The following is a 72089-nucleotide window of genomic DNA, read 5'->3' as shown; positions in this document are numbered from 1 at the left end:
CACTATATGCTAACTAACTTGGATGTAAATTTTTAAAAAATTAAAAATTAAATTTAAAAAAAAGAAGAAGAAAAAAGTAAAACTATAAAAGTGTCAGAATAAATTATAAAATAATATTTGTATTGTCTTGGAATGGAAAAGCCCTTGTGAGCAAGCTACAAACTCAGAAATCATAAAAGGATAAGAAGCCTGACACATCTGACTCCATACCATTTAAAACTTCTACATCCCAAAGCTGACCATATTAAATTAAGATGAGTAACATCTTAATAGTTACAACGTGCACAAGATTAATAACCAGAATGCATTAGAAGTATGTACAAATCAGATAAGAGAAGCTAAACAACTGAAGGGAAATTTTACAAAGGATATATGGAGGTAATTCTAAAAAAAAAACATTGAAGTCAATAAATATATTTTTTTTTCTGAAATTTATTGACCAATTGGTTTCCATACAACACCCAGTGCTCATCCCAAAAGGTGCCCTCCTCAATACCCATCACCCGCCCTCTCCTCCCTCCCACCCCCCATCAACCCTCAGTTTGTTCTCAGTTTTTAACAGTCTCTTATGCTTTGGCTCTCTCCCATTCTAACCTCTTTTTTTTTTTTTCCTTCCCCTCCCCCATGGGTTCCTGTTAAGTTTCTCAGGATCCACATAAGAGTGAAACCATATGGTATCTGTCTTTCTCTGTATGGCTTATTTCACTTAGCATCACACTCTCCAGTTCCATCCACGTTGCTACAAAAGGCCAGATTTCATTTTTTCTCATTGCCACGTAATATTCCATTGTGTATATAAACCACAATTTCTTTATCCATTCATCAGTTGATGGACATTTAGGCTCTTTCCATAATTTGGCTATTGTTGAGAGTGCTGCTATGAACATTGGGGTACAAGTGGCCCTATGCATCAGTGCTCCTGTATCCCTTGGATAAATTCCTAGCAGTGCTATTGCTGGGTCATAGAGTAGGTCTATTTTTAATTTTCTGAGGAACCTCCACACTGCTTTCCAGAGCGGCTGCACCAATTTGCTCCCACCAACAGTGCAAGAGGGTTCCCGTTTCTCCACATCCTCTCCAGCATCTATAGTCTCCTGATTTGTTCATTTTGGCCACTCTGACTGGCGTGAGGTGATACCTGAGTGTGGTTTTGATTTGTATTTCCCTGATAAGGAGCGACGCTGAACATCTTTTCATGTGCCTGTTGGCCATCCGGATGTCTTCTTTAGAGAAGTGTCTATTCATTTTTTCTGCCCGTTTCTTCACTGGGTTATTTGTTTTTTGGGTGTGGAGTTTGGTGAGCTCTTTATAGATTTTGGATACTAGCCCTTTGTCCGATATGTCATTTGCGAATATCTTTTCCCATTCCGTTGGTTGCCTTTTAGTTTTGTTGGTTGTTTCCTTTGCTGTGCAGAAGCTTTTTATCTTCATAAGGTCCCAGTAATTCACTTTTGCTTTTAATTCCCTTGCCTTTGGGGATGTGTCGAGTAAGAGATTGCTATGGCTGAGGTCAGAGAGGTCTTTTCCTGCTTTCTCCTCTAAGGTTTTGATGGTTTCCTGTCTCACATTTAGGTCCTTTATCCATTTTGAGTTTATTTTTGTGAATGGTGTGAGAAAGTGGTCTAGTTTCAACCTTCTGCATGTTGCTGTCCAGTTCTCCCAGCACCATTTGTTAAAGAGGCTGTCTTTTTTCCATTGGATGTTCTTTCCTGCTTTGTCAAAGATGAGTTGGCCATACGTTTGTGGGTCTAGTTCTGGGGTTTCTATTCTATTCCATTGGTCTATGTGTCTGTTTTGGTGCCAATACCATGCTGTCTTGATGATGACAGCTTTGTAGTAGAGGCTAAAGTCTGGGATTGTGATGCCTCCTGCTTTGGTCTTCTTCTTCAAAATTCCTTTGGCTATTCGGGGCCTTTTGTGGTTCCATATGAATTTTAGGATTGCTTGTTCTAGTTTCGAGAAGAATGCTGGTGCAATTTTGATTGGGATTGCATTGAATGTGTAGATAGCTTTGGGTAGTATTGACATTTTGACAATATTTATTTTTCCAATCCATGAGCAGGGAATGTCTTTCCATTTCTTTAAATCTTCTTCAATTTCCTTCCTAAGCTTTCTATAGTTTTCAGCATACAGATCCTTTACATCTTTGGTTAGATTTATTCCTAGGTATTTTATGCTTCTTGGTGCAATTGTGAATGGGATCAGTTTCCTTATTTGTCTTTCTGTTGCTTCATTGTTAGTGTATAAGAATGCAACTGATTTCTGTACATTGATTTTGTATCCTGCAACTTTGCTGAATTCCTGTATCAGTTCTAGCAGACTTTTGGTGGAGTCTATCGGATTTTCCATGTATAATATCATGTCATCTGCAAAAAGCGAAAGCTTGACTTCATCTTTGCCAATTTTGATGCCTTTGATTTCCTTTTGTTGTCTGATTGCTGATGCTAGAACTTCCAGCACTATGTTAAACAGCAGCGGTGAGAGTGGGCATCCTTGTCGTGTTCCTGATCTCAGGGAAAAAGTTTTCAGTTTTTCCCCGTTGAGGATGATGTTAGCTGTGGGCTTTTCATAAATGGCTTTTATGATCTTTAAGTATGTTCCTTCTATCCCGACTTTCTCAAGGGTTTTTATTAAGAAAGGGTGCTGGATTTTGTCAAAGGCCTTTTCTGCATCGATTGACAGGATCATATGGTTCTTCTCTCTTTTTTTGTTAATGTGATGTATCACGTTGATTGATTTGCGAATGTTGAACCAGCCCTGCATCCCAGGAATGAATCCCACTTGATCATGGTGAATAATTCTTTTTATATGCCGTTGAATTCGATTTGCTAGTGTCTTATTGAGAATTTTTGCATCCATATTCATCAGGGATATTGGCCTGTAGTTCTCTTTTTTGACTGGGTCTCTGTCTGGTTTAGGAATCAAAGTAATACTGGCTTCATAGAATGAGTCTGGAAGTTTTCCTTCCCTTTCTATTTCTTGGAATAGCTTGAGAAGGATAGGTATTATCTCTGCTTTAAACGTCTGGTAGAACTCCCCTGGGAAGCCATCTGGTCCTGGACTCTTATTTGTTGGGAGATTTTTGATAACCGATTCAATTTCTTCGCTGGTTATGGGTCTGTTCAAGCTTTCTATTTCCTCCTGATTGAGTTTTGGAAGAGTGTGGGTGTTCAGGAATTTGTCCATTTCTTCCAGGTTGTCCAATTTGTTGGCATATAAGTTTTCATAGTATTCCCTGATAATTGTTTGTATCTCTGAGGGATTGGTTGTAATAATTCCATTTTCATTCATGATTTTATCTATTTGGGTCATCTCCCTTTTCTTTTTGAGAAGCCTGGCTAGAGGTTTGTCAATTTTGTTTATTTTTTCAAAAAACCAACTCTTGGTTTCATTGATCTGCTCTACAGTTTTTTTAGTTTCTATATTGTTTATTTCTGCTCTGATCTTTATTATTTCTCTTCTTCTGCTGGGCTTAGGCTGCCTTTGCTGTTCTGCTTCTAGTTCCTTTAGGTGTGCTGTTAGATTTTGTATTTGGGATTTTTCATGTTTCTTGAGATAGGCCTGGATTGCAATGTATTTTCCTCTCAGGACTGCCTTTGCTGCGTCCCAAAGCGTTTGGATTGTTGTATTTTCATTTTCGTTTGTTTCCATATATTTTTTAATTTCTTCTCTAATTGCCTGGTTGACCCACTCATTCGTTAGTAGGGTGTTCTTTAACCTCCATGCTTTTGGAGGTTTTCCAGACTTTTTTCTGTGGTTGATTTCAAGCTTCATAGCATTGTGGTCTGAAAGTAAGCATGGTATAATTTCAATTCTTGTAAACTTATGAAGGGCTGTTTTGTGACCCAGTATATGATCTATCTTGGAGAATGTTCCATGTGCACTCGAGAAGAAAGTATATTCTGTTGCTTTGGGATGCAGAGTTCTAAATATATCTGTCAAGTCCATCTGATCCAATGTCTCATTCAGGGCCCTTGTTTCTTTATTGACCGTGTGCCTAGATGATCTATCCATTTCTGTAAGTGGTGTATTAAAGTCCCCTGCAATTACCACATTCTTATCAATAAGGTTGCTTATGTTGATGAGTAATTGTTTTATATATTTGGGGGCTCCGGTATTCGGTGCATAGACATTTATAATTGTTAGCTCTTCCTGATGGATAGACCCTGTAACTATTATATAATGTCCTTCTTCATCTCTTGTTACAGCCTTTAATTTAAAGTCTAGTTTGTCTGATATAAGTATGGCTACTCCAGCTTTCTTTTGGCTTCCAGTCTCATGATAAATAGTTCTCCATCCCCTCACTCTCAATCTGAAGGTGTCCTCAGGTCTAAAATGAGTCTCTTGTAGACAGCAAATAGATGGGTCTTCTTTTTTTATCCATTCTGATACCCTATGTCTTTTGGTTGGCGCATTTAATCCATTTACATTCAGTGTTATTATAGAAAGATACGGGTTTAGAGTCATTGTGATGTCTGTATGTTTTATGCTTATAGTGATGTCTCTGGGACTTTGTCTCACAGGGTCCCCCTTAGGATCTCTTGTAGGGCTGGTTTAGTGGTGACAAATTCCTTCAGTTTTTGTTTGTTTGGGAAGACCTTTATCTCTCCTTCTATTCTAAATGACAGACTTGCTGGATAAAGGATTCTCGGCTGCATATTTTTTCTGTCTAGCACCCTGAAAATCTCGTGCCAATTCTTTCTGGCCTGCCAAGTTTCAAAAGAGAGATCAGTCACGAGTCTTATAGGTCTCCCTTTATATGTGAGAGCACGTTTACCCCTTGCTGCTTTCAGAATTTTCTCTTTATCCTTGTATTTTGCCAGTTTCAGTATGCTATGTCGTGCAGAAGATCGATTCAAGTTACGTCTGAAGGGAGTTCTCTGTGCCTCTTGGATTTCAATGCCTTTTTCCTTCCCCAGTTCAGGGAAGTTCTCAGCTATTATTTCTTCAAGTACCCCTTCAGCACCTTTCCCTCTCTCTTCCTCCTCTGGGATACCAATTATGCATATATTATTTCTTTTTAGTGTATCACTTAATTCTCTAATTTTCCCCTCATACTCCTGGATTTTTTTATCTCTCTTTTTCTCAGCTTCCTCTTTTTCCATAACTTTATCTTCTAGTTCACCTATTCTCTCCTCTGCCTCTTCAAGCCGAGCTGTGGTGGTTTCCATTTTGTTATGCATTTCGTTTAAAGCGTTTTTCAGCTCCTCGTGACTGTTCCTTAGTCCCTTGATCTCTGTAGCAAGAGATTCTCTGCTGTCCTGTATACTGTTTTCAAGCCCAGCGATTAATTTTATGACTATTATTCTAAATTCACTTTCTGTTATATTATTTAAATCCTTTTTGATCAGCTCATTAGCTGTTGTTATTTCCTGGAGATTCTTCTGAGGGGAATTCTTCCGCTTGGTCATTTTGGATATCCCTGGCGTGGTGAGGACCTGCAGGGCACTTCCCCTGTGCTGTGGTGTATAACTGGAGTTGGTGGGCGGGGCCGCAGTCAGACCTGATGTCTGCCCCCAGCCCACCGCTGGGGCCACAGTCAGACTGGTGTGTGCCTTCTCTTCCCCTCTCCTAGGGGCGGGATTCACTGTGGGGTGGTGTGGCTCGTCTGGGCTACTTGCACCCTGCCAGGCTTGTGATGCTGGGGATCTGGCGTATTAGCTGGGGTGGGTAGGCAAGGTGCTCGGGGGCAGGAGGGGCAGGCTTAGATCGCTTCTCCTTAGGTGATCCACTTCAGGAGGGGCCCTGTGGCAGCGGGAGGGAGTCAGATCCGCTGCCGGAGGTTTGGCTCCGCAGAAGCGCAGAGTTGGGTGTTTGCGCGGAGCCAGCAAGTTCCCTGGCAGGAACCGGTTCCCTTTGGGATTTCGGCTGGGGGATGGGCGGGGGAAATGGCGCTGGCGAGCGCCTTTGTTCCCCACCAAACTGAGCTCTGTTGTCAGGGGGCTCAGCAGCTCTCCCTCCCTTTGTCCTCCAGCCTTCCCGCTTTCCGAGCAGAGCTGTTAATTTATGACCTCCCAGACGCTAAGTCGCGCTTGCTGTCGGAACACAGTCCGCCCGGCCCCTCCGCTTTTGCAAGCCAGACTCGGGGGCTCTGCTTGGCCGGCGAGCCGCCCCTCCGCCCCGGCTCCCTCCCGCCAGTCCGTGGAGCGCGCACCGCCTCGCCGCCCTTCCTACCCTCTTCCGTGGGCCTCTCGTCTGCGTTTGGCTCCGGCGACTCTGTTCTGCTAATCCTCTGGCGGTTTTCTGGGTTATTTAGGCAGGTGTAGATGGAATCTAAGTGATCAGCAGGACGAGCGGTGAGCCCAGCGTCCTCCTAAGCCGCCATCTTGCCGCCCCAAAATCGAAGTCAATAAATATATTAAAAGACATTCAACTTCACTAGTAGTAAGGGAATGCAAATTTTAAAAATGACACACCATATCCATCTGTAAACTGACAATAATTCAAAAGATTGAAAATATTCAATTTTCAAGGATGTCTACTTTTACTACTCTATTAAATATTTTACTGGAGGGTTTGGCCTGTGTGAAACAGCAAAAACAATGTAACATAAGAAAACTGGAAATAAAGAAATAAAACTCTCTACAAGGCAAGTCTCAAAAATTTACAAAAATGCTAATAGAATATAAGCGGGTTTAGCAAAGCTGCAAAATACAAGGTCAATATACAAAAGTCAATTTCATCTCTATAAATTAGCAGTGAAAAATTTGAAAACTGAAATCTTAAATAAAAAGTTTCCATTTAAAATAGCATCAAAAATCATAAAATATTTACGGATAGATCTAACAACACATGTGCCCAATCTGTATGCTAAAACTATAAAACGATGAGATAGATCAAAAAAGACCTAAATGAATAAACATATGTACGGTTTTCATAGATGGGAAGACTCCATATTGCTAAACTATTAATTCTTTCCAATATGACCTATCAATTAAATGCAATCCCAATAAAAATCCCAGCTTACTTCTTTTTGTAGAAATTGACTAGCCGGATATTTATATTTACACAGAAAAGCAAAGGACTTAGAATAGCCAAAATAATTTTGGAGAAAGAAAGCTGGAGAATTTACACTACTTTATTTCAAGACATCCTATAAAACTACAAATCAAGAGAGTATGGTGTTGGCATAATGAAAGACATATAGATTAACAGAACAGAATAAACTCCAGAAGTAAGCTTCTACATATATGGTCAAATGATTTCTGACAAAGGTATCAAGGTAATACAATGAAGAAAGGATAGTCTTTTCAATTAATGGTGCTGGAACGTTTGGTTCTCCATATGTAAAAGTATAAACCTTAACATACACCATGTACAAAAAATTTACTCAAAATGTATCATACACCTAAATGTAAAACCTAAAACCATAAAACTTCTATAAGAAAACATAGAAAAAATTATTTGCAATCTTGGGTTACGCAAAGATTTCTTAGGTATTACACAAAAAACACGAGCTGTATAAGGGAAAAATCAATAAACTGGACCTCATCAAAATTAAGAACTAGTGTTCGTTGAAAGACATTATTAAGTAAATGAAAACACAAACCACAAACTGGAAGAAAATATTCACAAAACACATATGTGATAAAAGTCTTGTACTCAAAATATATAAAGAACGCTTTCAATTCAATAAATAAAAAAAAAACAATTTTTTTAAAGTGGGCAAATTGTTTAAATAGGTGCTTCACCAAAGAAGAGATACCAGTGTTACATAATTACCCAAAATAATGCTAAACATCATTAAAAATTAGATAACCACAAACTGAGGCCACAGTGAGATTCTACTACATACCTACTAGAAAAGCTAAGATTCAAAAAAAAGGAAAAGAAAGAAAAACACCTGACAATACCAAGTATTATTACAGATGTGGAGTAATTGGAACTCTCAAACTTTGCTGGTGATAATGCAAAATGGCATAGTCACTTTGGAAAACATTCTCACATTTCTTTTAAAGTTAACCATATATGCATACTACCCAGCAACCCCACTTCTAGAGATTTAATGACGGGAAATGAAAATATATGTCCACAGAAAGAACTATACGTGAATGTTTATATAGTAGCTTTGTCCATAATTGTCAAAAAACTAGAAACAACTTAAATGATCAGTTGATAAATGGATAAACAAATTATTCTATATCCATACAATGTAATGCTACCTTGCAATAAAAGATTGAACTACTCATGTACAACACTGATGAATCTCAAAAGTATTATGCTAAGTGAAAGAAGCCATTACCTACTGTGATTTATATCACATTATAGAAAAGGCAAAACTATAAATCACATCAATGGCTGCCAGAGGCTGAGGTTGGGGGAAGAAGTTGACTACAAAGGGACACGAAGAAACTGTTGGGAGTGATGAAAACGTTCCATATCTTGGTTGTGGTCTTGGTTACACTATTTTGTATGACTTTGACAAAGACCATTGATTGCACACCTAAAAAGGGTAAATTTACTACCTGTAAATCTGACCTAAAAAAATCTATCTGTACAATACAACTTTTTTAATTCTATGCTTTGAAAGAAAAAATTTTTTAAATATGTTTCTGTGCTCTTTTCCCCCCCCCTTCCTTGTATGTGAATTTCTTCCAATTCAACAAGAGACTGAGGATTGTTTCAGCAAAAATACAAAATGAAAAAATGATTCAGTGTTAGGCAGGGGATTTATAAATGAGAAAGTTTTTGTCCATAGCAGAAAGAGAGGAAAGAAGGGAGTGAGGGAAGAGAAGGAAAGGACAAAGTCCTGAAAGCCAAAATATATTGAGAATGAATATCATTATTCCAAAGATTCCCTTATAAACCAAGGCTTGACCAGCTGAGCCTAAAAATTTCAAAATCCAAATCCAAACATACAGAAAATTCAACAGTTAGTACCCACCTAAGGAGGAAGTGAGAACATTTTTGATTGAGAGGAGGAGGAAAGAAGAAAAGGACACAATATCAGATGCCCTTGGGGTCAGAAGAGTGGAAGGGAGGGTCATAAGGAATTCCCAGGGATATCCTATTTCCTTGGCTCAGCCAGGGGACTGCGAAAGCCTCAGAGGAGCCTCACATTCATCCGAACACTGCATCCAGAAGAGCCCAGAAAAAAATGGCTGAAAGCAGCCACTCTGGCTTGCAATCTGTAGAAGGGTGTAGAGAATGCAGTGTGGTGTTCCTGAACCCCCCAGAAAGGGTTATGAAGAGATTCCCCAAAAATGTAACTAGTGAGCATCAATCGGTATTTGTGGCACTTGGAGGTAACACAATGAAAAACAGACTTGCCACTTTTTACTCTATACTTCTACATTGTTTGAATGCTTTATTACAGAGAATATATGTGTGTTATCACTTGTATAATTAAAACTAAATTTTAATTTTTCTTAATTTTACATTTTAAAAGAAAAATCAGTAAATATGGGAAAACATAAATGATGAGATTAAAATCATACATGATCTGGGGCGCCTGGGTAGCTCAGTCGGTTGAGAGGCCGACTTCGGCTCAGGTCATGATTTTGCGGTCCGTGAGTTCAAGCCCTGCATCGGGCTCTGTGCTGACAGCTCAGAGCCTGGAGCCTGTTTCAGATTCTGTGTCTCCCTCTCTCTGACCCTCCCCTGTTCATGCTCTGTCTCTCTCTGTCTCAAAAATAAATAAACATTAAAAAAAAAAATCATACATGATCTCAGCTTCCAGAAATAATCATTGTTCACATCTGATTTTTAGTGTTCCAATGTCATCTAAAAATATACATTTAAAAAAATTTTTATGTTTATTTTTATTTTTGAGAGAGAGAGAGAGACACAAAGTGCAAGTGGGGGACGGGCAGAGAGAGAGAGGGAGACACAGAATCTGAAGCAGGCTCCAGGCTCTGAGCTGTCAGCACAGAGCCCAACACGGGGCTCAAACTCAGGGACTGTGAGATCATGACCTTAGCCAACGTTGGAGGTTTAACTGACTGAGGCACCCAGACGCCCCTAGAAATATATTTTTATATAAAATTAGAATTGTACCATAATATTGTTTTGTAACCTATTTTCCTTAACTACATAATATATCATGAACCACATAACTGGAATCATGATAATTATGAATGTCATTTTTTAGTACAAACTTTGATTAAAACCTTGGACACCCTGTACTTTTTTCATACAATGCTACAATATGAAAGCGTTTCCCCATTAAATAGCCCTTGAAACAGCTGTATTTCATATTTCACTGTATTTCTATATCACAATTTATTTAACTAACTTCCTGTTGTTGTAGTTTAAGGATGTTTTTTGGGAGAATACAGCAACTATGAGCAATGCTGAAGATAAATCCTCTCATATACCCATAACTATTTCCTATGGATAAATTTCTGTAAGTGGAATTATTCAGTTAGATAGAACCAGGAAAAATCTTAAGATGATTTGATACATATCCTCGAGTTCCTTTCCAGAAAGTTGGAACCAATTTCCACCTACATTAGTATGAAAAATCTCACTTTGCATTTTACACTGAGAATGTGAACTTAATAAACTTCTCCTGCAGGAACCAGAGAAAACACGATCCAGGCACAATGCTTTACGATATTTTAATGGATATTAGACAGGTGGCCACCTAGCCACCAGTCTAGCATGTAGTGTTTTAAAGCTGACATCGCAAGCACCTGATAAGCATCATCTCATATAATCTTCTCAATTCTATGAGATAGGTACTATTAGGACACCCTTACGACAGATGAAGGAATTTAGACATAGAAAGGATAAAAGTCTCAGGGATAGCAAGTGATGTGACCAAAGTATGTTACAGGCCCTTAAATTGTCTCTTTCAAATGACCAAACTCCTGGCACTCTTCAAATGACTGTGTACATCTGCTTGTTTCCCTGGCTGGAATGTAAGCCCCCAAGGCGATGCCCACGTGTTCATTCTTCCACAGCTCACCCCTCCACCTTCCTTTCCCTTCACTGGCCAATGGACTTCCCTGCTGGGACCACCACAAGCAAAACCTTGGTGAGTTTTCAAGCTGACCAACGGAATCCTAACTCTTGTCATTAACTACTATAAAAAAAAAAAATTAGAAGTCACCTACTCCAACCCGGATCCTATAGTCCACTCTACCAGCAAAATGGCCGCTGACCATCAATGGGCGAATAGAGTCATATCACTTCTTTTTCACCACCCCTTTCTGTGGGCATCCTGGGTGGAGAAACCTGCCAGTTGGCACAGTTTTATATCATAGGTCCTAAGACTTTCTAAAGGGTCAGCTAGCCTCACCAGTTCCCTCTGTATCTTGGTTACACTCACCCCAAACACCAGCCTCCAGGTCAGCAGGCACTTGATACTGCCCAATGATAGGGACAGTGATATTATTAAGTGATCGGACTTCTAAATCTGAGAAACATCACCTGATCCTATATTACCCTGCTTTTAAAATGCAACATTAATGTGTTAAGGTCAATGCTAGGTATCCATTTACTGGCCTTTAAATTGGAAGTCTGAAAGGAAGTTACAGTTTGAAAATAAATTGAGTTGTTTTTATGGATATTTTACTCCCTTTGAATAGAAAACAATACAAAAAGATCATTAAAAAAAGGCCATTATTTTTTTTTCTCAAGCTTTAAGGTTTAGAAACATTTTCAGTCTGAGTCATAATTAGTAGCATTAAAATACAGGCACGATATATGGCATACATTTTATGTGAGCACCATTAGAGTTCATGGTAAACCACCTATAAATGCTTTATCCCATCATCTCTGCAAAATTACTATGTATTGATTCATACATCATCCAGTACAGCAGGCAAACACAAGAACTAAAAGGAAAAAATGCTGAGGTGGAATAATAGCACCTAATATATGTTTTTACTGATTAAACCACAAAAGTTATTTGAGCCCCTATCTCCGCTGGTGTTGAATGGGAACACTTCTTCCCTACTCCTAACTCCTGCTGCATTGAGGAAGTTCAACTAGTTTATCACCCTTGGCATCTCTCCACAGCTCACTCACCCTGAGGGGAAGTGGAGTGACACAGCTGAGCTCAAACACCTTATCTATCATTTTCTTTGGGAATGAAATGCCCACAGGGTGTGGGAATGTATCCTTGTTTTCTACAACCCAAGTCTTCCCTAGAAAGTTTCTCATGGCAGGGCGGGAGGGGGGGGGGGGGGCTCAGTCTGTATTGCCAGTGACTAGAGGGGTCAGTCACCTTAATTCTTTTTTTTTCTATTTTTTTTTAGTGTTTATTGATTTTTTGAGAGAAAGACAGAGCGTGAGTGGGGGAAGAGCAGAGAAAGAGGGAGACACAGAATCCAAAGCAGGCTCCAGGCTCCGAGCTGTCAGCACAGAGCCCAATACGGGGCTTGAACTCATGGACCATGAGATCATGACCTGAGCTGAAGTCAGACACTTAACTGACTGAGCCACCCAGACACCCTCAGTCACCTTATTTCTTGGGATCAAATTTAGGAAATCCATTTGACTCTTAAGAAAGTCATCCTCAACCCAGTGTTTATCCTAAAAAAGATGGCATTTGACCTCTCATTTGCTACTGTTTAACTTTTATCTTAATTTGTTATAAACCCAGAAAGGAGGCTATACTTTGGTGCATTGTCAATGACCGCAACATTTCATGGGCTGGGAAATGAAAATTCCCACACTAAAAATTAAGCAAAAGTATGGAGTTGGGGAAGACAAATACTCATGCAGAGAGGCTTTTGGTAGGGCCAGGAAATATAGTTGTGAGCCTTGAACTTCAGTGGGTAGGCAAGGCATTTTTATCTTCGTGGTTTAATGCAGTTTATATTAAACCAGCTTTAGCTGCTGTGGCCCAGGCCAGTGGATGGAAGGCTCTAAGCCGGAAGCATGCTATGTTGACCTTGATGGGTGACTATTGCTTGTAGTGGCTTTGTCCACAGGCTAAAGACTGTTTCTCCAGAGGCAAATCATCTCAGATTCTGTAACGGTGTTTTAAGTACCCTTTAGCATGGCATTTCTTACAGAGCAGGGCCATGTTTGAGAAAGGTTTCATGCAGCCACAACCATGAACTAACATAAAATACAACTTGATGCCAGTAATGCCTAGGGACTTTAAAAATGAACAAAAACATATGTATAGTTCCATCTGTATCTTGATTACACTGATGCAAAATGCCAGTCTCCCAGTATAGCAGCCGCCAAGGATATTCAGAATGCATTCATTAAGCACCTATCATGAATCAGGCCCTCTACGAGGACCAAGGAATAAAGAGATGAGCAGTAGAGAGCTCCCTGAGCTCATGGTGCAAGGTATCTTCCAACAGTCATTACAACACAAGATGCTAAGTGCCATGATCAAAGCAGGTGTGGAGTGTTACAAAGCATGAGAAGTTCCCCCATGCCAACTTAGCGGAGAGAGCCTGCTCAGAAAGCTTCCACAGAGAAGTGACGTGATACCTGAGTCTTCATGGATTGGAGAAAGATGTTTGGCAAAAGAACGACAGAGAAGGAAGGAATATTCAGAAAGAAGGAGTTACCTTTTCTCAGAGAAGATGAATTCAAGATATTATAAATAATCTAGCTAGAGGGAAGGGAAGCCCCAAAAGGTCAAGGAAGAAGGAGTTTCAAGTAGGAGAAATAAACAGAGAACAAGAACATAATGGTGAAGGATTTTAGCCAAAAAGTGACAAAATTAAACACACATTTTAGAGGACTCTTGCTGCAGAGAGAGGCAAAGTAAGAGTACCAAAAAGTACCTAGGCCAAGAGTGTCTAATGGGTTGGGTAAACAAAGAGGAAAGGACTGATCTGAGAACCATATTGATTTTGGAGTTGACAGAAATTGGTAGACAATTGTGGCGTACATGGGGCTTAGAAGGGGGATGGAGGAGGCAGCTGAAAGAAAAGAAAATGTTGATAATGATCCCCAAGTTTCTGATTTCAGAAACTCTGTGGCCTGAAAGTGCCACTATCACAGGAGCTAGAGCAGGGCCCACTGCGCCCCCTGGAGTTTAAAATACTCAGTGCATGGGGCTGGGACTAAAGAGACATTGGAGCCAACAAGCTAATAATAGTATTACTAGTAGTTCATGAAATAACTTGTATAACTAGCTGCTACAGTCTGAATGTTTGTTCCCCCCTCAAAATTCATAAGTTGAAATACCAACCCCCAAGGTGATGATATTAAGATGTGGGGCCTTTGGGACGTTAGCTCGTTAGGAATGAGCGACCACATAGAAGAGGCCCCAGAGAGATCCCTTCCACCATGTGGAAGCAAATCTTCACCAGACATTGACTCTGCCAGTGCCATAATCTCCAGACTTTCCAGGCTCCAGCACTATGAGAAAGAAATGGTTTTTGCTTATAAGCCACCCATTCGGTGGCATTTTGTTACAGCAGCCTGAACAGACAAAGACACTAACAGTTACTGACTGTTTACTATATGCCAGGCTTTGTGCTTAGAGAAGTAAAAGAACGTGCCTAGGATTAAACAGCAAGAAATTGTAACATTGGTCCCAAACCATGTTATTCTAAACTCTTTGCTTTTGGTCATTTTGCTCTATCACGCCCAACCAGTTCTGAGGCTAGGGCACCAAAGTAAATCATTGTGCTTTGTCTTCCCTGATCAAGGCCCTCAGTGAGGGTGCTGGCCACTCCATCAGTCTGATTAACACTGTGGGAAGATTTACTATGAAACTGCAGCTGATAGAGAAAAAAACAAAAACATAAAAACAACCTGAGAAGGAAGTAGTAATTTGCACTTCGCCTGAGAAACCCTTATGCTTGACCTATAAATCAACATACTCCAGCTCCAAAAAATGGGACACTGTGGAGAAAAGCTTCAAAGAGAAAGGCAGAAATGAAGTTTAGTGTCTTTAGGAGGAAGGAGAAAGGTATTTGCTGGTTAGGCTGTCACTCTGAATCCTTACAGAAAGGAGAAAAAGTGTTTACTCAGTGAGATTTTAACTTTAAAATGGGAAAAAGGAAACAGGAAACTTTGCATTCATGTTTTTCAATTACTGGTGAGCTCTGGCAGCCACTCTGAGAAAATCATGTTCCACCCAGGTGGCTTTATCAGCTTAAATGATCCCCTTATTAATCAGAATTTCAAAAGGCAGTAAAAGCCAGTTCAAAATAATGGGATTATCTTTGGAGTTGGTGCTAAGTGCTTAAACTGTAGCCTTCTGACGCGTCCCCCTTTTCTTTTGAATATTTACTTTGAGATGCAACTGCCAAATGTCTAAATTACGTCAGGAAATCTGATGTGACCATGTCCAGCTAGCCACAAATTGTTGAGAGCTCTGCTCTTGGTCCAAGATGGTCTCTTGATCTCTTGCCCAGATGACAGTAATCACTTCTAAATTGGTCTCCCAGCTCTCAACCATAAAGCCCTACAGTCTTTTCCCCCACAAAGCAGCCTGTTCGTTCTCACTGCCGCACGGTATCCCACTGTGTGGGTTTATCTTGATTTATTTATTTCTTCTCCTGCTGATGGGCATTTGGGTGGTTGGGTCATCACAACTACCCAATTCATCTTTTTGATAAGCATACAGACATAGTTTAGTTAGTGGATTCCTGGGAATGGATTTGCTGGGTCATGGGTATATATATGTTCATTTTCGGTAGATGCTGAAAATAGTTTTCTAACGTGCTAATCAACATTGTGGTTTTGTTTTGCTTTACCTTTCTCCGTATTCCATTCAGCCTTTTACAGATCTTGTTTTCCCCTTACATTTTCTTTCAATGTTTAGCAATAAATAAAAATTTTAAAAATTCTATTCTGAAAAAGTAAAGATTCTTCATAATTGAGGATATTCAAAAGAGTATGTTCCAAACTCCTAAGGCATTTCCATGAGGCAAATTGTTCTGAGTGATGGTGCATTGCTGGCAAAATGGGCAGCCACATACCACATCATTTTGTAGCAAACACATGAAACAGTCCTGGAATGTCTATTGATACAATCAGTCATATGACAGTAATAGCTTATGAGTAATTTGAGATTATCTTTGCCATTGCTTCACCCCGTTAGCAAAAATAACTGAACATGATCATTATCCTAAAGCATCTAAAACCTCTGTTCTCATTCATGTCCGGGTCTATTTATGTTTCAAAATGACACGAGTTTAAGTAAGATTTACTTTGATTATATGGATTTGAACCCTTTCTCTCTTTGCCCCTGCTGTCTTTGTCCTGATCAGTTTGGATCTTCCTCCTACTCTTTCCTCTTCATTGGAGGCTTTGTCTTTCAGAGGTATTCTTATTTAATGGTTTCAAGAGTTCCTAAGTCCCAGACCCCAGACTAGCCACCATCAGACCTTCCCACAGTCTATTTACACTCATCCATGAATTAGAGCCTATGAAGTATACTTCCAGCTTGCCCTGGCAAACACTGGCATCATGAAGCAAAAGGAACTTGGGTCACTGGATGAGTCAGGGTACCAACAGGAAACGCTGGTACGCTCAGAAGAGAAGAGAGTTAAAGTACAAAACAAGTGAACATAGGGTGGGAAAAAAAGAGAGAGAAGAAAACCAAGAAACAGACCCTCAACTATAGAAAACAAACTGATGGCTACCAGAGGGGAGGTGGGGGGATGGGTGTTAAACAGGTGATGGGTACTAAGGAGGGCACTTGTTGTGATGAGCACCGAGTATTGTATAGAAGTGCTGAATCACTAAATTGTACACCTGAAACAAATATTACACTGTATGTTAACTAAGTGGAATTTAAATAAAAATTAGAAAAAAAAATAAAGGACTATAGACATGAGCAAAGTTAAGGGATCTAACAAAGGATAGTGAACCCCCTGGGACTAGCAACAATGAAAAGTTGTTTTTACACTCAGTTCTGAAAGGATAGGTCAGCAAATGTGGCACTTGGTGAGAGCTGTAGTCACAGGAGAGGAGGGGGAGGGGCCACAGGAAAGGAATGAGCCATGGCTGAAAGAGCAAAGACCCTGACCTCTCTCCTTGCTGTCCAGTGACCCTGACCTCTCTCCTTGCTGTCCAGTGTCCCATTGGTTCCTCTCATTGACAGAACCCACTGGAAGCCACAGGACAAGGGAATTTGTGTGATGGAGACTATAGGAGCACAGAGCAGAGTGGGGAAGGCAGCAAATGGGTGTGTGGTGGGGCAAACATAGATTATCTAGCAGCATCTTTGAATCACCCCCTGAAAGAGGGCTGTCCAAGACAGCAGTCTGACTAATAGGACATACATTCATCTCAAATGTGTGTTAAGTATTAATCTGTTAAACCCCTGAGATTTAGGGATTGTTAACCTACCCAAACTAATGTATCTGGTTTATTTGCATTTCACATTATGTCTTTTATATTTAAATTGTTTTCCCAAAACTATCAGGGGAAATGTGTAATAATCTTCTAAAAATGTAAATGAGTAAATTTCACAAAGATTTTTTTATATAAATTGTTAATAATTCTACCTTGAGATTATGAATAACTACTCTGCCTTTAGATGTTCCGAACAGCTGCTTCCCAATGACAGCTCAAAAGGGAAGAAATTGCAGGAGGGTTAAAACACAGCATTTCTTCAAAAAATAAGACTATATGAAGGAGAAAACACCATGGGAAAATAGTAAAATGAATACCATTGAAAAATTCTTTTTAAGACTGCTCACTCCCATTTCAACTCACCTCCTTCCTCTTAGCCCTGCTTTCCCTTCTCTTCCCAAAGAAGTGCTTGTTGCTCTCAAACTGGCCCCTACCCACCAGGTTTCCCTAACAGCCTCTTTCCACTTCCTCCATCCCTGCTATGCTCCAGGCCTCCTCAGTTTATATGGAAACATCACCCCTGGGCCTTTCTAGGTTACTGGTTAACTATCTTAATAACTTTATTCATCCATCCATTCATTTTAAAAAAATCATTGGGCACCACTTAAATGCAAGTTATATTCTGTGATGTTAAGACTATAAAGATTACTTATATACATATAAGGGGTCCCTTAATAAGTTATAATGCAGCAACAGAGAAAAGATATGGAAGCAGATAACCCTAGTATGAGGCAGAGAATGGTCAATGACACAAAAGAGGCATAGATAAAGTCCTACAGGACTTTAGAAAAAAGGAAAGGGAAGGTGGCACCTACCATGCCCCACCACTAGGCTAGGGAGAATGCACACATTAGTTTATCTTTCTTGCTTATGGCTAATTCCTTCTTGTCCTTAAGGAAGGTATTCAAATGTCACCTCCTTGACCTCCATGCTCCCATAATCACAGCTTGATCACATCATAGGATCATTGTCAGTTTATTATCTTTCATTTCAAATGACAGCAATTACCTGTACGTGGGGGACAAGCCTTGTCTTTGCGCATCTTCTATGCCTCCCTCTGAATCTGATGCACACCATCCCTTCAGGGATGGATGGATGGATGGATGGATGGATGGATGGATGGATGGATAGATGGATGGAGTACTATTAGCACATTAGAGGAAAAAGGAAATAAGGTAATTCTAGGAATTTCAGGCATCCAGTTGGATTGTGTTGCAAGGATGTGGGTAGGAAGGTGGCAGGTGACAAACGTTGAAAATAGAAAATGGAAAACAGTTCGTAAGGTCTCAAATATTTGGCTAAGGCAGCTGGACTCATGCTGCAGAGAACTGAGGAAACACTGGGAGCTGATGAGCAGGGAAGAGATGAGATCAGATTTGTGTTTTAAGGAAATTAATCTGGCTGTTGGAGTATCTTTCCCTTTTTGATAATATATTCACTTTCTATCAAGAATTTTCTTTGCCTTATCCCAAACAAATCAATCTTACATTGTGGGTTTGAGCAGCTCTGATAAACATTTCTTTTTCCAAAAGAGCTCAAGCCTGCATATGTCTAGGTCAGCCTCTAATAAAGTGTTGTTTTCTACTTTTTTTTTTCTTTCAATTAGTCTTTATGCTACTCCCCAAGCCAGCAACTGCATTATTTTGATGCAACACCCCGAAATTAATTCTGAACTATTCCCCAAGACCCAGCATGTGGTTACCAGAAAATGCTCACCCCCAGCAGGGAGCGTCACGAATGACTTCTATGTGAGATTCTCTTATGAGACAACATTTGCTGATAGAGATTCTAGTAATTTTTTTTTTACTAGAAATCATTTTAAAATGACACGTTTGAATGAAATCTTGCCATTTGCAACGACGTGGGTGGAACTAGAGAGTATTATGCTAAGCAAAATAAGTCAGTCAGAGAAAGATAACATACAATTTCAGTCATATGTTGAATTTAAGAAACAAGGGTGCCTGGGTGGCCCAGTCAGTTGAGTGTCAGGCGCTTGATTTCGGCTCAGGTCATAATTTAATGGTTTGTGAGATTGAGCCCTCAGTCTGTGCTGACACCATTGAGTCTGCTTGGGATTCTCTCTGCCCCTTGCTCTCTGGCCCTCCTGTACTCATTCTTTCTCTCTCTCTCTCTCTCTCTCTGAATGAATAAACATTAATAAAAAGAAGCAAAACGAATGATCATAGGCGGGGGCGGGAGGTGAAGAGAGAGGAAAACCAAGAAACAGACTCTTAATTATAGAGAACAAACTGACTCTTACCAGAGAGGAAGTGGGTGGGCGGATGGGTGAAATAGGTGAAGGGGATTAAGGGGTGGACTCATTGTGATGAGCGCTGGGTGTTGCATGCCTGTGTTAAATCACTAAACTTGTACACCTGAAACTAATATTACACCATATGTTAGCTAAATGTAATTTAAATTAAATGAAATAAACAAATAACCCATTCGCCCAAGGAGAAAAATTATTTTTTAACGCAGTAAGGACCATTTTAATACTTGATAAGTAATTGAATAGATCAATATTAAAAATTAGACCATCATCTTTGACAACACATATTATTCAATTTATCTGCCATAAGCCAGTCTTTATGACAATGTATGTGTACCAAGTCAACAAGTGATAACTTCAGATCATTTTAGATGAAAGTTGTATCTTAAAATTATAAAATTTTACAAGTTAACATTAAAGTTAAGCATGCGGGGCGCCTGGGTGGCTCAGTCGGTTAAGCGACCGACTTCAGCTCAGGTCACGATCTCGCGGTCCGTGAGTTCGAGCCCCGCGTCAGGCTCTGGGCTGATGGCTCAGAGCCTGGAGCCTGCTTCCGATTCTGTGTGTCTCCCTCTCTCTCTGCCCCTCCCCCATTCATGCTCTGTCTCTCTCTGTCCCCAAAATAAATAAACATTAAAAAAAAATTTTTAAATTTAAAAAATTAAAAAAAATAAAGTTAAGCATACAAGTTCAGTTGATACTTTGTTTTAATAATATTTATTCTCTCTACTTTCCCAAACCTATTGCTGATCAGAAAAATAAATAATTGCAAGGAACACAAGTCCAATAAGACAGTATTACTGAGCCATCTGGTATGAAAGGAAATAGTGAAGTCTTCGATATTGCCCAGGTGGACTTCTGGAATTACCTTTTTAGATATATATTCAGCAGTCAACATTTCAGGAAAAATTACTTTGAGATTGAAATATTTTGAATATAAAAGTAAGGCAAATCACTAGACTTGAGTCATCTTTCAGCATTTTTTAAAATTCCAAAATGGATCACTGAGAAGACTCAAGCTGCATGCATTATTGAGCAAGAAATTGACTCGGATTCTCATTTTTGTATTATTTGATACCTTGACAAACAACCCTGTCTTTTCCAAAGTCCATTCCTGGATCAAGTATAGGGACAAAGAAAGCAATCTCCCATGCGTCACGCCGTGATATAGGCTCTTCTCTCAGAGTCCTAGGGCCATGATGCAAAGCACTGTACAAGTTTTGGGAGATGGGTAGGTGAATAGATGCCGGCCCAGAAAGCACTGGGATACCATTAGCCCTCCAAGAAATGAGCTCACTTTGGGGCTTTGCTGAACCGTGGTGTAAACTTCCTATTTAAATTACAGGAAGCTTATCCTCTTCATCTGGTCTGGAATTATCTTTCTTTTTTTTTTTTTTAAATTTTTTTTTCAACATTTTTATTTATTTTTGGGACAGAGAGAGACAGAGCATGAACGGGGGAGGGGCAGAGAGAGAGGGAGACACAGAATCGGAAACAGGCTCCAGGCTCCGAGCCATCAGCCCAGAGCCTGACGCGGGGCTCGAACTCACGGAGAGCAAGATCGTGACCTGGCTGAAGTCGGACGCTTAACCGACTGCGCCACCCAGGCACCCCTGGAATTATCTTTCTTTAAAAATTAATAAATTCCTGACAGACCTGTCCTGCTAAACTAGTCATCATGGTTTCACTTTCTGCTCCAAAGCCTGTATGAATCTCTCTGCCTAGTTTGGCTAATTGATATTCACAAGACTTCATAACTTCTCTTGAAAAGAGAGTTTCTGATCCTACTGGTTTCCTAGAGTCAAGTATGCACACAGCTATTTGGTTTATCAGCATTTCTACAAATTCTGTTTTTCCACACATTTAATTCATATTCACATAAATATATGTAGATCACTTTTAAGTTTCATAACTGGAAGAAGATTCAAAATATTTTTATAACATTTTAGTTAACTCTGGATGACCAGAGAGTAAATATCTATCATTTAATTTATTCTTAAAAAATCTTGCATTCTATAGGAACTCAAATATTTTACTACTATTATCTAGGAAAATCTGGAGGAAGTAGGCCTTGCTTTCCCTCTAGAAGAAACTTGTCTATTCCCATTATGAATTCAAGAAGGACCTGAGCTTTGTTCACATCTCAGTTCCTCCAATATCATCTGTATGCTGCAGAGTCCTTCGAAACATAAATTCTCTTACCAAATGCCCTGCTCCAAGGGAGAGTTTATGAGCTATAATTCTTACCTCAGTTAGAGAAAAGCTATCAATAGATGCATTAACAAGATGTCTTTGTTGGTCCCCACAAGGTGACTTTGTTTAATGTAAATTTCTAGATAAGACACCCATGATATAAAAAAAGAATATATTCGGGGCGCCTGGGTGGCGCAGTTGGTTAAGCGTCCGACTTCAGCCAGGTCACGATCTCACGCTCCGTGAGTTCGAGCCCCGCGTCAGGCTCTGGGCTGATGGCTCAGAGCCTGGAGCCTGTTTCCGATTCTGTGTCTCCCTCTCTCTCTGCCCCTCCCCCGTTCATGCTCTGTCTCTCCCTGTCCCAAAAATAAATTAAAAAAAAAAAAGGATATATTCATGAGCCAATTTTTTACCCATTATTTTAGATTACTTGTACCCTCTGCTATACACTCCTTATACGCAAGTATTGAGATGTTTGAATGTAGTGGTTTACAGTTTCAGGAGTAACAGGTATTCTAATTCATGCTCAATGGTATCTTACAGTATGAGATTTCATATCTCATGCTAGGACCATACTACCAGAGCCCAAGTCCTCAATATTTCCCCAGAGCATCAGGCAGCTGCTGCAGGAGAACCTGAGAGGGAACATTGAACCATGTCACCATTGCAGCTTTGAAAGACACATTTAACTCACAACCCTAGTCATCCAGAACACTTGACACTGTGTTCTACTTCTACTGCTCACAGAAGCTAAAGTCAGTTGGATGCTTTTATTTATAGTGGGAACTCTTCCACCAACAATTTCATCAGTATTCCTCACTGGCGTCAGCAGAATAATGAAACACTCGGGAGCAAATATACAACCCAACAAACGATAGCTGGATGCCAAGATTGCAAACATTTCCACAGCTACTTTGAACTTGCCTTTGGTGCTCAAGTAAGCAGGGACAAAAAAGATCCAGAAGATGAAAAAGACCAGCATCACAAAGGTGATGCATTTTCCTTCATAGTAATTATCTGGCAACTGGCAAGCAACCAAGGTTGTAAGAAAACATAGCAAGGCCAGATAGACATCAATCCCAAACATAGAGCATAAAAATTCTATAGAACCTTCAACACATTCCAAAATGATCTTTATGTTTCGAGATTCCATGTTCTTGCACACTCTTGGAGGCTCCAGTTCTAAGTAGGTTGTGCATGTGCCAATCTCAACTAGAACAGAGATTAGCACAATGATTTTTCGATAAAGGGAGTGGATGGATAAGAGTCGGGCTCTGGATTTAGAAATTCTGTAGGCTAAACACAGTGAAATAGTCTTTCCAAGAATACAAGACAGGCAAAGAGAAAATCCCACTGCCAAAGTGACATGGCGGGTCATACAGGACCAGTTGTATGGCTTGCCAATGAAAAGCCTGGAAGACAGCCATATGATGACAAGAGAAACCTGAATAAGAAAGCCCAGATCCCTGTCATTGGCATTCACAAGTGGAGTATGCCTGCATATCACATACACAATTGTGGCTGCCACGACCACAAGCACCCCAAAGATGGAGAGAATGACAAGCAGGAATCCCAGGGCCTCATTGTAAGCAAGGAATTCCACCTCTCTCAGTATGCACTCACTCTTTTGTACATTTGACCAATAGTCTTCACCACATTGTTCACACTCCCTTTGACCTAATGAACAAACAGAGGATTAACTGCAAGAAAATTAATTGTCCCCTTTAGCTATGAATAGCTCGGAGCAGCCAAAGTCCCAGGGCAGGACTCACTGAAATCCCTTTATACAGAATATACAAAATCTAAATAAAAAAAAAAAAAAAAGAAAGTAAGAAAGAAGAAAAAAAGCAGAAATACAATGGTCTTAGAGTCTGCAACCAATATTACAAATTGAGAATTATTTTTAGTTGTGGAAATTTGGACTGCCTTCTTGGTTTCAGCCTTTCCTATATGGGCCTTTTCCAGTAAGATGCCTCTTTCCTTCTCTTCCCATTATCCCGTTGAGAAGAGAGGTGTGTATCCTCATAAACCTAAGAACAACCCACAGATGGTTTGCCAGGGATGGGAAAATTAAAGCTACTCAGGTGAAACAATCAAGAGAATTATTGTGAGAAATTTGATTAAAATACAAGTGTTTTCAGTCTTCCATTCAACATTACTGCCACCTACTGAGGGGAATCTTGTCTTTGCTCCTTCAGCTTTCTCCTCCCCACCCTCCAGATGCAGATTCCAGAGAACAGGCAGAGAAGGACTGAGAATAAGAAGTGAAACAAGGGTCCCTGGGTGTCTCAGTTGGCTAAGCTTCTGACTTTGACTCAGGTCATGATCCCATGGTTTGTGGGTTTGAGTCCCATGTTGGGCTCTGTGCTGACAGCTCAGAGCCTGGAGCCTGCTTCAGATTCTGTGTCTCCCTCTCTCTCTGCCCCTCTCCCTCCCCCACCCTCTCTTTCTCTTTCACACACACACACACACACACACACACACACACACACACACACACACGTAAATAAGCATTAAAAAAGTTTTTTTAAAAACAAGGGAAACAAAAACAACAGTGTTGACAAAGCTACATGGGAGTGTGTTACAACATAGGAAAAAGGTATTTGAGATGAATTTATGGTAAATTATCAAATGGATCACTTTAGTGTTCTTTGAAATGTACAGGTGATGATTGGAAATCCCTTTTAACCACTTCTCACTGTTGGATTGGACTTCTCTTGATAAAACTCTTCAGAGAATGAGTCACGTGGGCTCAGGGAGTTGTTCAGGTTACATTGTGCTTATTTTCTATTTGGGGAACTTTTACATTTTTTAAAATTCTTCTTGAAATAAATTGTTATGGCGGGCCTTTGGGCAAAGGACAAGTACAGCTTTTGAGTTATCTTTAAAGATAGAGATAAGCAGAGATAAAAGTATACCTGCTCCAACATGCTTCATAAGGCTACGCACACCAAACCCAGGTAAGTTCCTGGTCATGAAGAGCAGAAATTCATCAGGTTGTAGAGAAGAATTCATGGAGCAGTAAAGAATTCATCTGTAAAATTCATCCTACAAACCTTGAGCAATTATGGCCTTAAGTCCACTGTCTTTAGGGATGGAATTCTATATCTTACAGTTCCAAACTAGAGATAATTCAGTAGAATACAGAACTGTAATTCACCTGTTTTTCCAATTATTCACTATTTCTTACATAACTGATGTTTAATGTATTTTATAAATTGAAATAATTTTAAGTACTTTTTATGATTCCATTTATTCACATTTCACATTTCATTTTTAAAATTTTTCTTCTCTTAAATTCCCAACTGTAGCAGCTTTAGAACTGAAACCCAATATTATGGTTTTTTTTCAAACTACACAGAATATCCAACAGTTTGAAGGATTGTAACGATTTTTGTTATAAGTTGTTTACACCTATTTATAAAGATCACTCCTAAAGCCCTGTTTACCAAAGCATGCTTACTCTGATTGCATTTCAGTATCAGTGAAAAATATGATCATCTCTACCTGGTTCCCATGACACGTGTCCATCAGCACATGCGATGAGGTCAAAACAGCATATTGGTTCCCCCTGATGAATCCCCTTCCGGGTCCCAGGACGACATAGATCAGTACACACCAAATGGAAAAGCTAGCAAAGACAAATACAATCAATGCATGTAACAAAGCCTTTTGTCTCCACTGGGGCACCAGGGGAGGACAGAAAGAGTTTACATCTGGATTTCTAGGGGGTTTGTGATATCTCAGGAAACCCAAGATAGCTAGGCATGGATGACACTCCCCTGCTCACACTCTGTCTCTCTCTCAAAAATAAATAAAAACATTAAAAAAATAAGATAAAATCATGAACAATGAACTGATGCCTTTTTCTCCATTTCTAAGTATCCCTTTCTGTCTTAACCCCTGTAACCTAGCTTCTAACCCACTCATCTCACTAAAATGTTTCTTGCCGTGTCTGCTAGCTTTTCCTCTAGCTAAATTCTCTGGTGTTTTTCTTCAATATTTGGCACTCTTGATCAATCCTTCCTTGAGATTCAGGCTCCCTTGGCTTCCATTGGGCCTTTTATTTACTTTGTCAGCTCTACCTCCTCCACCTTCCTCATCACTGTGGGCATTTTCTTAGGTTTGCTCCTTAATCCTCTGCTTTAATCTCTTCACATAAAGCAGTTCATTCACTCTTTTTTTTCAACCAGCAGCTCTATATAAGGACTCCCAAATCTTGATCTCTGCCAACCTATCGCACCTGACCTCTAATTCCATATCCTAAACTTCCAACGTGTCCCTACTTTTAGTTTCTACCATCACCTCCAAGTCAACATGTCAAAACTATTCCCATTAAGCCTATTCCTCCTCCCAAATTCCCCATTTCTGTCACCAACACCACCATTCTCATCCATATCTTTATCTTGCATTACTTGCATGCATATATACATCCTCTCCTTCACTCAGGCTCGTCTGCTCCCCAACCTCCAGATTCAGCTTGCCATGATGAGTTAAATCATACCTGGTACTGTCCACTAATTATTTGGGGCAGAACACTTGCAAGTCCAGGGGCTTCTAACTGTAAGACATCCAGAATGTGACTATTATGTGTCACTTCCATCACATCTATCTTAGTTCAAGCACCCGCATTATTTTGCATTATTTTATTGGTCTTCTAATTGGTTTACCTTTTTCTACTCTTGTTCCCCACCCCAGCCCACTCCTTAGGGCTATTTGCAACATGGCAGACAGATGATCCTTTAAACCCTAAGTCAGACCATTACTCTCCTCTCTCAAGACTCTTCTGTGACTCCCCTTTTCACTCAGTGTTAAAGTCAAAGTCCTGAAATACCCAATAAGGTCCTATGTGATCTACTCTCTCGCCTCTCTTTCCTCCTCTCCCACTACTCTCCTTCTCCCTCTCTCCTTGTAGCCACACTGACCTCTTTGCTGTTTCTCCAAAATGCCAACCACACCCCTGCCTCAGAGCTTAGAAGTTGCCATTGCCTCTGTCTAAAATACTCCTCCCCTAGATAATGCATGGATTCACTTCCCTTTTTGTTCAAATGTCACCCCAGTGAGGCCTTCCCTGACTATATTATGTAAAATTAAACCCCCGACTCCATCATTCCCTATCTTAATCCTTATAACTTTTTCTCTACAGCACTATCACCATTTAAGATAACATAATTTACCTAATTTACATAATTGCCTATTTCCTTCCACCAAAATGTTCCATTAGTCAGAGATTTGTTCTGTTTTGTACACTGATGTATTCCCGGTTCGTAAGATAGTGTCTAGCATCTATAATATTGTGCTCAACAAATATTGGCTCAATTAATTGATTTCACTGTAAGTGCTGTGAAGGCAGTATTTTGGGGTGTGTGTGTGTGTGTGTGTGTGTGTGTTTGCTTTTGTTTTTTTACTTCTTTTCCTTTATTTAGTAGTCTGTGAAATAACAGGTTGGTTCCAAAGAATCTTCCAAAGCTGATCAATTTTGGAAGGAGGAGAGAGACTATCATTATGAACTTATGGATTTTAAAATGTGTTTTATTTTACTGCATTTGTTTTCCTTCTTGATGCTCAAGTTGTCCAATTTTTGACCAGGGAGAACCCCTGCTTTGCTCCTGCATTCTTTTTTTCTTTTTTAAAGTATAGTTGACAATGTTATGTTAGTTTCACATGTACAACATAGTGATTCCATAAGTCTATACGTTACCCTGTGCTCACCACAAGTATAGCTACCATCTGTCACCATACATTATTACAGTACCATTGACTATATTCCCTATGCTCTACCTTTCATTCCCCATGACTTATTTATTCCATAACTGGAAACCTGTACCTCCCACTCCCCTTCACTCATTTTGTCCATCCCCCTCACCCCCTTTCTCTCTGGCAATCATCAATTTGTTTGCCTCTCTCTCTTATTTCACCTAGCTTAACACTTTCTAGTTCCATCTATGTTATCACAAATGGCAAGATCTCGTTTATGTCTGAGTAATATCCCATTATATACATATATACACCACTTCTTTATCTATGGATGGACACTTGTGTTGCTTCCATATCTTCGCTATTGTAAATAATTCTGCAATAAACAGAAGAGCATACAACTTTTTGAATTAGTGGGGTTTTTTTTATTTTCTTTGGATAAATACCCAATAGCAGAATTATTGAGTCATTTGATTTTCTATTTAATTTTTTCAGGAAAATCAGTACCATTCTCCACAGTGGCTGCACCAATTTACATTCCCACCAAGAGTACACAACAGTACCCAAGTGTTCCCTTTTCTCCACATACTTGCTAACACTTATTATTTTTTATCTTTTTGATTCTAACCATTCTGACAGATATGAGGCAATATCTCACTACAGTTTTCATTTGCATTTCCCTGATGATTAGTAATTTTGAGAATCTTTTCATGTGTCTGTTTGCCACCTGTATGTCTTTTTCTTTTGAAAAATGTCTATTTAAGTCCTTTGCCCATTTTTTTCGTTGGATTACTTGTTTTTTGGTGCTAAAGTTGTATAAATTATTTATATATTTTGGATCCTAGCCGCTTATCAGATATGTCATTTGCAGTATCTTCTCCCATTCAGTATGTTGCCTTTTCATTTTGTTGATGGGTTCCTTTGTTGTGCAAAAGCTTTTTTTTTTTTTTTTTTTTGCTTGTTTCCCTTGTCTGAGGAGACACATCCAGTAAAGTGTTGCTAAGGCTGATGTCAAAGAAATTACTGCCAAAGTTTTCTTCTAGGAGTTTTATGGTTTCAGGCCTCACATTTAGGTCTTTAATCCATTTTGAGTTTATTTTTGTAGATAGTGTAAGAAAGTGGTCCAGTTTCATTCTTTTGCATGTCCAGTTTTCATAGTACCATTTATTGAAGAGACTATATTTTCTCCATTGTATATTCTTGCCTCCTTTGTCGTAGATTGACCATAAAATCATGGATTTATTTCTGGGCTTTCTATTCTGTTCTATTGATTCTGTGTGTCTATTTTTGTGCTAATACCACATTCTTTTGATTCCTACAGCTTTGTAGTATATCTTGAAATCTGGAATTGTGATACCTCCAACTTTGTTCTTCTTTCTCACAATTGCTTTGACTATTCAGGGTATTTTGTGGTTTCATACAAATTTTAGTATTATTTGTTTTAGTTCTAAGAAAAACGCGGCTGGTATTTAATAGGGATTGCATTGTATCTGTAGATTGCTTTGGCTATTATGGACATTTTAATAATATTAATTCTTCCCAATCCATGAACATGGAATATCTTTCCATTTGTTAAGCTGTCTTCAATTTTTTTTATGAGCGTTTTATAGTTTTCAGAGTATAGGTCTTTCATGTCCTTGATCAAGTTTATTCCTGGGTATTTAATTATTTTTGGTTCAATTATAAATGGGACTATTTTCTACATTCCTCTTTCTGCTACTTTGTTACTAGTGTATAGAAACACAAACAATTTCTGTGTATTAATTCTGTATCCTGTAATTTCAGCAAATTCATTGATTACTTCTAATAGTTTTTTTGGTGGAGTCTTCAGAGTTTTCTGTGATTAGTATCATATAATCTGCAAATCATGACAGTTGCACTTCTTTCTTACCAATTTGGATGCTTTTATTTCTTTTTCTTTTCTGACTGTTGTGTCTAGAATTTTCACTATGTTGAATAAAAGTAGTAAGCATGGACGTCCTTGTCTTGCTCCTGATCTTAGAGGAAAAGCTGTCAGTTTTTCACCATTGAGTATGTTAGCTGAGGTTTTTTCATAAATGGTCTGTATTATATTAAGGTATGCTCCCTCTAAACCAACTTTGTTTTGAGAGTTTTTATCATGATGAATGCTGTACTTTGACAAATGCTGTTTCTGCATCTATTGAGATGATGATTTTTATCCTTCATTTTGTTTATATGGTGTTTCATATTGGCTGATTTGTGAATATTGACTATCCTTGCATCCCCAGAATAAATCCCACTTGATTGTGGTGAATGATCCTTTTAATGCATTGTTGACTATGGTTTGCTAATATTTTGTTGAAGATTTTTACAAGAGTTCTCCTCACCTATCTTCCTTTTTTTAAATACTTTTTTTCTGGGGTGACAGGGTTGCTCAGTTGGTTAAGCGTCCAACTTCAGCTCAGGTCATGATCTCACGGTTCATGGGTTCAAGCCCAGCATCAGACTCTGTGCTGACAGCTTGGAGCCTGGAGTGTGCTTCAGATTCTGATTCTGGGTCTCTCTCTCTCTCTCTCTCTCTCTCTCTCTCTCTCTCTCCCCCCCACACACACACACACACACACTCTATCTCTGTCTAAAATACATAAACATTTTTTAAAAAAATTTTTAATACTTTTTTTCTTTTCGCTATTTTGCTGGGGTGCTTTCCTTTACCTTATTTTCTAGATGTCTGATCCATTCTTCGGCATCTTCTAATCCACTCTTGATTCCCTTTAGTGTATTTTTCATTTCAGTTATTATATTCTTCAACTCTGGTTCTGTTTTTTACATTTTCTATCTCTTTGTTGAAGCTCTCACTGAGTTCTTCTACTTTTCTCTCAGTCCCATGAACACCTTTATGGCCATTACTTTAAACTCTTCATCAGGCATATTGCTTAATTTCATTTAGTTCTTCTTCTGAGGTTTTCTCTTGATCTTTCATTTGGGGCATATTCTTGTCTCCCCATTTTGCTTGACTTTCTGTGTTTGTTTCTATAAATTAGGCAAAACAGCTACTTCTCTTACACTTGAAGGAATAGTCTTATGCATGGTTGGCCCCTGTGTGGACTGTGCCTTGCGACTTTGGCGGGCTGGCTAGAGCTGTGTCTGGTGTGGCCAGAGTATTCTGCAATGGAGCTACCCTGGTAACATGGCCAGAGCTGAAGTGGGTTCTGGGGCTGGGGTGGTCCCGGGACTCTCCACAGAGAGGGTGCCTTGGCAGGACAGCTGAAGCTGAAGTGAGTATAAACCAGGGTGTCCCAGGGTGCTGAGCACAGGGGTTGCCCTGGTGGGGCAGCTAGAACCAAGGTGGAGTGTGGGCTGGGAGGTCCCAGGGTGCCCTGGTTGGGTGGCTAGAATTGAGGCAGGCACGGACCAGGCATTCCCAAGCCACTCTGCACAAGGGGCACTTTGGCAGGATAGCTGGAGCTAAAGCAGGCATAGCTCTGTATCAGGGGTGCCCTAGCAAGCCATCTGGAGCTGAAGTGACTTGGGCCTGGAGTGTTCCAGGGTGCTGTGTTCCTGTGTCATCTTGGTCTGATAGCTGGAGCCATAGTGAGCACTGACTAGGGATGTCCTGGTGTGCACTGTCCTGTGACCTCCTTGGTGGGATGGGTGGAGCTGGTGTGAGCTAGGAACCCAGGAAACACTGGAGCAGCAGGCCAGTAGGGTACACAGATCCTGTTCCTGTTCACACTGTCAAGGTGGAGGGGGAACATAAACCCCGGCACTCACTAGCCCCTCTGACCCAGAGAGAGTTCCAGCAGCTCCCCACCTTTAGGCGAAGTTCTAGGGCCAGTCCCTTCATATTCTAGTTGCTCTTCAAATCTCAGCTTTTTTTTCCTGTGCCCTTGGGCAGACAAACCTGCTCAAGGTCATCTCAGGGTACTATCCCTCCTCACTGCAGTTCCCAGTATTGGGGGTGGGGGTTCCTTTTGTTACCAAGTCTCCATCTCCCCTGTCATTCTCAGTGTGGTCGCTATCTTTTGTTGTGCAGAAGCTGTTCAACCAGCCCTCAGTTCTTCTTCAGGAGGAACTTCTCTATAAACAGGTGTGCATTTGGTGTGTCCATGGAGGAGGTGAGTTCAGGGTCCTCCTATGATGCCATCTTGGACTGGAATTCAGGGCAGTGGTTTTTTCCAGTGCTTAACAAGAGGTGAACTCATAGTAGATGTTAAGTAAATGTGTATCGAATTCATTTGTACCAATTTCATTATTCAAATATAACCCCAATTTTAATAAAGAAGAAAAATAAAATTATTATGTTCTAATGAAACATTAAAATAAAAACCAACTACTACATTTTACTGTTCTTCCATCAAATTTTAGTAGAATGAGTGTTCTATGAACCTATACAAGCAGTAGCATCTCTTTTTTCATGCACAATAATTATATTAAGTACCTGCTATATGCCTAGCAGTAGGACTACAAAGTGAAAAGTCTCAGGCCTCATTGAGGGAGAGACCTCCAGACTACAGGAGATAGTTTATACTCTAGGCCTAGGGACGTAGAAGTGTTATATGTCTAGTACGGTACTCCTAGTCACAGGTGGCTGTTGAACACTTGAAATGTGGCCAATGTGACTAAGGAACTGAATTTTTAATTGTATTTAGTTTTAATTTACATTTTATAAGCTACATGTGAATAGGGGCTACTGATTTGGACAGAACAGCTCTAGGTCAAAGAAATAAAACGCAGAAGAGAGCTGTGGCTCCTCCAGCGGTACCTACTGATAAGGTTTTATTTTTATATCCTGTCATAATGTTTGAGTGCTGCCTAAGGATGGGCCAAGAAAGGGAGGAACTTGTGTGTAAGTGTGTGTGCTTTTGTGAGTCTGTATGAGTTTGTAAATGTTTACTGCCATCCATGAAAAGCAGAGAGCAAAAAAAGAAAACAAAAGAGATGAAAAGAGATTTAAAAAAAACCCACAAGATCTTCTAGGTGTCTGGCATAGGACAGGATCTCAAAAATCTTAATTTCCTTGTCACTTTATTCTTAGATCTTTCCCCAGCAGGATTTGGAAGACCGTTTGGGTATCTCCGATCTCAGGTCTAAAGGGCCACACAAGAAGAGGGAAGATACATGAACAAGAAACAAGATGAAAACAGACCCCACACCCCTGAAATAAGTCTGCACCATTAAAGAAAAACCACTGGCTGCATGGACTCCCACATTCCACTCTCTCACTCCTGCTAGGTCCTTCATCTTGAGATCCCCTTGGAAGATTAAACTGCCAGTGCTTTTCCTCCACCTGACCATTTTACTGTGACACAGCAGGTCACCATGTAGTAAACACTGAACTAGAATATCGAAGGCCATAGAGTCCTACTCTCCTAGAACTAATATTTCATGAAGGATAAAAAGTTCAGCTATCTGGTAAGTAATGGGGTTTCTTCATAACTTCTGCTAAGTGATGAGGTTTCCCCTAACTTTCTCTGTTACTTCTCCAGGTACTGTCTTTACCTCATGTACCCAGGGGGGCCCAGTCTCTAGCTCACCAACCACTCCTCAGTCCTGCATATCAAAGCCCTCCTGTTGCTATAGGAGGAAGAGAAATAAAAATTATAATAATAAATAAAATAATGAGACAAATAACAATAATTCACAATCAGTAAATAATAACAATAGGAAATAAAAGGAAAATAACAGTTTTTATTGTGTAGTAAACATTACTTCCAAACATAACACATTTAATCCTCAAACCTTATTTCTATTACCTCTCAAAACAATTTTGAAGGCAGTATTTTGGAAACTCATCTTTCTCTCCTATAATCTTCTCAGTAAAAGGTTTATTGAATGATACATCAAAGCTTGTTGACATACATGTGCATACATATGCATACTATACGGGTAGCTAGCGTTCCCTACCCCAAATCATATTATGAATTTGTAAATCCTCCCTCCCACACTTTGGCCCTGAGAATAAATGAGAAAAAAAGGAGGAAGAAATTAAGTCCCTCTAGAACTACCACCAGAAAGAGAAAGAAGGACTTCTGGGTGGCCTGAGGATAATGGTAACTGCTAAACTGTGACTTTCCACACATCCTATCAAAAACACCACACAAACTTTAAAAACAAAACAAAACAAAACAAAACAAAATAAAATAAAATAAAATAAAATAAAACCATACATGACAACTACTGTACCATCATGAAGGACCTGAGAATACTATGAACTTCAAAGTACTTGTGTGTAGAGAAATGTCACTAAATTCCAGCAATGCCATCTCTAGAGTTCCTCCCTCATCTCTGGGTATGTGGAAAATGACACTTAAGAAACTATGCAGGAAAGGGTAAGGGGGAACAGAGAATCTAAGGTTGATGGAAAGCAGACGAAACACTCCTAGAAAGAAAATGTCCTAGTCTGCATTGAAACAGGTCCAAAACCATGTAGAGACAGCACCGGCTAGAGAAAGGTCTTGAAAGTGGGACTCAAGGTGCCAGTCTCAGGACGGCACCACTTGTATGGGACTAGAAGGTGTATGAAGATGGAGAAGTGCCTTTTTGAGATATGATAGAAAAGGAAAGAAGAAGGGAAAATTAAGAGTCCTACAGAAACAAGAGTGAATCATAAAACCAAGAGACACATCAAGCTTTCTCTTACCACAAAAAGTCATTATCTCAAATGTACTATTCTTTACTAACAGAAGAAGGCAGTCTTGAAATAGAAATTTATAAAACACCAAAAACCCTTATCCTTGTCTATGAACAAAAATGGAAGAGTGCCTTGATGTAAGTTTACTATAAGAAGAAAACAGGCAATGAAAATCAAAACATTCCAATAGAAAAAAAAAATATTCCAGCAGATTAAAATTCCCATCAACACATATAAACACATAACCATTAACCAGAAAAATAATGTAACAGCATTTTATTTTATTTCTTAATTTTTTAAAGTCTTCATGCCCAGTGTGGAGCCCAACATGGGGCTTGAACTCATGACCCTGAGATCAAGACTTGAGTCGAGCCAAGAGCAAGAGTCAGATGCTTAACCAACTGAGCCATCCAGGTGTCCCGTGTAACATAGTATTTTAAATAAATATTCTAGCACTACAATTAAATACTCTCAAAAAAGCACTTGGAGATGTGCAAAAATATGTTGATTCAGATATTTAAAAATTAAAAACCTAAATAAATATAAAACTGGAAAGAATGAAAACAATTTCATTTTTTAGTTCAGGAAAGAAACTAAAGACAAAACAATATCAGTTCAGAAATTAAGATAAAATTTACAAGGTACTCAAAAACAAATATACCTGAGTGTAAATTTAATAAGGGACATCGAAAAGGCAGGAAAATAACCAAAAGAAAAAGGAGGAAATAAAGAAAAAAAGCAAAAATGAGAGAAAATAGATAAAACAGAAGACAGACCAAGGAAGTCACACTCTTTGACTGGAGTGCTTGAAGAAGAAAAACCAAATGATAGAACTAATATTTAAAACTACAGTCCAAGAGAATGTTCCAAAAACAAAAGACTGGAATCTGTACATAGAAAAGATATGTACTATATTTGAAAAAATTGACTTGGAGTAGCCAACTCTAGATTTCTGATATTCCACAGTGCCTGAAACAATATAAGCATATAATTCTCTGTGTATATAAACAAAATAAGATGTCAGAGTAACTAACCTTTGATGATTCATTGTTCCAAAATATGGTTGCATTGTTCTTTTTCATCACGAGCTCAAACTTAGAGTTTGTGAATATATATTCTCCAACCTTCACAAAAGCAACCTCTCCATTATCACCTAATCGCCAGTTTAGAATGTCATAGTCACATCTCCATTTTCATCAATTTCTATTCTCTCTCCATTATGGGTGGTAAACTTAAGTCCCTTCAAATAGTACATTAACTAGAAAAAGAGGAGGAAAAAAAGCAATTTGTAAATATTTGGTTGCCTAGAAAACAGGGTTTATAAAGAAAAGAATCTCAGAACTCATATCTAATTCATGTGATTGGACTTTTTCCTTTTCCCTGATACCTCTGCTATCCAATACAACAACTTCTGGCCACATGAGACAATTGAAAAGTTGAAAGTGGCTGGCCAAATTGAGATGAGCTTTAAGTATAAAATACACACTGGTTTGCAAAGACTTGGTTTAAAAATATGTAAACCATCATTAATAATTTTATATTACTTTTATTTATTACTTTATATGTATATTTATAATAATAAATAAATATTATTTATTAATTTATATTTATAATATTACTATTATATTATCATGATTACGACTTCATGTTAAAATACTATTCCAGATCAAATAAAACTTACTAAATTTAATTCTATCTGTTTCTTTTTATTTTTTAATTTAGTTACTAGAAAATTTTAAATTACCTGTGTGGCTCATACAGACTCATACAGATTAGGCATAGGGGTGCCTAATAATATCTCCATATCTAGGGAATCTTCCTTCCCTCCCAGATTTCTTCCACTTATGGATACCAGTCTACCTCCCCAACCATTCCCTTTCCTACATGTCGGGTGGTAGAGACATGAAGATCAACCAGATCCACTCCCTACCTTGAAAACCTCACAATCCAGCAGAGAGGTTAAACAAATAAACAGGTACAAATAGTAACATTCAATGTGCCTCTATGTTGCTGTTGTGGAAAGTGTTGAAAAGGCATGGGAGAGGGGGTGGCTAACTAATTGTCTTAGGAAAATTTAGGAGGTTTCCCCAGGAAGTGGCTATCTGAGCTGGGTTTTAAAAAATTAGTAAGAATTCACCTGACAAACATTGGTGACAAGGAGATTCTAAGCCAAGAGAATAACATGTGGACAAAGGTCCCTCCACAAACCATAGAGGCCAAATAACTTGGTGGAAACAGCCTGAATTATGATGTCTGATGAGCTGACATCATATTTTGGTTCTTTCAAATGTCATGACCTTGGGCAAGTCATATATCTTGTAAGCATTAGCTTCCTGGTCTGTTAAAAGAAGGAAATTATTCCTGCCCTATCTCTGTCATAGAAATTAATATAACTTTCAGCCTTTAGTAAGTCAATATACCAAGTTAAGTATTATAATAATCACCATCCAATCTGGAGTAGGGCCACTCTAGGTCCCCTGCCCTTTTATCTCTCCTTCCTTTTACCACATGCTGTTCTCAAACAACATAAAATCTACATCAGAGTTCACAACATGGTGACTTTCACTGGCAAGTCCATTGGGAAGAGGCATTTTTTTCCCCTTTCCAATGTTCAGAAGCGTCAAGAAAGGAAATGTTCAAAGAATACCAGTCCCTGACCATTCTCTAGAACAATGTTGCCATAATTCCATCTATTTGTCACCATTGGATGGTAGGATACAGTTCCCTATCACCCAGCTATACAAAAGAATTTAGAGATATGTCCAAATAAACCACAAGAGTAAAAGGGTCTTACCAAATATACATATTCTGATCAAGTCTGCTAACGGGATAAGCTGAGAAGAATGAGTAAGGAGTACATTGTCATTTTACTTTTAAATAAATTTAAAATTTTTACTTCAATACATTTATGAAGCATTCTCAATAAGCCTCTTAACCATCTCTAGGGTAAGGTCCTGCTTTTCAGGCTTAACTTACTGACATCATACGGGGTATGTGTCAAGGAACATGAATCCCGTCATGGACTATCCCACGAACATTCACCCTGACACTATGTGGACCTTTGATCTTCACTAAAGTCTCTTCTCTGCAATTATAATACATGTTTGTTGTTCTTTGAGCAAATTTAAATTGTAATATTCAAATATTCAAATAATGAATTAGACGGTTGTTATTTACCATATAGTATCCTTTCTATTACAAAACAAGTACCCAAAGGATTTCTTTTAAAATAAAGGAACTGCCCTAAGACTTTAAAATATAACTTAATTTCTTATTCTGAATTTACCACAATTTCCCCAGTACCAAGGAATACACCTCGCACTCAGATCTTGCTTTACAAATTCCATTCTCCAATAAATGGAAATAGGGGTCTTTACAGAAATGGCTGACTTGACTACTGACCTGACGCAGAGAAAGTACAAGATGAGCCCAGAACATCTTGGGGTTCCAGAAAACAAGGAAGTACTTAGAGATGATAAAGATGTTTCAAAGAAAAAAGAGCTAGCTCAAAGTGGCTCCCAACAGCCAAATCTGGGAAATTTTGAGCAGCAGAATAAATAATGATAGTTGTGGACTATTCTCATAGGATGGAAATAAGTATTCTTGCATCCATATTGATATAATTAAATCAGAGGGGGAAGAGTAGAATTCTGGTTAATAAATGTAGAAGAAATGAAGGAAAGAGAAAATGACCATTTTTTAAACAAGACAGTAATGGTTGTTTCAAGCAAAACCCATCGTCAATGGATGTTAAAATTTGTGGGCAAAGGCATGATGAGAAACATTATTTTCAGATCCTCAGAATACTGTCCCCACAAGATAATTACAAAGGGAAACACACTTTACAGTAGAAAAGGTGACATCACTATTACTTAGTGATGAAAATTAACGTCAACAATAATAATAAGACATAATGACATCATGTACCTCCTGATATGAGACATAAAAAGGATACATCAAGGTGCCTGGGTGGTTCAGTCAGTCAAACGTCTGACTCCTGGTTTCTGGTCTGGTCAAGATCTCATGGTTGGAGAGATTGAGCCCTGCATCCAGTTCTGCACTGACAGCATGGAGCCTGCTTAGGATTCTCTCTCCCTCTCTCCACCCCTCCCTACTCACACTCCCTCCCTCCCTCTCTCTCTCAAAATAAACTTTAAAAAAGAAATTTTTAAAAGGATAAATCATATCAAAAAACATATGATATTTTTGCCAAAATGCATACCCTCAATGTATCCATGAGAAAAAAAATAGAAAAACCAAAATTGAAAAACATTCTTTTTTTTAGTTTATTTATTTATTTTGAGAGAGAAGAGAGTATGAGCAGGGGAGGGGCAGACAGAGAGGGAGAAAGAGAATCCCTAGCAGGCACTGTCAGTGCAGAGCCTCACGTGGGGCTCGATCCTACAAACCATAAGATTCATGACCTGAGCCAAACCAAGAGTGGGAAGCTTAACCGACTGAGCCACCCAGGTGCCCCTAAATTTAAGACATTTTAAAAATAACTGACTAGTACTTATAAAAAATATCAAAGTCATGAAAAACAAGGAGGAATGGAGAACTACCACATACTGGAGGAGACTAAGTAGACACAAATCAAAATGCATTGTGGGATCAATTTGAAAATAAAAATAAAGATGTGGTGGTTCAGACTACTGTGGACTCTGTTGGGAGTGACAGGCAATTTGGTGTTGCTAGAGAATAAAGTGCTGAGAGTCATGGAAAGAACGATAAAATCAAAGATACTGATAGTGCCAGACCACAGATGTCATGCTTTATCCTTTACAGGTAAGAGGGGAGGGACTGAAGGCTGTAAGCAAAGGAGCACTCTGATTAGGCGTGCATCCTAGTGAGATCATTCGGGCTACTGTGTCCCAACATGAATTTCTTGGACATCAGAGTTGAGACAGGAAAGAGGAGAATCATATCCTCAAGATGACCCCCATTAGTCTTCTTCTAGTGTTCATGCCTTTGCATGGCCCCTCCCACACTGCATAAAGGCTAAAGTTTCCCTCCCAGCTAGCTATGACCATGTTAACTAAATTCTGGCTAATGGCATGTAAGGAGAATTGTATGTAATTTCCAGGAAATATCCTTAAATGGAGGGATGTACACATCATTGCCCTTTCTCCTTCCTGCTGGTTACAGTATGGACATGATGGTTGAAGCCCAAGTAGACATTTGAGATTATGAAGTGAACCCACCACATAGTGAGAACAGTGAAACAAGGTAGAAGGAATCTGGATCCCTAAGTCAGTCTTTCAGTCCCAGAATGTTAATCTCTAAACTTCACTTACATGAAGAAAAAAAGAAACAAAACCTACTTTGCATAAGGTACTGTTTAGGGAGGATTTTCTACCATTCAAAACAAACCTAATAAGAATTCTGTTAACAAACTAGGTGTTGTATGTAAGTGATAAATCACTGAATTCTACTCCTGAAACCAATATTGCACTGTATGTTAACTAACTAGAATTTAAATAAAAATTTGAAAGGAAAAAAAATGTTAATTAAAAAATAGAAAAAATTTAAAGGCTTCAAAAATCCCACCAAATAGGAACTTAAAAATGCTCATTTAGGTCACACAAGCAAGCTCTTCTCTTAGGTAGACAATTATATCTATTAAATACAAAAGCAAGTCAAAGGTTTTATTTGTATGAATTCTTTTAATGTCAAACTCTGTCATGAAGTAAAAGAAACAACCCAATAACTTACCTGCCAAGGCTCAAAGTCAGGTATATATGCACAGGTGTTTCCTGGCATATATGGCCCATGTCCTTCTTCACATCTACTTAGACGATCCAAGGCATAAGTCAGAGAATATACAGCTTGTTTGACATTGTTTGTGATTCTTAGCTGAGACACATCCAGATAGGTATTTTTAAGATCTTCCAACTTCTCCTCTCCAATACAGAATTCATCAGACATGGCATGTAATCTGTCCTCCTTACCAGTCAACTTCACTCTATGGTCAATGTTGTAAGGAACACTCCTATCCAGCTAAGTACAGTTGAAAGCCATTTATCAGAATTCAATGGTCAGGACATCATTTGGATCCTTGCCAGGATGTACATCATAAAGAAATCCTTTGAGTCATGGTATATCAGCTCTTGGAATCGCAAATAAATACTTCCACCAAAATATGGGAAATATTCAGGCTTTGCAATGAGGGCAGAGGTAATCCAGGCTTCACTGGCTATCCATGTTCTGTCAGTTATGTTATGGTGAACCATTTCCAGCACAAAAGGACTGAGGTCAGTGTCAGATGCTTAAAGCACAACTCTGGCAGTGGAACTCAACCGCATCAACAGTTTTCTGCATTTTCTCATTGGAAGAGGTTTTGGGAATAATTTCAGAGAATGCAATACAGGTTGTACTGTTGGCACTCATTGTTGCAATACAGGTTGGCATTCTCCATTCTTTCCTTAAAATTTTTCACTTCATATTTCCCATAATCATCATCAGTTGCTATTGTGCCTATCCAGATCCAATCAAAGTGGTGGATAAGTCATACCATGGCTTCTGACTGGATCTTATCACTGCCTACCGTGTGAAGGTAAGATGGAAACTGGTGTTTGTCACTTAGAATCAAGCAGGTAGAGGTGTAACTCACCTACAATTGAAAATGTCCTTGCAGTTATTAGACAGCAATAGAAAAACTTCAATTTACACAACCTCTGAATATTTTTATTGGAGAAAGAAGGGACTGATCAGTTCTCCCTTCATTCTTACATCCTTCCACAATAAAACCTTGTACTCTGCTCCCTATCTCATGGGTGGGGACCATGCAAGGGAACACTGGCCTCCCTGTGCACCCTTTCCTCACTCCACCCAAGGGGAGTCAGAAAAGCCAATTATCAAGATAATGACATTCAAGGCACCACTTTTCAGAGCTGGGGTCACAACACTGAAAAACAGATCACCTGACATTTCATCTATGTTCTCGTGACACTGGGTGTGAGGGTCAAGGTCCTTCCTCAGCTCTGCTTTCTCATCCACACAGATGATGGAGTGAGTGGACTCACAGTCTATTTGGAAGACTCAGTTCTCTCTTGTTCTTCCTCCTTCCCTCTGCCCCTCATGTGTGTGTGTGTGTGTGTGTGTGTGTGTGTGTGTGTGTGTGTGTGTGTGTCTTTCTACCACCACTCCTTTCCCTCTTTCTCTTCTCTTATGTTGTTTTTCTCTGCCAGGACTTGTGAGCATTTAGGTTCTGAGACTTACTGGAGGAAGGTTGTAGGAAGCTCCACAGCACCTGCAGGTCTAGCTACATTCTCCAACAAAGTTCTAGAAGGCCTCGTTTTATAGGTACTTGTCCAGATAAATTAAACACTATTTTTTTTCATTTTGCCAGTGATCCTCGTGTATATTTCCATCAGTACTATGAATGCCTAACAATCTTACATGCATTTCTGCTGTACCTTACCCCCAGCCTCACTGACTCTGCAATGAGGAACATACGCTACATTCTTGCCCAACCCATCTCTTGTTATTAATATGTCACCTTCAGTAGGACCCCCTATATTATAATTCCATAGTTCCATGACTGTCAATGCCTTTGTGAGTGACAAAATATTCCTATTTTCTCTTTTCTATACCATTTGTCCTATTCTTATACTCTTAGCTAAAGTTTACATTCTTCTTTGGAAACTCATTAGCAGCAGCATCATGGAAGTCATATGTAGGAAAGAATCTCATTTAAGAAGCAGAGACACCTGATTTTTAATTCTGGCTACATAATTAGTGTAAGACTGTGGATAATTTACTTAAACCCTCTGAACCTCGGTTTCCTCATGAACAAAATCAGGGTAATGGTATCTACATCTTAAGTACATTAAGTACACCTAATATATACTCAGCATAATATAATGAATAACCTACGTATCATACATGTTAATATATAATATAAAAATTTTAATATGATCAGTATATTAAATGAAACAGCCAATGTGAAAGTGTCATATAGAAGATCACTTTTACCTTCTTTGCATATTTACTGCAAAGATTTAAACAAGAAAATCAATCTAGAGGTTTCTAGCCAGTGCCTGGACTGCAGCTGGGTTTTGGTAGAAAATAGAGTTCACAGCAACCATTTAACTGAGCTACATGAAGCCCACGGCTAAGGCGTTAGCTGTGTCACCCACCCACCCCCCACCCACTTGGCCAGTTTCTCGGTATTTTTCTGTTCCTCCTTCATTTTTATTTGTAACTTTATAAGAAATACCATGTAAATGTTATTTTTTATGATTATTTCAAATTTCCCATTACTTTAGTAACACAAATAGGCTTAATCATCATTCACATTAATAAATCCTGACTATACTTTAATCACCCATCCTTAGAAATAGAGTTTTATTTATATTTTCTTAATAATCCATTCTCTCTTATGTCATCTTATTCTTAAGTAGAAACATATCATCTGTCTCTGAATTTAAAATAATCTAATGGTTACCAGAGGGGAGGTGGGTGGGGGGATATATAAAATAGGTGATGGGGATTAAGGAGTACACTTGTGATAAGGACAGAGTGATGCGTGAACTGTTAAATTACTCTATTATACACCTGGAACTAAGGTAACACTATTACATTAACTAACTGGAATTAAAATAAAAACTTAAAGTAAAAAAGTTTTTTAAGTCAAAAATAAAATAATCCATAAAATTAGCATCCCAAAACTCTAGCTATCTTATGAAATTCCCAGGCTCATTTCACTATGTTAGTGTATGGAACAAAAAGAGTCATGAATATTTAATATAGGCAAGAAACAAAATGAATTCCTTATACCATCTAGCAAACAACCAACCAATTAGTATTTCTCCATCACCTACTCTGTGCCTCTGTGTTGTGCCTAGTGAGATGTTAACTTAGAAATCAATAACTCACAGCCTCAAGCCAAAAATTAAAGTAGTATCCTGAAGGGTATAGAAGAGTCTGAAATCACCTCTACATGGTCACCAAGTCATACCTGCTGAGGCTAGACTGGACAGAGTAATTAGGGGCAGTAACTTCACCATCATCCCTGTTTGTCTCCGCAATTTACCTCGGCCTCATCTGAGTACCTTACTATTTACTGCAGTTTCCACAAACACAGCTTCTGTTTGCTTATAAATTAGTACCCAGCACAGTATTCTGAGCTACCTGAATATTACCTGTGGTAAATAATACAACCCTAGAATTCTTGACACAGCAGATGATAAGGACGATCCGCATACTCCAACAATTCCTGTTTCTAAAATTGGGCTTGTTTTCTCCCCGCCCTGTAAGGAATCCCAACACTTCTTCTACAGATTTGGAGATGGTGAAACAGGTGTCAAAAATCTGATAACCCAAAGTGATGTTGGGCAAAATATCGTTCCTCTTGTTAATCTCCTTGATTGTGTGGATCATGGTTTTCATCCAGCGGAATCCCCAAAAGTTAAACCTGAAAAAGAAACAGTTTTGTAAGGCTTTAGTCAGTGGGTGGAACTTCAGGGTCCGGGAGAGCAACCTTTAACTGAGGGTGGTACCGGGAGCATTTTGCCAGAATATCAGCAGGCACCTCACTTGCGTGAGCATATGAATATTGCATGAATAATAGAGCAAAGCTCAAGGGTTCACATATGAATTGTATTCACTGTTGATTGGTTTGGGCTGAGAAGTACCTTTTTGGGACATTTTCTAGCTCTATATATCTTTCATATGATATAATCTCCCAAACTGCTGATTATGTCTTTTCACAAAAATATCTTCATATTCTCAATTCTCTCCACCACACAGGGCACTAAATAACCCCTCAATACATTTTCGCCATTCATTGGAAGTCCTTGATGCCATATGACTCTCCTTTCCCTCCTCTTTACTTTCCTATTAATTATAATAAAAATGATGTAAATATATGAAAATGTGATAAAAGTATATCATAGAAGAATATAAAGTTTATCTACACCATATATCCTATGACTCCAATTTAATCATTTTTTTCTGCCATGATCTGATGGTTAATGCTGAAATTTTTTTTAATTGAAAACTGTCTCCTTCCCACCATTCTCACATAAAACCATGATTCAGATATTTCCCCCTTCATCCCCCAGCCACTAAAGGGAAAAACATTTCTCTTATAATCCATCACCACATTTTTTTTCAGGGTCTTCTCCACTGACAAATATCTATTCTATTCCCAACTCTTGTTCTCCCCAGTTTTAGCTAAACTTTAACCTATTTAAAAGTATCTCAAGAATTTTTGTCTTAATATCTTCTCACCTATATAGTACCTAACTCTGTATCTTCTACTCAATAAATGTTTTTGATTAAACGTCTAATAGCAAATAGCCCTGCTAGTAGATTAGTATTTCTTTAGTTGGGTTTTTTAGTTAAGGCTAACTTTGTTTTTTATTTGTTTAATAAATAGTTACTGGAAAAAAAATTAAAAAAAAAAAAAGGGGGGCGCCTGGGTGGTGCAGTCGGTTAAGCGTCCGACTTCAGCCAGGTCACGATCTCGCGGTCCATGAGTTCGAGCCCCGCGTCAGGCTCTGGGCTGATGGCTCAGAGCCTGGAGCCTGTTTCCGATTCTGTGTCTCCCTCTCTCTCTGCCCCTCCCCCATTCATGCTCTGTCTCTCTCTGTCCCAAAAATAAATAAACGTTGAAAAAAAAAAATTTTTTTTTAAATAGTTACTGGGTGTTCCACCAGTGCTAGACCTTATAGGTATAACACAGAACCAGATAGGAACTGCAGTGCACAGGTGAAGACACAGAAAAATAGCCAACTCATGCACCAAATTATAAAAATAGTGACAGGGATACACATAGGGGCCCTGAGGATGGACACCTCACCCTGGAGGACATAATGGCCAAGATGAGGCTTGAAGAATGACATAAAAATGGGGATGAAAGCTGCAGACGGAGGGAATGGTGTGTGTGAAAGCATGTTCTCAAGAAGAGAACGTTCTAGGGATGGAAAGATCAGTACATTCGAAGGATAAAAGTGGGAGTGGGTATGGCACAGGGAAATGGAAACTGGACAACCAGAGGTGCCAGAACATGAAAGTCTTCATCATCCTAAGATAGCTGGCTTCCAAATCTACATGGGAGCAATATAAGTTGGCATACATGTTTTTGAAATAAATATAGCAATATCTTTCTTTAATATTTAGTTATGCAATTTGAGAGACAGAGAACAAGAGAATGGGGGAGGGGCAGAAAAACAGGGAGAGAGAGAATCCCAAGCAGGCTCCATACTGTCATCGCGGAGCCCGATGCGGGGCTCAATCCCATGAACCACGAGATCGTGACCTGAGCCAAAATCAAGAGTCAGACACTTAACTGACTGAGCCACTCAGTATCTGTAGCAATATCTTCTTTAAGGGAACGTAGAAATTTATTTCAAGAGCTAGGAAAACGTTTACCTAGTTTGAATCAATAATTCTACCCCTGAGAAGTTTTCTGAACAAATTGTTCTTCCTGAAGGAAAAAGCTACGTATACCCCCAAAGTATTCATTACTGAATTATCTATAATATTGAAACACCAGAACTTACATGTTCACTGATAAGAAATTATGGTATAGTGACTTGATGGGAATATTTTCCATCATTAAAAAACTATAATTAGATTACACAGTAGCATGTATATAATATTAAGTGAAACAGGCCATATGCAATGTTATTTCCATATTATAATTAAAACATACATACAAATTATGTGAACATTTGGTTAAGTATCAACAGAGAAATTTTTAAATTTTTTTAATGCTTATTTATTTTTGAGAGAGAGAGAGAGAGATACAGAGTGTGAGCAAGGGAGGGGCAGGGAGAGGGAGACACAGAATCCGAAGCAAGCTCCAGGCTCTGAGCTGTCAGCACAGAGCCTGATACAGGGCTCAAATTCACAAACAGTGAGATCATGACCTGAGCTGAAATCGGACGCTTAACCAACTGAGCCGCCCAGATGCTCCTCAACAGGGAAATATTTTAAATGAGCACAGGATAATTACTGGAACGATGAGATTTGGGATGATTTTTCTTTCATTCTCTGATTTCCATTATGATATTCAAGTACTGTTGTGCAACATATACCTTCCCCCCCCCAGAAAATTTCTCTAAATCCTAACCTCATTTAGATCAACCAAAACAAGAATTAAAATACACTTTCACCTCCCACGTCACTGCCTTTGTCTTCCCTGAATGACATTTTCAAAGTAACAGAAAAGTCTTCCTCTTCTGTATGCCTAAGCTGATGGCCAAGCAAAACTAGTATTTTGGTAACATTAGAGCATGAGACTTCTCCAAACCCCAACTTGAATTTCTAGATCAGGTATAGGTGGGTTGATGATGCTAAAATCAAAATACTACCAGATTAGGCCTGGCTTGGCCCCTGAGCACGTCCCAGGCCAGGCCAGTCTCAATGCAACTGTCCCACTGAAAGGGAAAGTTGCATCACAAGAAGGAGTGTTAAGAGTCTCGGAGAACACTGGTGTTGGACGGAGATTGGAAGAAACTGCTGGTGGTGTGGGTGAAAATGAATTATAATCTTGAAGAACATATGTCAATTTTAAACATATGGAATTTTGATATCCAAAATATATAGGTATTTTCAAGATGGACTAAGGTGCTAAGGAAAGTTTTAGCTTTGTATAGCATAAAGATGAGCAATATGGGTTTCAGTCAAATGAGACGGGGAGACCAGCTGAACACTCATAACGACGCCTTGCATTGCTGAGTCACATTCGGGATGAGAAACTGTCTTTTTAGAGGCCCTGCACAGCATGAAAGAAGCTTCACACACAATGTCATGAATCAAAGTGTCACAGACTTCTCAGTAGCAACACTGAGAGTCAGAAAATGACTGAAGAAATCCTTTCAGAGACTCCTCAGGTTTGAGTTAAAGAGGGAATAAATACACACCTTATCTCTCCCACTGATTACAGTTAAAACTGCTGGACAGAACATATAAAGCAACTATTACACTACTCTGAAACTTACATAAGAACAGGAAGGGGGAGTGCCTGGGTGGCTCAGTCAGTTAAGCATCCGACCTCAGCTCAGATCATGATCTCACAGTTTGTGCCCCACATTGGGCTTTCTGCTGTCATCGCAGAGCCTACTTTGGATCCTCTGTCCTCTCTCTCGACCCCACCCCCCCAAAAAAAATAAACACTTAAAAAAAAATCAGAACATGTGCACTACATAGGAAAATCAAAATATCCCTGACATAGTGAATTACTTTGTAAATGGGACATACTTCTCACCACTGTTTCAACCACATTGAACATGCCAAATTATTTTTTTAATGAAAGGGGTAGATTTTTACTAAAAACTTCTATATTGGCTTTTTTTCTAGTTAGCCTTGCTAGGATGATAACCTTCAAAAATTCTGATGAAAGGTGAGGAACAAATTAAGCGATTCCATTTACAAAATATTAGTGTACAAACTCTAGTTTTCATTTTATATTTTAGGGATTGAACGTGTAAACTTCCAAAAGCCCTTCTCATCCCTCTTTCCTTTGCCTAGCTGTAAGTCTGGAAAAGAATTAGAAGGTCCGGGAAAGAGATAAGAAGGGATGGATTGCAATCCTTTCCTTTGCCAATAACATTACTATTTATCTACTCCTCTAATGATATTTCAAATATGTAGCATGAAATAAGATCAAAGGAAAAGAGTTGTGATCATGAAAGATTTAATTGTGTGAGAAGTTGCTAAAATTTTTATAGCATTCATTTATAATTGAAATTACCATCCAGTCTCATAGAAATGCTTACTATATAATGAATTGTGGTCATGCTATAGTCACAACTATGCAAAAATTATAGTTGCATTTGTATAAAAGGGTTGAGAAAGAATATAGGAAAAGGACTGCTTTGTTATGGTAGTAATATAGTGGATAGTTGTTTTCCTTTGTTTCTGGCACTTTTCATAACTAAAATGTGTGTTTGTGTGTGTGTACTCACATGCATACATGCAAATCTAAGCCCTGTTTGCCTTTCTTACAAAGCATTATTAGTAAATTCAGATTATCCGTCATGGGTCCCAATTCCTGACATGGCAATTCCGGCATGAGGAGAGAAGGGCAGAAACCTTCCAGGGGAAGGAATCTTACTATGAATTTTAGCTCCGATATAAAATCGGCATCCCCACACCGTCTATTTTCACTTGAGGAGAATTTAGTCTAATTAACAATTCACATTAAAGCTATAACACTGCATAACTCTGCATCAGTGCTCCCCAAACTTTACCGTACATGAATCATCGGGAAGCCTTATCAAAATGCTGATTCTGATTCAGCAGATGTGGGATGCAGCCTGAGATTCCACATTTTTAACAAGCTTTTAGGTGCTGCTGCTGGTCCACAGACCAGCCTCTGAAAAGCAACGTTTTACATTACACAAAACCTATTGTCCTTTCTGCGGTACGGAAGTGGGAAAGGACCCACTTGAGACCAAGCTTTTCTTGTTTCTAAGAAATCCTAGAGTGTCCACCCTGGAGAAACTGAGGCGCAGAAACAGATAGTACCTATCCTGTATCAAATAAATAGTGTCGGAGTCAGGGCTGGTTTCATGGTGCCAGCTCCAGACCCTGACTTCCACCCTCCCTCCCCACATTCCTTCATCCCCACCACTGTGCTTGATGTAAAAAGAAGACAAGAAAAGCAGCTTACCCTTCACATTTTGCTGATACTGGCTCCAAAACAGACTCATTTGAAAGGATGGCCCTGTAGTGAATAGGAAACAGTCCTCTAATGACAGGTGAATGGTTTTTGGCATCTACCTACCCATTCAGATCAAACTTGCCCAGCAAACGATAGGTGTGTTCTTCCTTTCTCTGACCTTCAATGCCTAATTCAGCCCATAAAAAAGCAAGAAATCCTAGAACCAAGCATTTCTTTCTGCTCTCCATTTTAATAAAGTGAGTTTGGGAGAAATGACCAGTGTTAGAAGCTTTAAGGACGCACCTTAATAGAGTGTTTCAGTGAGTGTGTGCATGCTATGTCCCAGTGGGCTTGGCTTACCACTACTTGCTACATAATCGTCAGGCCTCAATCAATCACCGGGCCTTATACTCACCTGCAATTTATCAATCTGGACTAGACACTGAGTAATCCCTTTGAAATGAGCCTCATAAAAATCTCTTCTATGCTTAGCAATAATATATCATGACAAAATAGTGGGTTTTGAGTTTGAAAGAGTGATTTCATTTTGTAAAAATTGTCCCTTTCTTGTTTGTCATGTGTCAGCCTCATTCACTCTCACTTCAGCCACCCTTGTGGGAGCAGCTCTTGCCCCAAAGGTGAGGAAGGGCATTCTGCTTCATCACCAAGTATTTTAAAAAAGGTGACATCAGGGGGCGCCTGGGTGGCTCAGTCGGTTGGGCTTCCGACTTCGGCTCAGGTCATGATCTCTCGGTCTGTGAGTTCGAGCCCCGCGTCGGGCTCTGTGCTGACAGAGCCCGTTTCGGATTCTGTGTCTCCCTCTCTCTCTGACCTTCCCCCATTCGTGCTCTGTCTCTCTCTGTCTCAAAAATGAATAAACGTTAAAAAAGAAAGAAAAAAGGTGACATCAGGCCAACCTCTTTACTTAGAGGTGTAGAAAAAGCCAAGTGGAAAACCATGGTGGGTTTGGAAGGCATTGTTTTGAATCTGCATTCTGCCACTTGCATTAGTGTGATGTGGGAGAGTCGCCTAACTTCTGGGCCTCGGGTCCTCCTCAGTGACTCGTGGTAAGCTACCCTAGAACAATTTTGTAAAGCCCACAAGAGTTCAAGGAAGAGGTCATTTTTCACATACATCATTTTCTTGAACCCCCTCTTAAAGGTGAAGTAAGGCCCTCAGTGCACTTTGCTGACTCTGTCACTGGTTCAGACACAAATGCCTGAGAATATCAGGGTTCTTTCATGAGAAACTCCTCTCCTACTTTCTTGCTAGGCCCCTCTGAGAGATGTCTCCCAATTGCTTCTTTCTTCAGGTCAACTCATCATAAGATCCCCAGCCTCCACCTTTGATGCTTCTCAAACATCTCCTTTTGGAGTGTAAATTCATACAATATTTTCAGAGAAAAACCCAATAAAATGTATCAGGAGCATAAAAAATGTGTATTCCCTTTGATAATGTGATTTTACGTTGAAACAGTTATCTCAGGGAAGTAGTAGAGATCCACACGAACATTGTGTATAAGGAGATTAAGTAAAGTTTTATTTATAAAAGATGAAACTATATATATACAATAGAGAATTTCTAAGATCAATTATAATCTATATTTGCATAATGAAATACAAAGGAGCTATTTAAATCATATTTTAAAAAAATATTTACTCACAAGGCAAAAGCTCACAATATGCTAAAAGTGAAGATAACCAAGAACAAAGCAGTTCTATACAGTATAGAGTATACAGTTATATACAGAAATATACAGTTATGTCCTAAATTTATAATTTTTTTTAAATATTTATTTGTTTCTGAGAGAGAGAGACAGAGTGCAAGCTGGGAAAGTGCAGAGAGAGAGGGAAACATAGAATCTGAAGCAGGCTACAGGCTCTGAGCTGTCAGCACAGAGCCTGATGTGGGGCTTGAACCCACAAACTGCGAGATCATGACCTGACCCAAAGTCGGACGTTTAACCGACTGAGCCACCCAGGAGCCCACGTTCTAAATTTGTAAAATTTACCAATATATTATAGTTCTTTTTCACCCATATAGTCCCATTAAAAACACTAGGGAAAAAAAAAAAAAACACTGCAAACTGAAATCAAAAAAAGGAAAAAGGACAAAAAAATCCCTTTCCTCATTATTTTAACAAACCAATAGTTGTCATATTTTCGTGTGCATTTCCAGTCCATATCGACATCCATATAGAACTTTTAATTACTTTTTGGTGGCAGATTGTGGGTGATTTTAATTTTCTTCTTTATATTTTTCTATATTTTCCCATATGTCCAACAATACTCTTATATTTCTTTTATAAACAAAGAAATAATACCGAAAAAACCCCACATCCTTTTAAAAGATTTTTTTTATGTTTGTTTTCGAGAGAAAGAGACAAAGCACAGTCACAGGAGGGGCAGAGAGAGGGAGACACAGAATCCCAAGCAGGCTCCAGGATCTGAGCTGTCAGCATGGAGCCCGACGTGGGGCTCAAACCCACGAATTGTGAGATCATGACCTGAGACGAAGTCAGACGCTTAACCGACTGAACCACCCAAACGCCCCTCCCACATCTTTTTTATAACTCCTCTACACAGGCACATTCAACTCTAATACCATCCCTGCCACACACACCCACCCACCCCACCCTCGTATCATTAGCATTATCAGTCACGTGGGTCCCACCAACTTCCACACAGAAGTCATTTCCTTCACCTCAACCCACTGTAGGATTTTCAGCACATATTTGTTGGTTAAGTGTAATCTCTACCCTACCCAAGGAATCCCAAAAGAGAGTTTCTCCTATTATTACTTCCCATGCCTCAGTCTCCCCACAGCCTCACAAGTGAGCATACCCCTGGCCTTTGAGTGACATCTGCTGAATGTGTGACTAGTCTCAGCTTTCTAAAATGTGGATGATCCACGGGTTCTACCCTCTTTCAAAAGGATACTGAAAGGACTTAAGGAAAAAGACACATTTCCAGAGGACTCTCTTCCCTGATAGGCTTCAGAGTCTGGCTTCGTCCAAACAAATTGGCCCCCTGGGTGACAGACCACTCCTCACCAATAGTCTGAGAATACCCCTCTTGAGCCGTAAAGGTTTAGTCCATGGCCTTTCTGGGAACTATTTGGAAGTATTCCTCACTCCTTTTTGCTCTTTCTCTCTCTTACCAGATAGAAGGCAGCTGTTTCTAAGCAATTACCCCTCTTGTTGCCAAGGGCTACCCCTTGCACAAAGATATGTTTATCACCAAAGCTGATTTGTCTTAATCCTCTGGGCAAAAGCTGTGCTAGGGACAGCTAAAAAAAAAAAAAACAAAAAAAATCACTAAAATAGATTAATTTACATTGATAACAAAAACTAGCATTTTTATAGCATGTTACATTTTGCAGATTGTTTCCACATACATTATTCTTCCTCTAGGTCAGGAACAAGATTTAATGTTGATGAGGCTTCTGATTTGTGCAGCAGCATCTGGTCTCCAATGTTTTTATAATTCCCAGGGTGATAGTATATTTTACCAGGGCCACAATGACTACATTCTCCAAATGCAGTAGAATTCATCAAAGATGAGGCAAAGACTAGGAAAACAACATCAGTGCTCTGGCACAGAGGCTTTTTATTAAATGCAGTGATGGATGCTCAACACCTCATTTTTTCCTTATAACATCCTACTTGACTGGTTTTCTTTTGTTCATTTTACAAATGGAGAAACGTGAGTTCTCACAGCTAGTACATGATGACATGCAGATAGCAAAGCCCTTGTGGTAGAGAGGACACAGACCAAGTCCAAAAGGGTGGGTCCTAGGTCCAGCTTCTTCACTATCCAGCCCTCCCTTCATCTCTTTGGACTACCAGCCTCATCCGAAAACAGGAGGGCTTTACACTCAATGGCGTTTTTCAGAGTCCATGAGTTGTAAGGAGTCAGTGATGTTCTAGTTCTGGGTGAGTCTTTCCAAGGCTCATATTCAATGAGAGCTTAACAATATGCTGCCAGAGCAAGAAGTAGCAAGTTGTTTTGTTAACTGTCAAGATGAGATTGTCCCTTGAATAATACTTTGAACCTAAGTACCATTTCCATAGGACTCTGATTTCAAGAACTCTCCATCAAAGCAAAAGACACAAGATGAATGTTTGTGCAAATGGCCATGTGTCCACACCCAGACTCCTAAATCTAAGTCTGTATGTTTTTACCACCCACCCCTGGACTTGTTTGATTCTAGCTGTTCTCCAAGGGCACTGGTGAAGGTCAGGCTCCCTTCCAGGAATAATAACACATTCTGTCCAGACTTGTCTCTGGCTTCAAGCAAAGGAAAACACCTGAGCCTCTAAAGTTTATGAGAACCATCTTATTAAAAAGGCTAAAAGAGTATTTAAAGGCTGTTATGAGATTTACAGGAAAAGCTCAAATTCCAAACCAACTGCAGATGACACTTCTGCGTGCCTCTGAAAAGCCCAAGCATTATAACAATCAGTGAACTCACAGCTGGATTACAGGCACTTGGTCAGATACAGTTTGTCAGATAATATTTGGCTTTTATATTCCTCTCTGCCTTTCCCTTAGCTTTATAATCATTTAGAATCCTAGGTAATATCCATGCCATACCTTCAGATGAATGGATATTCATGATGAATGAATCCTACTTCATTTTCTTATATCTCATCCAGAGTTGTCCTTCTGAACAGTCAAGAAATGAACACTATTTGTTTAAATTGCTCTTTTTGCTTTGTGAAATATATACTAGTGTTTTTTAATGTAAAAAAATACAGTTAAAAAATTACTACTTGTATTGAATTTTGTGACATTAGGAAATTATGGTTTGCCTGTATTTTTATCATGAGAAGAAAGGAAGACTAAAAATAAATTAGTTTTCATAAGTGTATTATTATGTGAAGTGCTAGTTATCGATGAGTGGCCTTGGGGTACATAAAAAGCAGGCTTCGGGATTTTTTTTTTAAATATGCCAATACTAAGTACTTGTTACAGAGAGCCTCCTGTACATCTAAATAGAGAAAGCCCTCAATTACAGTCAAGGAGAGAGACACTCAGATACTGCAGGCATAAAAAATTTTAAACAGCTGCCTTGCTGAATTGAGAAAGCCACAGGTTACTATCTCTTCTGCTGCATCCATTTCCAGGGAAACAATTTGACAGCCTGATTAATCCCCTGCCTCGAAATCAGCTGACTCGCTAAGCAGCAAACTCTTACCATACAAAACCTAAAGCATCCTTTCTCCTTGGATGCATCACATGTGACATAGCTATGGTGTGCTGTGGCTATAACAAAGATTATGTGATGACGGTAAGCAATTGACTAGAGCTGGGAAACTGTTATAATCACAGTCTTCTAGAGAATAAGCATCTATTTTTAATAAAATGTGAAATTAAAACAGCATGGCCAGCTGTAACTCACACCTGAAAAATTTAACATGCCTGCCTGCCTCCAATCCTGTCCTCCTTCTAATCCATTCCCACACTGATGGAAATTGACTATGTCAATCCCCAGTATGTTCTTAAAAAGCATATATATCTTTATTTAGATATAATTTACATACCATAAAATTCACCTACTTAGAGTGTGCAATTCAAGTTTTTAGCATATTTACAGACTTGTGCAACCATCACCACAGTCTAATTTTAGACCATTTTCATCACCCCAAAAAGAAGCCCATAACCATTAGCAATCATTCCCCACTTTGCCCAACCTCTACTCTCAAACCTAATATAACCAATCACTGATCTATGTTTCTACTGCTAAAGGTTTCCCTGCTCTGGATATTTATATAAATGGAATCATGCACTATGTGATCATTCTTACTGGGTTCTTTCATATAGCATGTTTTCAAGGTTCATCCATTTTTAGCACGTATCAGTACTTACTCTTTTTATTATTTCCTTTTTATTACTCATAACATTCCATTGTATCAATACACCACATCTTATTTATCCATTCATCAATTGATAGACATTTGGGGTCTTTCCACTCTTTGGCTGCTATAGACAATGCTGCTGGAAACATTGCTGTACTAGGCTTTGTGTGGACATACGTTTTTAATTCTCTTGGGTAGATACCTAAGTGGAATTGCTGAGTCATATGGTTAAACTGTATGTTTAACATTTTGAGAAAGTGCCACACTCTTTTCTAAAGTGCCTGAACCATGCCCGCAGCAATGTATGACAGTCCCAACATCACATCTTTGCCACTACTTGTTACTATTAGCCTTCTTTTATCATAGCCACTAGTGGGTGTTGTAACGTGGATATGAAGTGGTATCTCATTGTGGTTTTGATTTGTGTGTCCCTAATAGCTAATGACTCAAAGAAAACTATACATTTTCTTCTAGATATTTTCAAATTTTAACTCTTAAATTTAGGTTTACGACACATTTTGGGTTGACTTTTATGTATGATATATAGACAGGCCTAAGTTCATGCTGTCATTGTTTAAATTTTAAATAACCAACTATCCCAACACCATTAGGTTATTTACTTCCCCATTGAATTATCTTGGCTCCCTTGTCAAAACTCAATTGACTGTGAATGCAAGGACTTTTATTCCATTGGTCTCTATGTCTAGCTATCCTGATGCCACTGTTGTGCGATTTCATTACTCTGGTTTTGACATAAGTTCTAAAATCAGGAACTTTAAGTCCTCCAAACTTTTTGTTCTTTTTCAAGATTGTTTTAACAATTCTGAGCCCTTTCCATTTCATTTTAGAATCATCAGCTCTTTAATTTTTAGGAAAAAAAAAAAAAGAGGAATCTTGATAGGGATTGTGTTAAGTCGACAGATCAATGTGGAAGGGTGCCTGGCTGGCTCAGTTGGTAGAGTATATAACTCTTGATCTCAAGATCATGAGTTCAGGCCCCACGCTGGGCATAGAGCTAACTTAAAAAGAGAGCGAGGCTAATATGGGTCAGTGTGGGGAGTGTTGCCATATTAGCAATATCAAGTTCACGTATTAGAAGATCCAGGTCATTTTCAAGGGCTCTGCAGTTGCCTTAAGATAAAATCCATACACAACAGGCCCATCTTGATCCAGCTCCTAGTTAACTAACCAGCTTCCTCTTTTACAGCATCCCCCTCCCACTGCCAACTCAAAATATACTACTAGCCACATAATCCTGCCATCAATTCCTGAAACACAGAACCCTCTCCCATCTCCAGGTCTTTTCTCACTCACATATGCACCACATTCCCCATGTCAGGACCTTTCTTCCTGAGGCCACATCACCTGATCCGCTTCTTTCCCTTCATATCTCTGCTTAGTTTTCACTTCCTCTGAGACTCATATGTGAGATGCACAACCCCCCACACTCTACCTTATTTTGTCTTCACATGATGGACTTTGGGGAATTTGTGGGAAACAGGCTGGTCAAGACCTCAAACTGGTTGAAATGTCTTGGTTAAAATGGACACCACTGATCCCTATTTTAGGCAGTATTAGAAATTTTGCATGTCTTTAAAATTTTTATGTCTTTAAACATTGTTAATCACTTTTCATAAAATTTTCAGGGTGATTTTTCCTATAATTTTCCCCAGACTATTTTACCTGCTCACCTTGTTTATAATGTTTGTCTTTGGTTGGCTGAATAATGGCCTCTCAAGATGTGCATATTTTAATTCCCCAAACCTAGGAATATGTTACATTATATCATAAAAGGGACTCTGCAGATGTGATTAAGGATCTCGAGATGGGGAGAGTAGCCTGCATTATCCAGGTGGGCCCAAGGATGTAATCACAAGTGTCCTCATAAGAGAAAAATAGGGGGAGATACCATACCAAAGAGAAAGCAATGTGACAAAAGCAGAGATTAGAACGCTAGCAGCCTCTAGAAGCTGGAAAAGGCAAGGAAATGAATTGTCCACTCACAGCCTCCAGGAGGAACCAGGTCTGCTGGCATCTTGACTTTAGCCCAATGAAACTGATTCAGATTTCTGATCTCCAGAACTGTAAGAGAGTAAGTTTGTGTTGTGTTAAGCTACTAAATTTGTAGTGATATGTTACAGCAGCAATAAGTAATACAAGAGAATACAATAGTAATGAGTTGGAAAAAAAATCTAATAGCCAACAAAAGGGACCACATGGAAACAATCTGGATATCCAATAAGAGAGTTAATTGGAAACAACCTAAATGTAAACAACCTAAATGTCCACAGGATGGAATTGGTTGTATAGCCTCTGATAATTTTTGAAAGAATAGGTGTGGCTTGATCGTTTTAAAAAATGAATTAACAATTATCTGGAAGGCTATCTATCAAGTTATTAAAGTGTATAGAATAATTATTATTCATTATGCTTATCCTTTTGTTTTTATGTGCAGTGAGCCTAAGGCTGCATCAGTTTTGTAAAGATAAGGGAGAAAAGGCAATAAAATAAACTTAAAAAATGAAAGAAATGAGAAAATAAAGGAAAAAGATCTGGAATTTTTAAAAGCTTGATTGGATTTGATTTCTTAATTTCTAATTTCTATGCATCCAGCTTTTCCTGTATTATTTGTTCGGCATTGCTCTCAAGAACTTTACTGTCTTGTAAATTGGTTGAAAATGAGTATTTCTGATCTCCAGTTCACACTTTTTATAGCTTTTGTAAGTACTATACATATCATCTTAAAACCCCTACTATTTATGCACCATAAGACATAGTGCCTGCCTAGAAACGATCATTTAGATGGAAAGAATCAACAAAACTAAGTAAAATAGAAAATGAGGCAATATGCGATAACATGTTAAGGTATACAGCTTGGATTTTAAAAGAATGATGTTGTGATGCTTCACAAAACCATACACGTAGCTTTGCATGTGCTTATTTTATACATATAAGGTCCTCCAATTGTTAGCTCAAAATATATCAATTAATAACAGTAATGGCAATAATAGTATTACTAATGATAGCGTTATTTTCCATAGTATATTTGTCTCACTGTTCATCAACCCTTACAAAAACGATACACAGAAAATGTTATTTTACTATCATTTCCACTTTATACATACAGAATCTAAAGCTCAGAAAGGTTAAGCAATATTCTCAAGGTCACAAAAGTCCTGAGTGGCTTGGATGAATTTTCTAGCCAATGACCTGCCCATGAGAGTACACATATCCCGGCTGCCCATCTGTCTGTAAAGACAAAAAGTAGGAGGCATCACCAGTTGGTCTCCCACTCCACTGATTTCCAGTGAAGAGGAAAATGTAGCCAGAAACTGCCCACTGACATCTGCTCAAAGCTCAAGGAATTTCTTGTGCCGAAGGGGTCATGCTGGTCAGTTTGTTTTTAAAAGAAGTTACTGCTCACCTGGTCTCATCTTGCACCAGCTTGCTCTGGCTCTATTTCTGCTGATAGCCATTGACGTAGAGTTGGAAGAAGACTGGGGAGGAACTCTAACTCTTCAGTGGCCATGATACAAGCCCTGGGGAATACGGACATACGGTCCATAAAAGCACCTCTCTCCAACATTACTTTTTTTTTAAGTTTACTTATTTATTTATTGAGAGAGAGAGAGAGAGAGAGAGAGAGAGAGAGAGAGCGCATGCATGAGCAGGGGAGGGGCAGAGAGAGAGGAAAAGAGAGAGTCCCAAGCAGGTTCCACACTGTCGATGCAAAGACTGACATGGGGCTCAATCTCAACAACCCTGAGATCATGACCTGAGCTGAAATCAAGAGTCAGACACATACCCAACTGAGCTGCCTAGGGACTCCTTCCTGACATTACTTCTAAACTGAGCCCATGCCATGGCGTTGTGTTGAACAAGGTGCCATAACAAACTCAAGGCTTCCCTCAACAACATATAGTCTCCCCAGCCTGGATACCCTCTGACAGCCCCAAACCTGTTTAGATGCTTAACCACACCCACCCCTGTTCAGCCCTGAGGATATGGAGAGCCAAGAAACTTGTCTGGTTCTCCTCTGTTTCTCAGCTCCTTTCTTCTGACAGCACCAGAAGGATTTTCTACCTAACTTTCCCTTCTGGAAGGAATTCTATGTCATAGCCTCCTTCTTACTTATCCAATGAGCTTTTCCTTTTTTTCTCATTAATCAAAATTTTTTATTGAAGTATAACTAACATACAATGTTATATTAGTTTCAGGTGTACAACATATTTATTTGACAATTCTCTAATACATGACTCAACCCATGAGCTTCTTTTCTACAGATGGATGGATATTTTTTCCTTTCCTTAGCAGAAAAAGCCTTATGATCTGACCCTAATGGTGGAAGGACTACAGAAAAGAAAAATTTCATAACCAAAAGACAAGGACATGAAGAATTATTTCAAAATATTCATTTCTTTACAACAGCAATGGTAAAGTATGAGGCTCTGTCTCCAGGATTTGGAGCCTTGCAGCTATACTACTTACCAACTGCATGACCTTGGGCAAGTCATTTAACTATTCTATACTTCAGTTTCCTGATACATAAAAAATAGAGACAATACTAACCTTGGGATGAGGATCAAGAATGACTATGAAATAGCAGGTATAGCACTCAACATAGTCACTAGCACACAATGAAGTACCTAGCTAACATTAGAAACGAAGTGTTTTCTTTGTCCCTTAACTACTAAAGTAGTCATTCACTCACCTTATTGAATTTCATACGCAGAAAAGGAACACTGAATGAAGGATATCCATTATTTTCTTTTCCTACAACAACAATAAAACTCTACCGTCAGTGTTTTAGATCTCCTCGCAGAGGGTCATTGCTGAGATGCCTGACTAACCGTGGATGGCAATGTTGCTTTGAGTAGAATTTATTAAGACCTTGGAAAATGTGTTCTGGATTTCGGAGTAAGGGCATAGTTCAAACCAACAAAAATCTTGACAAAAATCTTAGGTGAAAATCTAGGGTCTATCACACACATGCACATTAAAACCAGCCAGCAGATATATCTAGAAAGGGTACATGCACATTTCAAATGATCTATTTAATACCATATGTTTTATTAGCATTGAAAATGTCTCTATACTATTTAGTAAGTGCTATTATCAGTATACAGTTTTCCATGTACAATTATTAAGTGTTCAGGAAGATCTGATTACTGTGGCTTTATTGCCCAAGTCACTTCTCAGTGGATGAGAAGCACTTCGAAACCTGGCTGAAACAATTTGTCTCATTGTACAAATGCAGTTCAATGAAACAAGCTAATAAATTTACTTGGCTCACAGTCATGCACTCAATCAAAGTTGCTTGAATAGCAAAAGATTATCATACAACTTCCCTGAACCAAATGCAATTCTTTAGAAATCACCATGATGGAAATATTTGGGGCATAAAAGAAATTTTATTTAATTTATTGAGATACATATAATAACTCAAATCAGGCAATGATATTTCTTTGTTCATTGGTTCATTCACTCAACTGTGGTTGAGAGAGATCTTCAAAATGAGCCAGATTTGCAATTTCAATAACCCATACCAGAATGCACAATTTTTCCATTTTCCTCTTAGAACCTAGCAGTCTAAATAATAAATTAGTGTTTAATTTAACTAAATATCTTAATGATACTTCTTAGATGCCTGGGATATAGTTGTGTTATAAATCACACACACCCGAGACACTACCAGAATCTTATTTATAGCATTAATTTTCACCATCTATGAAGAAAGGGTTTGCAAAGCAAACCTCAGACTCGTCCCTCCGGAATTTAAACTATGTGGAGCTTGAACTAAGGAGACTTTATAGCATTTAGAACCAGAGGCAAGCAAGCTGTTCCCCTAGAGGATATCTGTCTTCAGAAGTAATCCACTTCTTTGGCTTAGCAGAGTCTACATTTAAGAAAGTGTGAATAGTATTCTAATAAACAAAAGTTTTCTGAAATTTTTCAGAAATTTGGTCTTTCAAGCAAAAGAGGACTTAGAAAAGACTTTACTGCCCCACCCTGAGAGGCAGTACCTCCTCCCTCTACCAGGACATGTGGATACTGTCCCCGGGAAGCAAACAGGGAAAGAATCTGACTGATGCCACCTCCAATGTGTCCTTCTTACGCTAAGTTTCCAAAAGCAAATGGCTCTTGTCTACAGACTGCAAATGAATTTTGTCAGGTAGAGGTGCAAATCGATGTCCTTCTCTCGCCAAGAAGCCAGTTTTACATTTATTAAGCAAATTCATTTCAGCATTCCTGGTTGTCTATATACATGCCTGCTCTTTGAATTCTCTTGAACTGGTTCCACATCTCACTGGTTCTACCTTAACTAGTGAATCAAATAAAATTACTGCCATTCTTCATTTTACATTTGTATGAGAATCATGATTTTTAGCATTTTATTAAAATAATCTTTTAAACAGATCCAAGACATCCACACCGTGCTCTTCCCAAAGGGAATTTCAAATTTCCCTTCCAAAAAAAAAAGGAAATATTAATTCTAAAATTATACCTCAGAGAGCATCACCAGCGACAAATCACACATTCCACCATCACTGCCATTTTAACATTGTTTCATTTTTGGTTTTGTTTTTGTTTTTTAATTTTTTTTTCAACGTTTATTTATTTTTGGGACAGAGAGAGACAGAGCATGAACGGGGGAGGGGCAGAGAGAGAGGGAGACACAGAATTGGAAACAGGCTCCAGGCTCTGAGCCATCAGCCCAGAGCCTGACGCGGGGCTCGAACTCACAGACCGCGAGATCGTGACCTGGCTGAAGTCGGACGCTTAACCGACTGCGCCACCCAGGCGCCCCTGTTTCATTTTTGTTTTTAACAACTTAATTAAAAAATAAATTAACCCATAAAATTTAAATAATATATAAGCGTAGAGAGCAAAGTTTGGTGACTTCGTCTGAAACCCTTATGGATCAGTTCCCAGAAGTAACCAGTGTTAATAGTTTACCTCTCCCGTTTTCATCTAGATAAAATAAAGTTTAAAATGAAGACTATGTATTTAGATGCAGACTATATAGAGAAGAATCATAGGAAGGTAATAGGGAGGAAGAAGGAAATAATTTGGCCTTGGGGTTGGAGAGAAAATCTGGTCACTGGATTTAAAGTCAGGAAATAGGAATCCTGCCTGGCTTTTGTGGACTCTCACACGTACCCATGTACAGACCCGTGCCCGATGAGAAGCTGCACTCTGTCTCTGGAAGTGCTTCAGGCCCACAGCCCGTTCATTCACCCTCCCTGACAGGCTCCGCTCCTTGGTGTCTATCAGGTGGTTCCCCCTTTTGTTTGTGAACTTTAATTCTTATTCTTTATACAACCTCCAAAACCCAGTTAGGGACAGTCTGCCCTAGTGCTCAGCCCTGGCACGCCCTAGAATATGACTTCCTTCTTTGCCTTCTGGGAAAGGGGGTGAATAAATATACCCCAAACCAGGTGAGAAAACAGCTCTGCTGGCAGCTAGGCCGTGATGCTCCCAATTGAATATAAGCCACACTCACAGAGTAGGAACAATGTCTAACCAAGGCTACTCCTTTACCATATTTGGAAGGGGACAAAGATAAGGCCACTCCTGAACCACAAAAATGATGAAATATCCCCCTCTTCTGTCTAACAGAGTGATTGCTGCTCCTCTGCTTTACCAAGAACACCCACACCACTGCGGTTCTCCTGTGTAATCAATAAACATTGTTAAGATACACAATCATAAAATTGTTCCTGCTTCTGGAAACATCCAATCCAGAATTGGCCTTCACTCTCTTCAACCCACCTTGAATCATCCAACACACACCCACAGCCTCTAAGAAGCTTCTCTCGGGGCACCTGGGTGGCCCAGTCGGTTAAGTGGCCAACTCTTAATTTTGGCTCAGGTCATCATCTCAAGGTTCATGAGTTCAACCCCCTCCTCGGGCTCTGTACTGACAGCGTGGAGCCTGCTTGGGATTCTCTCTCTCTCTCCCTCTCTCTCTCTGCCCTCCCCCCCTTACTCTCAAAATAAATAAGTAAACTTAAAAAGAAAGAAAGAAAGAAAGAAAGAAAGAAAGAAAGAAAGAAAGAAAGAAAGTTAACTCATTCCATTTAAGCTATCTTCTCAGAGGCACTTTCTCTGGTGATTGCACACAGGGGCTATGTCTCATCTCCCTAACCAGATTTTTAGTTCCTGAGGACTAGGACTGTGCTTTCTATCCATTGCACACTTCTCTTAGAATGCCAGAGGAGAGGCTGGCATTTAATGAGCATCTACTATGTGCTGAGCACAAACAGACCTCACTTAATTTGTTTCAGTAACTCCAATTACCAACTTTCATATAATTTTAAGTAAACTGAGCCCCAGAAATTGAGGACACTTACCCAAGATCACAAGGGAAGTTAATGGAAAACTTAATGCTTAAGCTATTATGTGAATCTGGGGTCCACCTACTATATAGTACTGTACTATCCACCATACCATACCATACTTACCACACCTCACGATATAGTACCGCATCACACCATGCCACATCATACAATAAATACCATATCACATTATACTATGCCTCACTCAAGCACAGCATGAAGGCAGGTGATATTTACTAAAACCTAGCAGTGAAGCTTACGGCTGACTGAAAATTTAAGTCAGTGATAAGACACCCATATTTCTTCTTCCTATTTCCAAGAAGATCAACTCTTTACTAGTTTGAAAGGCATGCAGCAAATTGACAAGAGAATGGCAGCTTGATTTCCAGCATTTATTTGCCTGAAAGAACTATGATCAGATCAGTCCAATACCCACAGTACAAATCTCATCACCGGAGGAAGAGGACAACCTAGCAATTACCTGGTTAGAGTTAGAGCCACATACTGACACCTACGTTCAGAAAACACTCAGTGAATGAATGAATGAATGAACGAATGAATGACTCAGAACTAAGGGAAAAAATCTTGCTATGTTAAACATTGTGAAGTCATTTCATTTACTCCTAAACTAGAAACATTAACACTAAGCATAAGATATTGAAAGGAGAGAGGCACAAGATATACTAATTCAACCATTCACAAAAATCGCACCCTGTGAGTGTGGTGTCCCTGAGGCTGGGGAGGTGAGGCACGACATTTAAGCACATGCTGCTTTGCAGCCAAGTTGGAAAAGTTCAGCGATTGTTCTTGGACCCTGGGGTTATAGGCCTGCAGTGTTTTATTACAATCTGGCTGAATTTCTCAGCTTTAAAACCCAAACTAGTAAAAAGTATTTGGAAATCCAAATGGTAAAGGAGAGTGAAAAAGCCAATAAATCCAGCCTGCCGGGAGGCTCTCTGCCGAGAAGACAGACAAGCCCTTCCCATCCTGCATGTGTGTTCCCATCCTGCATGTGTGTTCTCTCTAAATACCACAGTTGCTGCAAAACCTTAATATGGGAAAGGCCAGTAGGGGCTCCCCAGACTCTGTGAATGAAAGGTGACTCTTTAGAGACCCAGATTTGGGCTTATCATTAATGCAGCTCCTTGGAGGGTGATTCACACACCTTGCCAGATCTGCACAGAGAAGATTAATGTAAAAACAGGCAGAAAATGAAGGAAGAGGGCAAAGGGGCCTTGTAAAATCCAACCAACATCTGCTACTTCAAACCCAGCAGCATTAAGGTAGTTTAACATGCAGGAATTTTCCCTCTGGTTCCTATAAAGGCGCTGCTTAGGCAAAAGTGGTATAGGTCATCTGGCAGTTACGTGCCGGAGGACTTTACTGGGTGGAAATAAATGAACACAGCGGGAAGACCACAGATGTATGCCTGGGTAACAGGAAAGAGCAGCAACAGCAGAGTTGCTACTGTTGCTACTGAGTCTACTGTGCATGGCCCCAGTAGAGTTTCGCCATGGAGCTGCTCAAGTCAGACCAAACCATGCAATTCATTCCATACCCGCAAGTTAAAAAAAAAAAAAAAGATTAAGAGGTTATCTTAGAACAAAATTTAAAAAATGGAAAATTTTTCTTGACTTTTTTTACATCTTTAGGTTTACAGAACTGAATGGATCATATTCCTCAGTTCATAGTATGCTACCATTGGTGGCACCTGCAAGGCTATTCTATTCTATTTCGATTTGTCTTATTTTGATTCTCTTTACGTCCAATCCCAATCTCTCCCCAGGTATAGACACCCACTCTAGTATATTTAGAGTCTGATATAGACACCCACTCTAGTATATTTAGAGTCTGATCTTTCACACCATCTTTCATATATATTCACTTACAAATATGTGTATCTGTATTGTGACATGTGAATCTTATTTACATCAAGCTTCTGCCAGCTGCATAGTCTTCCATTAAAATGCATTACCACATTCTACTTCTACATTTCCCTGAAGATGGACACCTATGTTACTTCCGACCTTCTGTCTGTTAGAACGTGTAACATTGCCATGAACATTCTCATATGTCTTTCGGAGGTCTTTTTTTGTTTTTTATTTTTCCGAAACTCTATGCAAGTGATTCTCTGGATGTTGAAATTTCTCCAGGCAAGGAATTTCTAGGCATAGTATATGTGTATTCTTAATTTCACCCCTGCTGCCAAGACAGCTCACTGGAATAGCAGTTTATAGTTCCACCAGCAACATATGAGGAATCTCATGTCCCCCGATCTTTGGCCATTATTCGGTGTTACATGACTTAATAAATTTTTGCCAACTGGATTGTTGCAAGATGGAGTCATTTTATTATAAATTGCATTTTTCTGGTTATATTCAGAAATTGAAGAAGAATCCTTAATTTTGATTAAAAATAAATTTTTAATGGATAGTGTTGACTATCTGGACTCTTGTTTAAGAATCTATCCTCGGGGGGTGCCTGGGTGGCTCAGTCGGTTGAGCGTCTGACTTTGGCTCAAGTCACGATCTCACGGCTCGTGAGTTCAAGCCCCACGTCAGGCTCTGTGCTGACAGTTCAGAGCCTGGAGCCTGCTTCATATTCTGGGTCTCCCTCTCTCTCTCTCTGACCTCTCCTGCTCACGCTTTCTCTCTCTGTCTCTCAAAAATAAATAAAATAAACATTAAAAAATATAAAAAACAAAAAAAGAATCTATCCTCGGGGCGCCTGGGTGGCTCAGTCGTTTAAGCATCCAACTTCAGCTCAGGTGATGATCTCACGGTGCATGGGTGGAGCTCAGGTGATGATCTCACAGTGCATGGGTTCGAGCACCATGCCAGGCTCTGTGCTGACAGCCCAGAGCCTAGAGCCTGCTTTGGATTCTATGTCTCCCTCTTTCTCTGCTCCTCCCCCACTCACACCCTGTCTCTGTCTCTGTCTCTGTCTCTGTCTCTCTCTCACTCTCTCTCAAAAAATAAAAATTTTTTGAAAAAACAAAAAAGAATCTATCCTCAAACAGCATGACAAAGAGGGTCTCCTATATTTTTTTCCACAGACTTCAAAGTTTTATTTTTCATATTAACGTGTTTAATCCATCCAGATTCCAAATAGAAAGCTGGAGATTCATGTTGCTTCCCAAGGGGGCAACAGCAATGCTGCAGCCAATTTTGCCAAACAGGGATGTTGGCAAAAGTTAACAAACCTTACTATTTTTCATGAGAAGCCAGAAACCTGGGTTCTTTCAATGTAACATCTCCTTTTTTTTTTTTTTTTTTTTTTTTTTTTTTTTTAATTTTAGATGGGAGGCAGGGGCAGAGGGAGAGAGAGAATCTTAAGCAGGCTCTATGCTCAGCGTGGAGCCTGACTGAGGCTCGATCTCGTGACCATTAGATTATGACTAGAGCCAAAATCAAGAGTTGGACGCTTAACTGACTGAGCCACCCAGGCTCCCCAACATCTCCTGATATTTAAAACATTGTGTTGTCCAAACAAAAGGTATATATGGCCCAGATTTATCCTGCGAGCTGCCAGCTTATGGTCTTTGAATCACAAAGTATCTCTTTAATATTTTCACCTGACTTCTGAAGCTTTGTACTCCAGCTATTGCTAGAACAAGTACTTCCTGCATTTTTTTCTGCCCATTTATTAGTTTACCTATCCTTAACGTGTTCCTAATCCTGCCCATTTACTAATTTTATCCCCATCTCTGAACAGATGGAATAGCTGACCATCACTCCATCGGCATATTTCCTTATTATTACACAGATGTATCTTGGCAATGGGGTAGCCACATGCTTCTCAAGAACCAAAATCTGATGTGGCATAAAAGAGGAGTCATTTTTCTACCATCTGTCTCCCAATGCAGATTCCAGGAACAAGGTTTACACCAAGGACTTGCTGGAGAGCACTGTTTTGTAAGTACCTCAAATGCAAGTGCCTGTTTTCAGCCCCACCTGATGCCCAAGAGTGCCTCACAAAAGTATTTACCTGATGAATTCCTTTGTTCCCTCATCCTCTAGCAAAGGAATGTAAAAGAATTCAGCCTCAAAGTAAGCATGGAGGTGGCCAGTAACAACTGCCCAGTCCTGCAACATAGATAAGAGAATTCTACACAGGGGCGCCTGGGTGGCTCAGTGGGTTAAGCGTCCAGCTTCAGCTCAGGTCATGATCTTGTGGTGCATGAGTTCTAGCCCCGCATCAGACTCTGTGCTGACAGTTCAGAGACAGGAGCCTTCTTCGGATTCAGTGTCTCCCTCTCTCTCTGCCCCTCTCCTGCTCATGCTCGCTCACTCTCTCTCAAAAAATAAACATTAAAAAAATTTTTTTCATGGAAATCTACCCCCAAAACCAAGAGCACACTGTATATACCATATGTTAGCCAACAAGACAATAAATTATATTTAAAAAAAATTTTTTTTAAAAAGAGAGAATTCTACACTGACAATTCCCTTACTCCTGGGGCAAAGTTGGTAGAAGCTATATAGTAAATTGTATTAACATTCAAAACATCTATACCCCTCTCTGTAGAAAGGTTATACCTCCCATCACACTGATGTCATGCTTGGCCATGTGACTTACAGCACCCTTTCCTGGAACCCACCTTACTGAACACAAGAGCACCCAGATGACTTTCTTTGAGCAAAGAAAGGTGAACAGAGGGGCTGTGTGGCTCTCTTGAGCAAAATCTTCTCTCTTCCTTTGACTGGCATGTCCCAGAGAGCACCCTCTCCTTCAAACTGCGTTGAAGAACACGGCATGGTGCAAAGGCTCAGCTGACCTTCAGTGGATTTGTAGCACGAGTGAAAATAGGCCTGTGTTGTCATAAGCCACTGAGATCCTGGGTATATTTGCTACCACAGCACAAGTTAGCCTAAGTTGACAGATAAAATTTACCACAATAAATTCAGGTTACTTGCATCTTGGACACTTTCCTTCCAAACTATTCATGGAGCGTTATGTTCTCTTGTGAATTCTCTTTGAAGTACCGGGTGATTTTGTTTTGTTTTGTTTTGAAACGATCTGTTAATAAATACAATTACTGTCATGGCATCTGTCCCCTAACACCGAGTACTCTTTTCACGAGACTACTAAGCACACTGCTTACTTAATGTCCTTGAAAAGTGCTTTGAGAACTTAGGAGTGAGTTCAACTTAAAAGGTTTTGTTTGTTTGTTTGTTTGTTTTTAATTTTAAGAGTTCTTTGATGTACCAACTTCCAGTTTCCAGTCTCGTATGTAAGGTGCTTAGAAGTTGCCATTTTGTCCGAACCAGCAAGTAAAAAACTGGGCCAACAGAAAAAATCAACAACTCTTTTTAGGTATGTCAGAAAAGAGAGGTCACAGGGCAAACTGCTACCCTCAAAATTGTAGATAGGCAGATACAAGGAATCACAACTTACCAGAGCAGAAGCCTCCATGGAAACCAGTACAGGGGTAGAAAAACCTAAACTGTAACTGCTGAATTGTTGGGAGGCTCAGGGTGGACAAATATGAGAGTTAAAAATCCCAGGGAAGAGGGACATAGTTTTATGCTTCACCTCCTGGAGCTGAACCTACTTCTCACAGTGAATATCAGACAAAAAGCCCCTCAGGCTTCCAGCAGTGGGAGAAGAAAAGGAACCATTTTGAAATATACCAGAACATTCTTTCTTAACAAGACCTGCCCTCAAGAGAAACTATTTTATGAGGGTCTAACCTACTAGGGAAAGGGAAATAGCCAACCTTGGCCATGCTAGACATCCTGTCCCAGCTAAGCCAGCCATCCTGTCCCGGCAGTAGATCTGAAACTAAGAAGCACTTGAGACATTCACAGCCCAGGGCCAGAGACTCACTACATGTCCAATCACTGGACTGTAGGACACTTCCCTTACCCCCACACCTCATATCTCCTCACCATCATATCACTAAAGGCTTATTTGTTGGCATTCCTTTCATTCAGTTCATCATGTCTGGCTTTCAACAAAATTACGAGGTATACCCAAAGGCAAACAACACAATTTGAAAATACAGACCGTGAGAACCAGACTCGGATATGGCAAGGATGTTCAAATTATCAGACCATGAATTTAAAACAAATGTGACTAATATGCTGAGGGCTCTAATGGAAAAAGTAGACAACATGCAAGAACAGATGGGTAAAGTAAGCACAGAGATGGAAATTCCAAAAAAAGAATCAAAAAGAAATGCTGAAGACCAAACATAGTAACAAAATGAAGAAGAAGTCTTTGATAGGCTTGTTAGTAGACTAGACACGCCTGAGGAAAAAAACTGCTGAGCTTCAAGATATGGCAAGGGTTCTATTATTTAGGGCTTTAAATATAAAAATGTAAATTTTAAAAAACATAGAAACATCTCTATTTGGAATCTTTGAGTTTCAAAGCGTTAGCTTTAAAGGACAGCTTCCCTTTGGGCATCATTCAAAATGATGAGATGGAAGAACATGAAAAAAAAAATAACCAATTACAGCTGTGAACACTCCAACATCTTTACCTGCCAGAAGAGAGGTGAGGTTTCCCTTTGCTATTGGATTTGTCACCTTCTAGGGTAAAGTAGGGGAACCAGCAGCCCAGTGAAAGTGAAGCAGTGAAACACCAGTAAAGTATCTTAGAATACTATCCCCAACATCCATTTAGTCCTGAAGCTCTGAGGACAGCCCTGCCAATTAAAGAAGGTTGGGTTTCTCTTAGACAGTAGAGAAATTCAGGGCATACACAAGGGAAGTTCATGTAAATATCTAGAGGTTTCTTTCTTCTATTTTTATTTCTGAAAACTCTTCCTTACTTTCCATCTGGCTTCCTAGGGAGAAAGGAAATCCAATGTGCATCCAGTTGTTATAATAAGTATTTTAGCATTCCCTAGCTATTTTATCAGGATACCGGGTCATGTCCACATTTTGACGCGGACATTTCTAAGGTATATAATATTCTACATTTGTGCTGAAAGTGGACCAAGACTTTGGGATCACAGCCTAGAATATCATTCAACAGTAAATAGCACCTGGTTATTTAAAAACTTGTAAGCAAATTTTTTCTAACTCTTAACTTAAAAGATCTTATCATCTGAATATTTCTAAAAAGGATTTGAGTTTGGGTAATACTGGCCCATTGGCTGCATCACCAAGCCATCTTCATAGTACCTAAGAATTATAGCTATGTGACCTATCAACACATAGATATTAGCAACACAGATATCTAACCAAGAATCAATAGCAAGAATTAGTAAGAACTCCTACAAACCAATAAAAAAGGATGCAGCAAAAAAATGTGCAAAAGACATAAGCAGGCATTCAAGGAAGAGGAAGAATCGTGAATATAAATACAGAAAGATGTTCAATCTTCTCAAGAAAACAAAGTAAAATCACATCAAGACACCATTGTATACCCCCTGCTTTGACTGACAATAGCAAGTATTGGGAAGGAAGTAGAAAAATGGAAAATTCTATACCCCTATATGCATATGGGTAAATATACTACATATGCCCCTATACACTATGTGAAATTATAAATTGATACCAAAAACTATAGAAGGTAACTTGACATTATCTTGTAAGGGTAAACGTGTGTATCTTACAAACCAGCAATTACACCCCTTGGTATATATACCCAAGAGAATTTCTTACACATGTGTACTAGGAGACTTGTACAACTACTTTTCATATAACTAGTGTTAATGATAGAAAAAACTAGAAACACCCAAAGAACCACTGATAAAAGAATGGGTAAGTAAACTGTGTATTCATATAATGGCATACTATACAGCAATGAAAGTGAATTATGATTCAAGCAACATGGATGAATCTTAAACATAAAGTTGACTGAAAAAAGCATGTTTTAAAAGAATAAATGTAGTACAAAAACAATATGTGATCTAGTGATACATATACAATAAAACTACTTTTTTAAAAAAGCAAGAGAGTAATAAATCTAAAATATAGGATAATGTCTCCCTCTGAAGGGAAAGGCAGAGGGCTAGAATAGAGGAGGTTAAATGGCATGTTAAAGCTCTAGCTCTCACACTAGCTTGTGGATTCATCAGTGTTCTTTTTATTATTATGCCTTACAACTTGCCTCTATGTTGTACATGTTTGTATATAAATAAAATGTTAAATAGTTTTTTAAATACAATTTTAGACTATGAAACTGATTTCTGATTGGCAGTAGCCTTAAGTTCTAGAAGATCTGAATGAAGCATGGCAGCTCCTTAGTCTTTCATCATGTAAGACTCTCTAACAGTCTTAACATGTCCTGAGAGTCTTAACTCTTAAATGTCTTATACAAGAAATGTTATATACTACCTATAATCTAAATTTTGATTGCTGAGGCTAAGTTCTACTGCTAGAGCAAGAAGTTCTAATTTTTTTCTTTGAAAATTCTATTTCTATTAATCAGATTTTCATGGATACAGGGTGACTTTTGTCAACATTTTCCCTTTTCTGTCTTCAGAGGATTTTGATATGTCTACTTTATATAGCATTGTAGCCTATCACACGTGTGCTACTGGTTTGAGAATATATTGCTTGATTAGCAGCTCAGTCTGGTTTTTCTTTTTCCACTAGAAGAATAGTTCTTAAAATATGGTTTAAATATTGCTGGGAGGACCAAGACCCTTTCAAGAATTTCATGAGGTTGAGGAGCCTGGGTGGCTCAGACGGTTCATCTTCCGACTTCGGCTCAGGTCATGATCTCACGGTTCATGGGTTCGAGCCCATGGTTTGTGGGTTCAAGCACCCCACCTGGCTCTGTGCTGACAGCTCAGAGCCTGGAGCCTGCTTTGGATTCTCTCCCTCTCTGCCCCTCCCCGACTTGCATCCTCTCTCTCAAAAATAAACATTTAAAGAAATTAAAAAAAAAAAAAGAATTTCATGAGATCGAAACTAGTTTCATGATAACATTAAAACACTGTTGGCACTTTTTTGAAGTGTGTTAACATTTGCAATGCTGATGCAAAAACCACGGTGCATGCAATAAAACTGTTGGGTCTTTAGCATGAATCAGGATAGCAGCACCAAACTACACTAGTAGTCATTGCATTCCTCACTAGCAGCAGGTGAAGGCTTGCAGGGAAGAACCAATTCCAACTACAAATGTCCTCAGGGAAGGAGTTAGATACCATTACATTTTATAGTATCTCATTTCTTGAGTAATAGTCTCTTACCTATCCTTTGGCATAGAGGTCTTCTGTGTCATACCCAAGTTTGATAGTTGTCTCAAGGGAAATCACTTATGCATCAGTTTGATTTACAAGGTGAACTGCTTTTCACATGGAATACCATTTTTTCTTTGAAAGAATAGCTGAT

The 72089-nt window shown here is 39.2% G+C and overlaps 1 pseudogene; it reads right to left on the bottom strand.

Moving 5' to 3' along the window:
* Positions 1-14489: 14489 nt before the first annotated feature.
* LOC125174441 (vomeronasal type-2 receptor 1-like) lies at positions 14490-48845 on the bottom strand (annotated as a pseudogene).
* Positions 48846-72089: the final 23244 nt, after the last annotated feature.

The sequence above is a fragment of the Prionailurus viverrinus genome, chromosome C2 (assembly GCF_022837055.1).
Source record: "Prionailurus viverrinus isolate Anna chromosome C2, UM_Priviv_1.0, whole genome shotgun sequence".
NCBI classification, from domain to species: Eukaryota; Metazoa; Chordata; class Mammalia; order Carnivora; family Felidae; genus Prionailurus; species Prionailurus viverrinus.
Note: the sequence above shows the minus strand (reverse complement) of the source record. Positions and strands in the feature narration are given on the sequence as shown.